Source organism: Amphibalanus amphitrite, unplaced genomic scaffold (genome assembly GCF_019059575.1).
Source record: "Amphibalanus amphitrite isolate SeventyFive unplaced genomic scaffold, NRLGWU_Aamphi_draft 000199F_arrow, whole genome shotgun sequence".
Taxonomy (NCBI): Eukaryota; Metazoa; Arthropoda; class Thecostraca; order Balanomorpha; family Balanidae; genus Amphibalanus; species Amphibalanus amphitrite.
In genome coordinates, this window is record NW_024881694.1 from 688570 (window position 1) to 757101 (window position 68532).

Genomic DNA, 68532 nt, shown 5'->3' on the forward strand with positions numbered 1-68532 from the left:
TGGGCCAGTGTCGCTCCGCTTGGCGCCGGAACGCGCACAGACAATGGCGGAGGGTCCGGAGCGATCACGGCTCGGCACCGGCTCGGTGCTTCCCGTGACCGCGCTCAAGGTCCCGGCTCTCGGGGCGACTCAAAGGGGTGACGGGACGTCAACTGGAACGGCGAGAGCACGCCGACACATGGCCGCTGGGATCGTCTGGCGGAGAGAGGGGCAGCATGCACGATTGCGGGGAGGGCGTGTATGAGCCGGTATCCAAGAAGTTGGAAACGAGAGATGGCGTGTTCCGGGCGAGTGTGGACAATGGACATGTTTCCTCAGCTGATGGCAAATGCTTTGTGTAATTACGTATTTCAGCTGGATGTAACACAACATAAACACTAAACAACTTCAAAGCACACAAACATAACAATAAGCCATAACAATAAGACATTTGTTCACTGAAGTAAAACTTATTGAACATATAATAGTGCACCCAACCGTTGTGAAGCAAACGCCCCTCTTCATCATCAAAGTGCAATACAGGAATGAAAAGGCGACTGTCAGTTAACTAAGTTTATGCATAGCAGCAGCGAAGTTTTGTTTTCTTGTTTGTAGGCCTGTTGGGCCGAGACCAAATAAAATCTACAAACGTCATGCAACGGCAACATTTAACATTACTTAGAGCGGGAATAGTGCTGCGTACCTGGCATGGTCATACGCAGTACCCACCGACGTAGTATGTAAGTTATGCAATAAATGACACAATAATTATATAATGCCCTACATCGCTAAACCAACGAAACGAAGCAATGAACCCACGCAAACTGCATGACCGCAGAATAAAGCCTCACCAGTTACAATCTATTCAATTTAAATAAATACCAGACATTCCGCGAATGGAAAAGCGACCCAATTTATTATATAGGGTACCAATGAATCGGCAAGCAATAACCGCAATATACAGCACAACATCACACCTTTTCAGCAAGTCCCTGCAGTTGTTTGTTTACGGACCCAAAGCGACCGCAGTGAGCTTCATAAACGGCGTCCTCCAACAGAACTGCCTGCTTTAGAGTCGCCAATTGTCTCGGGCGCAGCCGCAGCCACAGACGCAGTTCTGGTTAGTTAGCCTGCTCGACCACCGCAAAATGGGACGTTTTCACGGCTTTTTGCGGGCGCACGATGCGTTAATTGCGTCGTCTTGTTTCAGTCGGAACGAGGGAGAGACAGAGGGGGTGAGCGGCCGTTTTTGTTAGGGCATCTCTCCAGACCGTGCGCGTAGAGCAGACACAGATGAACACTGGCTTTCAGCGGCACTGGAGCCTTTCATCGACGCGCCGGAGGAACACTGGAGAAAACTCCTGACTCACGACTGGCCGTATCATGCAGTGAGAGGTGCTCGGGCCGCCCGCCCGCTCGAACAGAGCTGATCAGGGCGAGGAGAGCTGGAGATAACATCGCGGCTAGCCCATCATCCAGGCGAGGTGTCCGACTTCAGCTGTCCGCAGTGGAAACGGGAATGACTAACGGCTGGATCCAACAGCTGTATATGATAGAACACGAGGTAACCTGGCGCACGGCTGGTCCCAACAGCTGAACACAGCGACCCTGACCCTAACACTAAAAGCTGGATCTGTCGCATCTCTAAAGCGCATCCGGTATGACAAATATGTCCACCACCGTTCCACAACAATCCATCTGAGCTACGACTGGTTAAAAACGCCGATCACATACCACCCGCTCTACCAGCTGGCTTTATAAAACAGGCGTCCACTCGGGCCGGCCAGCGCATCTGCCCGCGGCAGCTGGTCCCGTTCACTCGGACAGGCGCGGCGGCGGCGGCGCCTCTCTGCACGCCGGTCATCAGTCACGCATTGCTACTACTCAGCCGGCCAACGCTGCGCACGCGGCGGTCTTTGAGTTCGGCACTTCATCCCGAGAAGGACCTCTGAGTACCGCCTACCACCATTGAGCATTGAACCGCTACATTGAACAGCGGCAAGAAGCCAGCCGGCGCCGATACTCGAGAGGGGCGCACCGCTGCACAGTTGCGTGGATGTCAGCGGGCGGCATTACCTTCATCAATCCCTGTCGGGGGGCGCCGCGCTCAGCTGGCGGCGCAGGCGCACGGATTGTGGAGTGCTGAGCGGTTCGTCGGTCGGCACACACCTGCTGCTGACAGGGAGGGGAGGGGACTCGCCTCCCGCACTGATATACCTGCGGTGATAGGCCGCCCAGCTGCGGCCGGAATCTGACGCGACGCGAACGGAGGGGAGGGAAGGAGGGTGCTGATAACCCGACCGCAGCTAAACGGCGTCGGCACGAAATCGGCGGCCGAAAAAAAGATTCAGGGGGTGGTGTCATTAATTAGAATCGATTGAATGGTTCCTGTTTAGAGTTCTTTGTTTTTCAAAATGCATAGATAGAAATATGTGTCGCAAAGTAGGTAACTGTAGACATCTGTGGGATAAGATGACGAGGTCACTAGCAGTCCTCAGCTCTTTGGAATAGTCAGATTAACGCAGCGGCGTCGAATATTAAGCCGAGTTGAGCTTGGTTTTGTGGCTGATATTTTCAGAAGCCCATGTTTCTTTGTATATTTGGGTTCGATAAAAAACGGCTCTGATTCGATTATACACCTCTGTGGACCAGAGATCTCGGTTTACAACGATCTAATCTCGGATATACTCTGTAATAGACCGATTTGTGGATACTGGTCGACTTTTAGCACTGATGCCGATCAGTTTATTCCAAATCGATCTTTCTTCCTCTCCTCTCATCTGTTTTTGGCACGGCTCATTCATCCTCAATGTTGATTTCATATCAGACCACCCCGACTTAGGCTGACTTAGTTACTTACACCAAAGCATGGAACATCCATTGTCGATAGCGTGGCAAGGGCAGATACATGGGGACAACGGGTGCTGCGAGGACGGCGAGGGCAGCGGCGCGGGCGTCGAGGGGAGGGGGCACTTGGTAAGTACAGCGTGGGCGAGGGGTGGGGATACAGCGGGGGCGCGGGCGTCCAGGGGGCGACTGGGGCAGTCGCGGCGGAATGTGTCACCAATTAGCGAGCTCCCCGCCGCTGAGGCCGCCCGGTATGCGGTCGTAGGTGACGTTCTGTTAGCGGCAGACGCCGTCCAGCCGCCGGGGTAAGTATCACTGGAGCGGCCATCGCCAGCGGTATACTGCCCGGGGGCACACAGAGCCGGACGCGGCGCGGCCTGCAGAAGGGCTGAGCGGCGTAGCCGGTCTCAGTACTAATGACTGCGGAAAGATGGACGGATTCGCGGAGGAAGGGATCCGAGCGTGATTTTTATGCACGGCTGAGCCGGTACGGAGGGAGCCGGAGGGGTCGCTGGCAGGATTTTCTGCTCCAGCTGCGTCTTTGTGGACGGAATGTAGGTGGATCGGGCTGCACCTGCTCGGCACATCATGTCCTTCCTGTCTGCACGCTGCACTGCAAGATAAAAAGACAAAGACTGCCGCTCGCTGACCACTTTTTCAGGAAGTTGTAAATCAGCGCTTGCCGGCTTAGACGCGATTCAAATCAGAAGCGTTCATCAACAGTTCATCATTCCATGCCGTTTACACGATGCGCTATTCATACAACATGACTCTTTCATTTCGGCAACATGGAAGTCCCTGCCAATAATTCACCGTGCCCGCGGACCGGCGCCGGCAGCGCGGCTCCGGTACGATGACGCCGTCATCACCGCCCCGGCGTGCGCCAATACCGGCGCCCCCAATCACCAGACGACAATGGAGCAGCGCTGGAGCGTGCGGCCAGCCCCGCCCGTGGGCCGCGCGCCGCCCGGGCCGGACACGTGCCGGCGGCAGTCGGGACCGCCGGGTCGGCCATACCAGCCGCCGGCCATTGTCCCCCCCCCCATCCAGTAACGCCCCCCCCCCCCCTCCAGGGGTGACGGAGCGTCACCGGACGCCGGAAGCGCGCGGCGTCGAGCGCCAATGGCGCCGCGCCGCGGCCAATTATGGTGCAATTAGAGAGGGCTGTTTGTCGGTGCGGCTGAACGGTGGCGAGCGGCGGCTCGCGGCGTTCGCGGCGCCCCGCCCGCGCCACTCAAAGCGGCGCAGTTAGATGCGCTAGCGTCACATTGGTAATGTGACGGACGTGACGCCACCGCCCAGCGCGCCAGAGGGCGGGGAGGAGGCTCCGAGTCGCAAACTTTCTACGACGGGGGCGTGCATGAACTGGCTCAGCGAGTGTTGCTGCCCGCCCACTGCCCGTAAACGGTTCATAAATTTGAATAGCAGTTCATCGTTGCTTGAGTGGATGACCGCAAATCAATTATTCCTTGGCCTAAGCTTACTGCAGTTGCTAGGTGGGAGAGCTTCATCGCATCGTTTCATATATCATTCGCTCATCTACAGCTTACGTGCATGGATACTTGTGCCTATTTCGGTCTTTCGTTTGTCTTTACACAACTCGAACGATTATAGCCCTGTGACAACGGCTCTGCCCCACGCAGGCTTACAACGGGATTTGTCAGAACAAATAAACCACAAATTGATGGCACCTCCACCCATATCGCTAATTGACCGGCTCTTTCTATTTATACGATACTGCCACAGTTCCAAGTTGATGAGTTGTTAACCTTTAGTGGCTCAGGATCAGGCTGCCGCCTGGCTGAGCTAACGTCAAAATCGTGTTGCCTAGGCGCTTATTAGGCCAAATCATTAAGCCAGTGGTAGGGGAGAGTGGGGAAAGATGCCCAGGGGTTTACTATGTCATATATTATTCGAAAATGACGATCGGAAAGCAAAAACTTGGAGTTTCAACGGAAGCCGACATCATTTTTCTCCAAAAATATCACACTTCCGTGCCTGAAATATGATAACTTGTTTTGCTATTAAGCAATTTCCTGAAGAAGTGAAAGGGGGCATCTTACCCCACAGGGTGGGAAAGACGCCCCCTGGCGTTGGGGAAGATGCCCCCTGCACTATAAGTGGCATAAATGGGCACGTGAATCGCCTGAACGAATCAGTAGTCCCTTCGAGACTGCAGTAGACACCATACGTCATCGTAAGGGCCCTCAAAAGTAGTCGTAAGGGGCTTCAGAGGTCATCGTTAGGGCCATCATAGTCAAGTGCGGCCAAACCAGCCTCCGTGGTGGCGTTCGGAGACCACTGTGGGGCCCTTATAGGTCTTCATGATGCTTGAGGGCCCTCGAGCCCATCGTAGGGACATCAGATGTCAGCGCGGCCCGTGGAGCCAACGTGGGAGCCCTCAAAGGATGTCGTGAGGGGCCCTGGAGCCAATAATGGGGCCCACAGAGGCCGTCGTGAGGGCTCTCAGAGTCAGATGCCGCCCAAAAAGTCGCTGTGTGTGCCGGGAGACCGGCATGGGGAGCATTCGACCGTACTGGACTGTCAATAGTCCCAGATCGGCTTTTGTCTCTCATCACAAGTATGCAATAAATGATTTGACGGGCTGCTTGAAGGATAGCCTACGGATTTAGGGGGCGTCTTTCCCCATCAGGACAGGGGGCATCTTACCCCAAGGTACCAAAGCAACATTAAATCAGTACAATTTGTTAGCCATAAAACTACACCCTGAAACAAACTGTTCGGGACACAGTACACGCATGTTAATGTATCACGACTATAGCAAGGGACTCAAAAATTATCTACCTTCTTTGATATTTACAATGTTTTGACACCAAAATATTTTTTGAAAGCAGCAAATAAAAAACATGCTATCACCAGCCAGCCGTTGCCCAACTGAGCTTCGCAAATTTTTGTGCAGTTAACAAGGCAGGCTTCCGCTTTACGCTAAGAACATTAATTTCCAGGTTCGATTCTTTGTTTCGCCGCTAGAGGGGGTGGGGCGTCTTTCCCACCCTGGGCATCTTACCCCACTCTCCCCTAATGTCGATGCTCAATAAAATAAAGATTTGATTTTGCAATGATATTGGCAGAAAAAAAATCAGAGAATGCGTACAAGATGAGCAAAACTAACATAAATCACATGATCTGAAAGGCGCTTCAGAGTTCTGCACATTTGCACTGTCCCAAGGCCTCGTCTAACATGTTAACTGGGGGGGCCAAATCCCCGCAGTCATCGACCTGGCCCCCCCAGTCAGGGCAAAAAGTCACTACTGGGGGGGCCGGCAATAACTAGCCAAGAGGGAAACGAATTTTTATTTCGAGGCGTCAGTGCACATAAAAACAAATGCGTAAACGAAACGATGCAATGTGAGCACATTGAAATACCCCATTACGTAGGGCCGTTATGTGTTTATTTTGTTTACCTGAACCATTTTTTCGCTCAGCAATACGTTACATTTCGTCTTTTCAGGCGCCCAACTCCGTGTCCCGGATATTCTTTTTTCATTAAAGGGACCCTCCCACCTTCAAAAAAGTTTATGAATTGGCATGAAAGTGATGTCGCTCGGTGCAGAAAGAGCGAAAACGAATATATACCACATTTCACCGAAAAATATTCACCGGTTTTCAAGATATTTGATTTTTACTTTTGTTTACTTTTTGGGATCTCCGCTGTTCCTAGCGACTTTATTTGCAAGCAATAGTTTGGCAGCTGAAAGTGCGGCACTTGTTGCGCGCAAAGCAGCATATACCACCGCGTGCTACAAAACGTTTTAGTCAAACATTTAAAAATCGTTAGATATCTGCGCTGACGTCACACATTCAGAGGGGTATTCCTATGCATTAGCCCCTCTGAATCAAAATGCTGCAATTTTGAAATTCAATATTTCCGATTTAAGGCATTTCTCGATGTTGTGAGTGCCGAAACCGGTGATTGTGAGCCAGGGACCCCATTTTGGCTATCTCAATTCAAATCTAATGTTAAGGTGAGAGGGTCCCTTTAATTTAGTCTGAACCTTTTGAATAGAAGGATTCACAAGTACAGAGCCCCCGCTAAGCAGAGCTTTGCGTTGGCCCTGCCCTCTACCCTCCGATCGCGCAATTCGTGATCTATTGGCAGAATTTAGAGCCCAAAGTTTAACGTATGCACATAGCCGCGCACGGCCGGTCCCCTCACTGACTTCGAATGGCTACGGCCTGCCACCAACCGTAACCATACTCGCCAGGAGGCTCATAAAGATTGAGCGGTGTCGCGCTTCGAACCCGGACTGTTATAACCGGGACGCGTGCCCTCACCACGCGGAGTCCAAGGCTCTACCGGCAAAAATTTCTCCTTTAGGTATCAATCTGTTGTTTCTGTCCTCGGGGCGTCAATCTCTTGCTTTTGCCTATCGTCGACCTCGCTATGCGGCGTCCAACTTCTGGCTGGACGGTCACCGGTGTGCGGCTAGAGTAGCTCCTAATCGTAATGAAGCAGGCTCCCGTTTTGGGTGGTCGTACGTAGGCGCAGATGCCAGATTGGTGGTCTGTCTGTGGGGACGGGAACTCTGACAGCTGGATTATCTAAAAAAAAGTCGGCATGGAGTCCTGGAGGGCAAATGCCCGCCACTTAGGGTCCCAACGGGCCTCAAAGCACTACTATCTTCATTTTTGTTTAGTTTAGGTATAGCCTCTGTCGAAGATCCACGGCGATTACGGAGAATCCACCTGAGAAGCCATCAGTCTCCAAGTTGATACACAGGCATTACACTGGTCTGAGAGGGCCCTAGTGGGAAAATACGGTCTCCACTAAGATTGACCCTTAAAGCCTGGTATGGATCATATAAAACCGGTGTGGGATACCATAGAGGCCGACGTAGGTCCAGAAGCTGGCATTAGCCCTCAGAGATCGGCATCGAGTGCTCAGAGGGGCCCATCAGAAACCGATGTGGTTCGCAAAAAAAAAATAAAAATATATGCGTGTGGGGCGGGCCCTCGACATAAGGCTCGGCATGCAAATTCTTTAGACAAGGCACTGCCACTCAAACACACGCTCAACAACGAGAAGTGTGATTTGATTATCAGGGATGCGGAGCCGGAGTCGGAGCCGGAGCCGCCGGAGCCGGCATATTTTGCCCGGAGCCGGAGCCGGAGCCGTGAAACAATATAGCCCGGAGCCGGAGCCGGAGCCGCAGCCGCCAAAAAAGGGGGCGACTCCGACTCCTTTTTATTTTTTGAAGAGGAAAAAAAATAATTGACCTAGTTCGTTTTGACAGTACAAGGCAGTAAAACATATGGTACTTACGTCATGGGCCATCAAGTGAATGAAAAAAGCCGAATATCCCCAGTATCCCACAGTACGCAATCAACTTCCTGTCTGCTCCTCCCCTCCCCCCCCCCCACGTCTACTGCATCCCCAGAACATGAGGACCGGTCATCAGGTGACGGCCATTGTTTTCAAGCCAGTGCAGTGGACTGCAACTCCCAGCACCGTCTCTTTCCACCCCCCACCCCCACCCCCCAATGCAGCCGAGACGGCCGTCAGCTTACGATGGTTCAGTAAACTCCGATTCGCGGCGACTGCGTTTCCAATGCCATCGCTTCCTAGTCCTTTGTTCTGCCAGTTCTCTCCGAGGTGCGTTTGCGCGGGGACGCGGTGAGCCGGTCATGGCAAAGAGTAACGCGTATAACCAATCCAATTTTTCTTCCACCCGTATTTAATTGATTGCATAGGGGATGTACTGAGTCGGAGCCGGAGCCGCCGGAGCCGGACCATTTTACTCGGAGCCGGAGCCGCAGCCGGAGCCGCCATAACATTTCACCCGGAGCCGGAGCCGGAGCCGGAGCCGATTTTTTTCTCCGGAGCCGGAGCCGGAGCCGGAGCCGTCTGAAATTTCCACGGCTCCGCATCCCTGGTGATTATTATTGTCTGATGGGGCAATGTGAGGAGGCTATAAACTAATATACAAGCATGAGTCGGATGGCCTACTACTTTTTTTGTTTAAAAAAAATATTCATGGTGTCAGGGCTGTGATGAAAAATAAGTGGTCTAAATCCGTTGAGAAAACAGGATTTGGGGGTACCCTAGGTTTGGCTCCTTCAGTCTCTGGCCCCCCCCCCAGTGAAAATTCCTTAGACGAGGCCCTGCACTGTCCACCGACACGCCACGTATGTATGTAAGTACAGTAGGTCTACTAAAAAAGTCCCCCGCTCCAGAGGCGGCCGGCCGGCCGAACCCCCGGATTCCAGCCCCGACTCTATTGCGCAGGCCGCGGCAGCGACACAGGTCAGGTCGCGGCGCCCGGCGAGTGGGTCAGTTGGCGGCGGCCGGCCGTGGAGTGAGGACGCCGTGTGTGGGGCGCAGAGATGCCGCAGTGCAGAGGAGGGGGAAGATAGCGACTCTGCACTATGCCGGAAATGATGCCTTTGTGATCTAAATTAAACACCTGCAGACGCAGTGCATATCCTCCCTCGCCCCATTCCTATTTTATCATAATCCTTCAATAATCCGTAATGAGTAATGACCATTCAACGCAAGCAAACAAAACAACCCGTTTAGCGGCGACATCATCTCGGATAAAAAGCGACAGTGATAATTAAAATAGAGTTAGCGCGAGGGCAAATCGAGGGGTATATATGTATCACATACCGAGTATTTTATTCCCATCTAGCAAATCAAGATTGGAGATCTTGTCCAACAAGTCAGCGGCCGTTCTAGACACAGATAAATGCTTTGTTTTCGGTCGCATCATTATCTGCAATAATTCGAAGCGAGGTTTAACCCTCGCCTGCCGAGAAGAAGGGGCGAATGCCGCCACCATGTATTTTTTGCGGTTGCTCAAAGCACACTGATGATAGAAGGCTGACATTTCATACGCCTTGCATTTAATTCAAGCCGGATCATTTGACATCAACCACGTTTTCATGGCGTCTTAAAGAGACCCTCCCACCTTCAAAAAAGTTAATGAATTGGCATGAAAGTGATGTCGCTCGGTTCAGAAAGAGCAAAAACGAATATCTACCAAATTTCATCGAAAAATATTCACCGGTTTTCAAGATATTAGACTTTTACTTTTGTTTACTTTTTGGAATCTCCGCTGTTCCTAGTGACTTTTTTTGAAAGTGCGGCATTTGTTGCGCGCTAAGCAGCATATACCACCGCGTGCTACAAAACGTTTTAGTCAAACATTTAAAAATCGTTAGATATCTGCGCTGACGTCACACATTCAGAGGGGTATTCCTATGCATTAGCCCCTCTGAATCAAAATGCTGCAATTTTGAAATTCAATATTTCCGATTTAAGGCATTTCTCGATGTTGTAAGTGCCGAAACCGGTAATTGTGAGCCAGGGACCCCATTTTGGCTATCTCAACTCAAATCTAATGTTAAGGTGGGAGGGTCCCTTTAAGTAAATCTCTGCACGGTTGTCGGTTATAAAATGATGCAAATCCGCAATGCACTTAGTGTCATATAAGCATAATGGGGAAATATGGAAACTGTTAATTTGGCGTCGGAAATGATCTAAAATTATGCCTCAAGCACTTCAAATCGTGACTTCATACATTCTTGGCAAGGTTTAATGCTTCACTTTTGCATTGTTCACCTTGCGTGACGTCATTTATGACGTCACTAGGACTAGGGTGATAGGAGTGCTTCGTCAATAACTCCCGATCAAAATGAGCTAGCCAGTCGGGACAGCCATCAATGGACTTTTATGCAACATATCCTCCTTTCAACAGCTTCGTGACCTGTGTTGCCCTAACATGACATTGACCTCAGGTAAACATCCTAAATTGCTTTCACCTAAACAAAAAAGCGTATAAATCGACGCGTCTGAGAACAGAAAACACGATTGTATCGAAATGACGATAATGCGACCATTTTTGCGAAGTTATTTACCAAAAACCGATCGAATGCCTTGGGACCCTTGACCTGCCCTAAGAGGTCACTGATATTTTAAAATCGGGTACCAGTCGCTGCGTCACGTAACGAAGCCAACGCTCGTTTTTTTCCGCGAGGCTCTAGCAGCTAGCTCAATCATAGGAGTTAAACATGGGGTTGGGGGATCGCTCCCTTCTCACTCGCTATTTGGCCGGGATAGTGTTTGCAATTATTGTTAAAATCTAGCATTTTAAGATTTCAAATGACCCATTTCCCGCCCAAGTCTTTCAATTCAAGGTCATAACACCATGTCACGTCAAGTGACCTTACCTCAAGGAAAGTTCCTGTGCTCATCATATCTAAATACACCGACTAACCGATCGCTTTAGAACTTTCAGCGATTTCAATGGGCAACACTATATGCATTTGAAACGTTTACTTTGCAAGTTTGACATTGTTGACAGAAAGGCCGGGTCAATTTTGAGATCGCTCAAGTCAATGGGAGAAAATTGAACTGTGACATAACTATGCTCTGGTGTAAAAATTATTGGGTTGTGCGAGACAGCCACAGTGATCTGCGGAGGCGAGACTGTTCCCGTGGGACGATTGCCCTGTCGGGACAGTCCAGCCGTCTCCCAAACGGTCACCCGAAGAGGATTATGTGTCCTGGAATGGATCCGACATCAACTACAGGTTGGCTGGTGGGGTGACCTCCAGTCCAGAGAGGGAAGCATGAAGACTAGGGGCGATGCGGATTGTTTTTTCCTGAGGATAGCGAGGACGGAAGGAATCTAGCACCCTTGACCCTTCCTCATACTGAATGTATCTCAATCGTTTTTTTTCTCCACATCGTCAATGTGTCATGAATAAAAATATGAAATCTGGGAGGATAAATTAAATATAGAAATTGTGGCCAACAGAACAATATCAGTTGCGTTCAACATACTCGTAAGCATGATCACACACCCAGCTTACATATGAGCCATGTAATAACCAGTATAACGCCTTTTGGGGCGACTAACGGAGCGAGCGAGAGGGTGGGCCTTGCACGTGCGAAATTGCGAGGGGGTACCTCCAACTGACTTGTGCACGGCACCCTACTAACTGGTCTCTAGCGATGTGCCAAATTTGGGCACAATCGGCCCAGCCGTTCTCGAGATCTGGAAGCGGCACCCTGCACGTGCGCACGTGCAAAATGGGTCCCAACTGACTTGTGCACGGCACCCTACTAACCGGTCCCTAACCGTGTACCAAATTTGAGCGCAATCGGTCCAGCCGTTCCCGAGATCTGGAAACGACCCCTGCACGAGCGCACGTGCAGCAGCACCCCAACTCTGGCACATGTATATGCAGTGCCTAGTGGGTGCCTACCTACATGCCAACTTTCAGCGCAATCGGCCAAGTAGTTACCGAGATATTGCAACAATTACAAAACGGACACCTCTTCGTTTTGCACGTGGCACGTGCATAGGGGGTCACCCACATGCATCAGGAATAGTCCAATACTTGGTAGAAGGAATGAAGCTACCCTACAAAAATTACCGCGTGTAAATCGGTCAAGTGGTTGCTGAGATATAAGCCTCGCAAAAGCGTGACCACGGCCGGCCGCTCATACTCAGAAATTTCCGTTAATCTAAGGAAAGACTACGCTCGCTACGCTCGCTCCGTAATTATTTTTGATAGACATGCTTAAGTTATGAAATCATCTGAAATGTTTGTAAAGTTCCACGATACGGATCTAATATCCTGCTATGCATCATGACAATTTCTGGTCAGGTCATGTCTTCGAACAATAGGCCAAATTTTTCAAATGACCTTTAAAGATCAACTTTTGATTCATTCGAAGCGTTTTGATAAGAGGAACACGAGGCTGGTAAAATTAATTTCAAGCAAGTTTTAAGCTAAAAACTTTTAAGTGTTTGTGGAAAAGCAATTGGTTTTCTCATAATACCGATGGTGGCAGTTGCTGTTATTTACGTGCTAAGCCGTTCACCTTAATTAAATCTGACAATATTATTCAGACAGCGGTAAACGAGATGATTGTTGTATTAGGTTAGGCTCGGTCGATTTCAGAGTGGGAAGGATGACAGGAATTAGGGGGAGACAGGGGGCCCGGGCGGGAGTCCTGGACCTCATGCTCCGCTGGGGCCGAGCCCATCACGTGGGTTGGATTGCCCTGACACATGGATAGCCCTGGGCGGTGTTTCACGGCCCCGCGTTGCAGCACGCTGCGCTGCGCTGCTGCATTGTTGCGGCGGTTGATATGAATTCGGCTCCACGCTAGCGTTGCGAGCTTCCGAGTCTGTTGATGTTTCCATGGAAATTGGAAACCCAATGCACCGGTGCGCGCAACGCACCCTGTCCAAGCAAAATTTTACCACCGATGACCTCTGGTGCCATGACCTCTGGCTCTAACCCGATCTAAAATGGGCAGAAGTATTCTTCTTCTTCTTTTTGCTATTTTTGACGCTACTTCGAATGCCACTTAAATGTCCAAAGCTGAGGTATAAGATTGATGCTCAATCCCCATTTCCCCTCCAACAGGGCGTGAAAGTCTAAGGCATTCCTGTGGGGCACGGGCTAACAATGAGTATCTCATAATCATTGTGACCAGGCCATGAACATCTACTGCCATTCTTTAACACCGGTTTCGCTGCGCTGAGCGGTGGCCGTCCCGTTTGTTGGATTCTACAGCTGGCTGGCGGAAAGCGTTACCGGCCGCCCGTCCACCGCCCGCGGGCCGGACCGAGCGGTCCCGCTGACCCTACCTGACCTGATGCCGGCGCGATACGGGACAGGCATACGGAGGTTCGGCTCAGCGGAGGCAGCGCCCACTGGTGCCGGGGACTTTTTTAATAGACCTACTGTACCTATAGGCTATACTGAAACCCATGACAGGCTTGTGCAATTGTGCACATCTACCCAACATCTACCTACCGGCTACCTTTATCACACAAATAACATAGCGCAACCATGAAGGTTTATGAAAGTGGGGAAATAATCTTTTCGTCGTGATAAATCTATCCGTCCCAACTCCCACTCAATAGAGCCCTTCGACGGCCAAGTTTGAAACAGGGGAGCAATGTTTGACCATACCTGAAATTTTAGCACCAACAAGATAACAACATACAAGTTCTCTGAAAGACAGTGAATGACAACCACGAATCACCATCGTTGGTTGCCACAGCGCTGAACGCTTGCATTTGTGCCGTTGTTCTACGTTAGAGCCGGCCTGCGCTGCCTGCCCAACATCTGGAGATGTCTGCTCGACTGACGGCTGACTGTCACATCGACTGACAGGTGGCTGTCACATCGGGTGACAGGTGGCTGTCGGTGCGCTGCCACGCTGAGGACGGAACAATCACTGCCGTCACCGACAGAGCCCAGTCTTTTTTGCAGTGATGATGCAGGAAAATCACTCGCGGATAAAGTGCTAACGGCTAATAATGAAAAATTACCGCCCGCAAGACTCACTCGTAAGTCTTCTTTAACACGGCACAACCCAAAGCGCTAGTTTGGGTTAGGAGAACTTTGAGTCCAATCCGTTTATACATGTGTAAATGACTCTGCATGAAAAACTAAATTGTCGCTTACGAGTACATAGTTAGTTAGTGCGCCCGTGTCAGTCCATTTTGTTGGCATCCTGACCAGCCGTCATCACCGCGTCCCTCCCCTCCCGGCTCTAACAATGCCACGCTCCGGACCCAATTCAGCCGCGCCGCGCCGCCGCTCGCCCATTGAGTGGCGCTGCGCCATCGATTGTCGCCGCTGCGCCATCGATTGTCGCGCGTGTCGGGATCGATGGCAGCCATCTTGGCCGCGTCCAAGTGGCCGGCTGTTGAGTGCCGCGCCAATCTGGCGGGCGGGTAACCGCGGCGTGCGCGCCTCTCCGGCGACAGTCGCGCCGCGTCGCTGACGACAAATGGCACACGTCGGCGCCGACGTGACAAGTGCGCCGCAACCGCCGCCGACGGCGACAGCGCGCCGCGCCGACAGCTGCGGGGACAGTCAATCGGCGGAGACAGCGGCGGGGCGAACGAGTCAGCAGATTAGGTGCTTACCTGTTACACGTCGAGCCATAGAGGGGAGAGATGGCTGGGTAATACAATAAGACGTGGATGACAAAAGACGAAACAGCAGGCAATACCAGCTCGTGTGGTTTATACTGGTATATTCTGAATGGGTAAATAAAGGGATGAAGAATAAAATATATCAGACACATTGTGGTCTTCAATTAAAACCCAAAACATTTTAATTTCAGCTCAATAATTTCAGACCCTTCACCAACAAACAGAATCGAAAATAAACTACATACCATTCATGTAACACATACCTGCAAGGGAGGATCCTTTTTGAATAAGAAAACTGTGACTTAATAATGTGCTTCAAAGTAAAACGGACGGACACAGACGTATGTATGATACCCCCCTCCGAACCCCGCTGGCGCCGCCCCTGTGATCATTGCACACCATCAGCGCTCGTGCAGTCGGTGATTGGATCGGAGGCCCCACCCACCCACCTGGCGGCCCCCCCCCCCGTCAGCTGCAGGGGGGGGGGGCGGATCACGCATTCCCTGCGAGGTGTGATTCCACCCGGACGCCGCCACCTGGCCCAGCCACTAACCGTTCGCACGCGCTCAGAGGAGAGATTCAAATCGAGAGGGGGCGTCCGACACGGAGCAATACCTACGCGGTGACGTAGCTAACACCTATTTCAAAGTGACTTGAAACAGCTCGTTCCAATGTGCGACTTTCATAGAAATAACGCATAAATGGATTAAAATGTGATTAACTATTGGCTTTATTTAATTATCTATATAAAAGAAAATAAAAATAGCTCGGCTTTATCGGACAGTTTCGTGGTCACCACTTCAGCGAATTGCATTGTCACATTTCCACAAGAAAAAATTTCAAAATGTATAAAATAAGAATAAAAAAGAGGACAGCTTAACAGCGCTTTGAACTTATTATACCTATCGGTACTCGGTAGACAGACATTCGCCGTGGCGTTGTCGCGTTGCATACCTACTATTCCGACTGCGTTCGCACTTCCAGTTAATCATTCACAGTACACAATTCAGGTTGACTGAGAAACCGATTGACATCAGGTCAGCTATTTTCCTGGACATAAACGTCGATCAGCATTGGACATTGGTCGTGTTTGTTCACGATCGGTCTCCCCCCCCCCCCCGCGCCGTGTGGGGCGGTCGGATCTCACGCTAATGATGCTAACAGCTACACGCGTCAATGCCTATCAGACGTCTCTATCGTCATTCAGAGTCGCACCGAACCCGTTCTTGCCGGCCTGACAGAGCCGGTGTACCGGCCGGGACCCCGGTCAGCCTTCCGATGCTCCCCGATACGGCTGCCACAGCGACAAAAGCCGAGCGACAAAAGGTCGGTAATATCCGATCAGTCGCGGCTCGCTGCGCACCGGCCTCCATTTTGTTTTAGGCTGTTCACGGTTTTGTGGTCTACTGGTAATTGAATCGAGGGGCTCTCTCGAGCATTTGGAACACGAGTTGCGCATGGCTGAGGGGTGAGCAATGAGGACGACGCGTCGACAGGACACGATTCATAGTAGTCGATTGTGTGTGTATTTGTGAATTGTGTGCATGTGTGTGTATTTCACCGGCGATCAATGCTACGAGTGCGTACCTAACTACAGCTGACGCTTGAACTTCTTTTGTATTTTGGTGCTATGAAATGTTGCTATCGTGACCTAGTTATTGGTATTTATTATTAACCGTGGTTGCACTGTCGTGACTTTTGCAGGTCGCTACCCGCTGCATCGCAGAGCGACGCCCGTCAGCGGCACACGCCGTCAGAACGATTACCTGGGACGGTACAAGTTTAATAAATCCTGTGTTACAGTTACCACCCGATTGTGAGAACTAAACCGCAGCACGGCGGGGTGTGCGATTGCCAGAGAAGCAGTGCGTCTATAAATTATTGCTAATTTTACGCTATCATTGCGTTATTACTGCGATTAACCCGCGCGGGGCTGGGGTCTCCAGCCGAACGCGCGGGGCTGGGGGGGGGGGGTAAATTTTACCCCCCCCCCCCTGTTATCTCCCGAACTAATGGTCCGATTTGGAAAATACAAACGCCAATCGAAAGCTCTCATCACGAACTACTAAAAACATGTACTTAATTTAAAGTTTGAGGTCAAGGTCAAGGTCAGGTCAAGGGTACAAATTGCAAGTTTCTACAGTATGGGCCTTGCACCGTAGTTGCCGAAGAATGGAGTCATGGACTGAGACTGATCGCCCAAAACGTGTTCTTAGGCTACCAAGACAATATTCGCTGCATACAATATCATTCAGAGGTCAAGGTCAAGGTCAGGTCAGGTCAGGTCAGGTCACCAAAAAACAAAATATAGAAAAGGGCATGTGCGACACATGTTTTATGGGTCATTTTACTCATAGAATTCAATAGGCACACTCAATAAGTGATATGGACCACCTCTGGATGAATTTCAGGTCGAGGTCAGGTCAAGGTCAGGTCAAGTGAGGTCAAATTTTGAAGTTGGTTGTTAAGGCCTAAAAAGGTGTCTATCTGATGCAGTTTTTCACGGCGAATCGAATGGTGCTATTTTTGTTTCCGTACGAGGTCTAGAACTTCCAAAAAAGTCATTTTTCAAGAAATTTGTGTGTCGTGACGTCATAAAATTTTGAATAACTCCCACATTTTTGAACCGATTCTTCTAAAATTTGGTATGTAGGTGCACATAGACCACTTCTCTGACATATATTCCGGTTTTTTCGATAGACTCAAAAGTTTGGATTTTATAATGATTTTCCCAAAAAAGTCAGTTTTTTTGAAAAAAAAATTTAGGCCAAAATCCAAAATTTTCAAAAAACCGAGATAGCCATTTGATAGACAAAGTAAAATTACGTATAACCTTTTTTGTTACGTCTTGATTCCTTTAAAAATGAAGATGTTAGCGGCGTTTGAACTTTTGCCGTTTTTGAGGCGAAAATGGCGAACATGACGTCACTAAAACGTCAATTTCTCAAAAATTTTCCGACGGATTTCGCTCAAATTTTCAGGGAACATGTCAAATTGATGTAAGAAAAGGTACTGAAAGTTTGGCGGCGCTGCGCGCCGCCGTTTTTGAGATATCGCAAAAATTCGCGAGGAGGGGTAAAATTTACCCCCCAGCCCCGCGCGGGTTAACCCCCGGGGGGGATTGATGCACCCCCCCCTAAGGTTTTTCGCAAATAACGTAAGAACGGCGGCGCGTAGCGACGCCAAATTTGGCATACCCTCTGGGTCAACATTTTCGCACCTTTCCTGAAAATTTGAAGGCCCAGTCTTTTCAGGTCAGGTCACCAGGTCACAAAATCCGGTACAAGGTCAGGGGAAAATTGGACTAGCTTAGCGGCAACTGAATTCCAGAAATCATTCAAATTGGTAACAAAATATATCATTCGATGCGCACGGACGTCCTGAGTTCACTGGTGCTTTTAATTTTGCTCTATCTTTACTAGGTAAAAAGTTATAAGTGAAAAACTGACATTTTAGCAAAATTGTTGCACTCATACCCCCAAAACCCCCCTAAATATTGACTTAGAGTCACCAAACTTTCACAGGGGTGAGATCTTCTATGGACCCACCTACCCTGTAAATTTGGCGTTTCTAAGTGCCATAGGAGCCAATCGCGAGGGGGGGGGTTCGTACCAACCCTCCCCCTCGCCGTCCGTGTTATGGTCGACTTATGGAAAAGGCCCTCGCCTGGCGAGGGTTAAGTTATATTGCAATTATGATACAAATAGGTTACTTAATTATTTGTGGAAGAAAAGCAGGTAACTGCTATGGAATCAGTCGGCTGGCGGATTTGTACAATTGTAGTTCGTAGGCATTCCATTTTCTTCCTTGGTTTTCTTCGCATAAATTATTTTGCCTGCCATCTCTTTTATCTTTGCTCTAAGCCGTGCACTTGTTTCATTTTTAAAACTGGGTGCCTGGCTATTATTATAACACCATTTAATTGTAATAAAGCCGAGGTCATTTGCTCCTCCTCAGCGTCGTGTTTTATGTTATGTCACCCTTTACATGACATGCAAGTGAGACGTACTTCATAGCGCACACAACTACATCGACGCCTGGACAAAAAGACGCTTATGAAAATCACATCGGCCCGACAGCAGTACCTAACATGTAGCTTTGGGCCGTGTCCGAGGCAACTCGCTCCAGCTCGAGCTCTCACCGTTGTGCCTGTATGTTGGGACGAAGACACCATTGCGAATGCATGACAACGGCAAGACTCCAAGGCATTCCCGAGGTTATGTAGGCTGGACATTGATTTTTTGCCTCAAAGAAGAGTGCACTTGCACTGCGCACAAGCCTCATTCGGAGTAACCACTTCGATATGCGCGTGCATCTCTTAGGCAAACTCAGAAGTAAATATTGTTTTTCTTAAAGGGACCCTCCCACCTTCAAGAAAGTTTATGAATTGGCATGAAAGTGATGTCGCTCGGTTCAGAAAGAGCGAAAACGAATATCTACCACATTTCACCGAAAAATATTCACCGGTTTTCAAGATATTAGACTTTTACTTTTGTTTACTTTTTTTGGGACCTCCGCTGTTTCTAGCGACTTTATTTTAGAAGTGCGGCGTTTGCGGCAGATGTTGCGCGCAAATAGCATATACCACCGCGTGCTACAAAACGTTTTAGTCAAACATTTAAAAATCGTTAGATATTTGCGCTGACGTCACACATTCAGAGGGGTATACCTAAGCATTAGCCCCTCTGAATCAAAATGCTGCAATTTTGAAATTCAATATTTCCGATTTAAGGCATTTCTCGATGTTGCGAGTGCCGAAACCGGTAATTGTGAGCCAGGGACCCCATTTTGGCTATCTCAACTCAAATCTAATGTTAAGGTGGGAGGGTCCCTTTAAGAATTAACCCCATATCAGTGCTTCATGTTTTTATATCACAACGACCAACCTAGTTCGCCGGAGCTGAGGCCAAAACATTCCCGGAATGTCATTGATAATCTCGCGCCCGAGTTCGGTGTCGCCCCGCCCGCGAGTCAGCTCCCCAGAACCGGTTACCTCTCCGAGTGTGACCAGGGCACCGACCGGTCACCCATTCTGACTCTGACCACCGAACAGCGGACCCAGTCACCCAGACCATTAACAATTTACGACAGTTTTTACGGCGCGACCTCGCCTGTCCAGCCGGCACTGAATTTCCGTCAATTAGATGCCACATGTAACACATATGAATTTACGGCCCTACAAATGTAGATAATTATCGCAGCGTGATAAAAAGCCATCGGGCCGAGTGGTGGCTAATGCGTTTAATTCCGAAATGCATCGGCCACCGGACGGGCCGGAAGGACGCCCCTCGCTCGCCGATGGGGCACTCCGGTCGCTCCCGTCCAGCCCCGGGGCAACCGCATATGTAAATGTCGCCATAAAATGGGACCACGCCAGCGGCCGTGCACGCGAAAAGGTGGCGGCCTCCGCGCCCAACCGTTATAAAGCCCCGGTTGATTTAGGTAGGTTGAAGAATGATTACACGCTTGTCATTCAAAAAAGTTAAAACGAACTGTATGATAAGAAATGTAGAGACAGGCAGTGATAGACAAAGGTACAACAAATCGTTTTCAATTATCCACCATCGTAAGTCGCAATGAAAGATAACAGCCCACAGCATGTCGTATTCCATTATCCATATCCGACTTGTCGATCATTTCATACAATGACTCACCTGATTGTGTTACGTAATCGCATTGAAGCAGCGCCAGTTTTAAGGAATGAAGCCGTTTATAACGGCCCACAGGTGGAGAATTGTGACCAGCTGGGGGTGCTCGGGCGCAGCAAATCCGCCGCCGCCTAGCGGTGACCTTGACCCGCGCCGCCCGGCCGCGGCTCCAAAGCCAAGCCGGCGTGGAATTGGGAGAGCTCGAGCACCCCCAGTCCAGCACAATTCTCCACCCGCGTGACGGCACCAAACGCCATCATGACTTGGAATCATTAAATATAAATCGTCCTGAAAAATGGGGCGAGTCAGATAGGCATGGCCAAACATATAATTCAGGAACTGATCGACTATGCATGAAGAGCATTGATAAAGCCATACCATTAGAGGCAATCGCATGACTGTTGTATAGGTATTTTGCTTACCCGCCGCTGAGAGAAGAGCTTTTACGCTACGGATAACATGCAAGCGAAAAGTGACGAAAACCGTCTGCATCTACTCACCTACAAGAGAGCAATCGCCGCGCTCAGCCAGCCGTGGTACGGTACGGGAGGCAGTTGCTACTGTACACGAACCCCAAGTCTAACCGTCTGTCCTGTCCAGTAACAACCGATGACATTGATATCGACTGCCGGTCCCTGTACAAGAGCAGCTGAGGTTTTCTGTGCGTGCCCTCTAACAGCTTATCATTGTTCACTGTGAGGGTGTTGGGATAATTTACTCAGGGTCGCTGTACAGTAGCCACTGCGGGTCCCCGTACATACCTATATCGGTGTAGCAACGATGGTGGCCAGTCATCTGGCCGCTACCCGCGCGGTCCACACTGCCGCAAACGTTTAAAGCCAAACCGCTGAGGAAAGGTAAGCATTGAAATAATTCCAGCAGAATTGTCATATTTTCCACGGTCTCTAGATTATAACACAAGTCTCAAAAGTAAATAAAATAGTCTTATGGGTTCAAAATATAGGTACCGGAAATCCGTCAAGGTGCGTGTCGCGAGCCGAATCTCGTAAAAAAAACTGAATCAAATGATACAAGTAACAATGTATTCGTGTCAGCGTAGCACAAAATGTCCGCTCACTTTCGTATCGATCCGCAACAGTACATACAAACTTTGCGCCAAACGGCCGCCATTTTTCCCGCCTTCTAATGGTCGCGGCGAGCGGGCTATCATCAACAAACAACAGGCTTCAGACTCCATCAAAACATGGCACCACTGTTGTACCGCAGTTTGTAGAAAACGTGTCTCGGATTCGAAGGCTCCGACTAACTATGAACGTGTCAAGTCCGTCGCTAAAACCCAATGAGTGGGAGGGATACTCGCCCTGCGAGGTGCGTATCGAACAATATGGCGGCAGAGGTAGGAACGGGCTCCGCCGCGATACTGGCGCCACCTATACTGAGTCGACGAGGGCGCCACCTATAGCATCCCACCTGACGTGAAACTTAACGTGCATCGTTCCGATCACAATCACTCTCGCGCCGTGTACGATTGCTTGACGAAGACTCTCAGCCAGTGACTTGGCCCGGCTAGGCAGGGCCGTTCCTACTGATATGTGCAGTCTCATCACCCAGCCCACATCCATAAGAGACACCGCCGTAACAATCACCAGCTTCTGTAGCAAACACCAGCCTTTCTGACTCAGCCCTCACCACAGCACCTTCGCACATGCATCAGACATCAACTGTTTGAACGAAACCTGGACCTGACCTGGCAGCACACCATAAATCGCCAGACTACAGCTAGCCTTCCAGCCCGACCTGACATGACCTGATTGCAGCGCCACACCAGTACCCGAGCAGCAAGGCACACGCGTTCTCAGCCACCAGCCAGCCATACCGTCACGGTCGGCCGGACCAGAAGGCCGCGACGGCAGTGATCGAGAGAGCAGCTGACGCCTCAACCGGTCGGTGGGAGAAGCTCTAGTTGACGTCCCCGCCGCCAGAGACGATCTCCATCTCGGCATCCTCGACGGTGAAGAGCCGCGAGCACTCGTCCAGGGTCATCTGTAACATGAGGGGCAGTCAGGACGGTAACATAGACAGAGATGGCAAAGCAAATTGGCAGCCTTTAAATGGGCTTGACAGTGCAATAAAAAGGGGAGGAGAGGGGAAATGTGTACATACTCCGTGGCGTTGAAAACCAACTTCCAGAAAATCAGCCATCCGTCCTTGCCTTGTTCAGGACCAACCTATTCGCACCCCCCCCCCCCCTATTATTCCTTTGTCCTGGCTGGCTGTCATCCCCACCAGACAACCGTGGTGGGGACAAATCCTCTTCGAAGTGACCGTTTGAGCGGCAACGAGGGCTGTCCCATCGGGGCATTCACATTCCACCGGGACAGTTTTCTGCCGCTGCGGCGCACCGTCGGTGGTCCGGACAGCCCAATGTCTATAACCTATCCCCATAGCAATGCAATAGCCTTTTCTGGCCGAAAGAGCTTGCTTCCAACAAAAGACGAAATTAATTATCCGCTATTTCTAGATTGAAATTATCTAGAAGCTTGGCATGACACAAAATTGTAGAAGAAATCCGGCTAATTTCATCCTCAAATCTCACCACATCCTGATACGCCATCCTGTCTTCCCAGTCATCCAAGAACTCAGCTCTTCAAGTGCTCTTATGGCCCTGTCCATCCCCCTCCCTCCCCCCAGCTCAGCCGCTCCCCCACGCACCTGAGCGCTGGTGGTACGTCGGCACATCTCTCCCCCCCCCCAGCTCCACCCCTCTCCCAAGCACCTGAGCGCTGGTGGTACGTCGGAATATCCTCCCCCCCCCCCCAGCTCCGCCCCTACCCGACGCACCTGAGCGCTGGTGGTACGTCGGAACATCCTGCCCCTCCCCCCCCCCCGCCCCACGCACCTGAGCGCTGGTGGTACGTCGACATCCTCCCCCTCCCCCCAGCTCCGCCCCTACCCGACGCACCTGAGCGCTGGTGGTACAGGTCTCGCGGGTTTTAAGGGTAGGTTTTGCCTTTCCGGCTATATCTTTTTCGTCTTCAGCTTTGTAGGCTTAAAGATGTGACCGATTTATTCGTATAGCTCCCTACCATGATCATGGAAAAAGGTTTGATCGTATGCCGGCTAGTTTCGGAGAAATTTACAGAAAACCTCAAAATCTGCCGTTTGGGGCATTCTGACCGCGGCTTCCCTGCAGTCGCCTATGACTACAGTGGTGCCACCCAACGAGTAGGACGCTGAAACATAGAGGCATGAATGAATCCAGCGCGTGGTGAACGGTGGATAGAGACGGGACTCGGCAGAGGCTATCACTGCGGCCCGCCGCGCAGGGCGTCCTTGGACAGCGGCCGAGCCCTCGGGCGGTGAGGCCAGAGGTCACGAGAGCCCGGCGCTATTTGGCGCACATGAAGGGGAGGCGCTCGCCTCAGCCTTGTTACTCAGCCGGTGTGGTGGTGTGGGGGGGGGGGGGACGGCAGGCAGGAGGGGCTAGAACGAACGGGATGGTGGTTTAGGTTTAAAATAGATTGGAAATGTCGTGCCATGGTCAGCTTAAATTATTTTTACCTAATAAACATTTATTAGCATTACGAAAGAACCCACCATATTTTTAGAAATATAAAAGAAATGCTATTTTCGATGTTACCGTTTACTTTTAATGGAATTCAAACCCTACCTCTTACTAGGGGTGATAAAATAAACCCCTCTCCTCAGTTTTTCCTGAATAACTGGCGTAGTAGAAAGTGGCGGATAGCTGCGAAGCTTTCAGTGCCGTAAGTTATTTTTTTACCATAAGTAAATAGATATCCATGCGGTCAGGAGTCAGGATAAGTTCAGGCCATCCGCAATTTGATATTTTACACCTACCCTGAAAATTTAATGACCCTGACCAAAATGGTCATTGGTCTGTGACCACTTTTTAGAGCCCATTATGTTTAGGCCAGAATGGATATTCGGCGTGTCAGGTCTCATTACCCCGGCGGCCGCTGGGCCTCCGCGCCACCCGCCGGCCGCTGGGGGGGAGGGGGGCAACAGTTGCCCCCTTTTACTTCTGCGACGATATCGTCGCAAAATGAAGAGATGAGAAGAGAAACTTTGCACACATCTTCCTGAATACCTATAACCGAGGTTGTGTTCCAATTTGGTGTCAATCCCATGTGAAATGACACGCCAAGTTTTGCTAAGTTTCACGTTCGTAACTCATCAGTCATCAGGTTTCGGAGATATTCCACAAAACGTAAAGGGGGGAGCAACTTTATGCCCCCCCCCCCTCCCAGCGGCTCGTGGGTTAACCGCTCATTTCTAGACTCGTGAAATTAGAAACGTCCTAACATGTGAAATAATGTTTGGTCCCCTGTGGCTTACTTGGCCGGTGCCTTCAGGACTGTTTAAAAGGGACCCTCCCACCTTAACATTAGTTTTGAGTTGAGACAGCCAAGTTTGCGGCCAGGCTCAGAAACCACCATTTATCCTGGTCGCAACCCCCGCAGCTTTATGGTGTTCAAGAAATTTCTTCCCTTTACTTGCAGGGTGGGACCAGCGTGGTCCCTATCTCTTAACCATTACGGGAATCTGATGACGTCATCAGGCTTTCGAACGTCCGTTAAATGTTTGACTAAAACGTTTTGTAGCACGCGGTGGTATATGCTGCTTTGCGCGCAACAAATGCCGCACTTTCAAATAAAGTCGCTAGGAGCAGCGGAGATCCCAAAAAGTAAACAAAAGTAAAAGTATAATATCTTGAAAACCGGTGAATATTTTTCGATGAAATTTGGTAGGTATTCGTTTTTGCTCTTTCTGAACCGAGCGACATCACTTTCATGCCAATTCATTAACTTTTTTGAAGGTGGGAGGGTCCCTTTAACTACAAATTTGCCGATCTGCTGAGCGCATGGAGCCGATCTAGCCAGGTTTATAACCACGGGGTGACATTGCGGCACAGTCAATCGTCAAGGTTTCCACGCCCCCAGAATATCCGCAGTTTAGCTGCCGGGTCACATGGCCTAAAGGCGAGGTCATTAGCGATAGAAATGGAAATACGTTGAACAGGCTAGCTGTGAGAAGGATTAAGATTCATTTTAGTTTCGTGTATTGTCGCATAAATACATATACCGACCGTTTTCTAAGAAGGCTAATTTATCTCTCTCTCTCTCTCTCTCTCTCTCTCTCTCTCTCTCTCTCTCTCTCTCTCTCTCTCTCTCTCTCTCTCTCTCTCTCTCTCTCTCTCTCTCTCTCTCTCTCTCTCTCTCTCTCTCTCTCTCTCTCTCTCTCTCTCTCTCTCTCTCTCTCTCTCTCTCTCTCTCTCTCTCTCTCTCTCTCTCTCCTCTCTCTCTCTCTCTCTCTCTCTCTCTCTCTCTCTCTCTCTCTCTCTCTCTCTCTCTCTCTCTCTCTCTCTCTCTCTCTCTCTCTCTCTCTCTCTCTCTCTCTCTCTCTCTCTCTCTCTCTCTCTCTCTCTCTCTCTCTCTCTCTCTCTCTCTCTCTCTCTCTCTCTCTCTCTCTCTCTCTCTCTCTCTCTCTCTCTCTCTCTCTCTCTCTCTCTCTCTCTCTCTCTCTCTCTCTCTCTCTCTCTCTCTCTCTCTCTCTCTCTCTCTCTCTCTCTCTCTCTCTCTCTCTCTCTCTCTCTCTCTCTCTCTCTCTCTCTCTCTCTCTCTCTCTCTCTCTCTCTCTCTCTCTCTCTCTCTCTCTCTCTCTCTCTCTCTCTCTCTCTCTCTCTCTCTCTCTCTCTCTCTCTCTCTCTCTCTCTCTCTCTCTCTCTCTCTCTCTCTCTCTCTCTCTCTCTCTCTCTCTCTCTCTCTCTCTCTCTCTCTCTCTCTCTCTCTCTCTCTCTCCCTCCCTCCCTCTATCTCTCTCTCTCTCTCTCTCTCTCATACCGAAAGCACCATAAAAGCTCACAACACGCTCTTCTAGGCAGGTCTCGATCGATCCTTCCGACTTTTGGGTAATTAACCTGACTTGGAAGGTCAACGTATGACCTATGGTTATCGATTGACGTATGATTAAAAAATTGGGTATCATCGGCTTCCTCTCGTCACGTGCAACATGTTCCTTCTTTTCATGAAGCTCTAGTTTGATCAGAAGCCGATCAACTGTGAGGTCTGATCCACCCCGCCCATACGTTAACGCCTGCGAGAACACCAATATGGGTGCGAGTTATGGAATATTCCATTTTATTTTTTGCTTTTGTAGCGGCTCACATTGTTTTTGTTCTAATAATAACCGAAAAAACAACAGATAACAGTGATGTGCAGACTCAAACGTTTACGCCTAGTTTCTTTTTGAAAGTGATGTAATTTCATTCATACAACATAACTATTTCTTGGTCAGTTTTGTGACAAAGTTTTCAAAATATAGTGCAGCAGAAAACAAAACTTTGGTGTGAAACGACCTCCAGTCTCAGCAGGTCACGGTTAAATGACAGAACTGTTCCCATGAAATAGGCAATAGCATTACAGTCGTCTCCCGGCCTCCATGGTAAGCGGCTAAAACTTTGGACGACTATGGATCGGCACGCTGTCGGCTCACCCCGCCCGCTGGCTACTGGTGGCCTTGACCGTTCAATGCCGATTGGCCAACGCACGGCCGAGGTCGTGCGCTGGTCAGCACGCAGAGAGGACAGGACGCGGTACTGCACATTGTGAGTGACCTCTGACCTTTCCCCGTCCCCTGACCGCATGCCGTGTCGCCAGCCCAGACGACAGAAACCGGTTCTAGCCTCAACGCAGGCTGCCACTCTAACCCTCCCCTCCCCACTTTACTATGTGTCGTAGTACGCACTCGCGAGTAACTGGGCGGAGCAAATGGTCACCGATACAGAGGCGGAACTGGTTGCCCTCCCGGTCGCCGAGCCACCTACCGCTAAAACCCGCGAGACCTGTACGTCGGAACATCCTGCCCCTCCCCCCCCCGCCCCACGCACCAAGCGCTGGTGGTACGTCGGAGCATCCTGCACCCTGCCGTCCAGCCCGCCCCACGCACCTGGGCGCTGGTGGTACGTCGGAACATCCTGCCACTCGAGTCGTCATTGCTGTCGGCTGCGGCCGAGTCGGGCGCGTCCCAGAGCTCTCCCAGCTCGGTCATCTGACTGCGCAACCACTGGATGGCCCAGAGCCAGCGCTCGGTGGCTGATAGGAGGCGGGCCTTCAGGCCGCCGCTGCGCGCCGCCGCGGACACCAGGAACTTGATACACTGGTAGGCGCGCCGCGAGTTGGCGCCGGACGTCAGACGGATCATACCTGTGGGAGGGGTAAGAGAGCTGAGCCACGGGCGTAATTGTGAAAAGAGCGATGGATTTGTCGGCATTAGCAATTACATTTTAAGGCTCAAGCCACCTTTTTTAATTAAGTGATTAAGGACTCTAAATTTCTTCAAGTAAATGCTAGCCAGTATCCTCATATCTTCTTTTTGTAGATGTCACATAATGTGCACACTAATTAGTCCCCGACGAAAGCAAAATCGTCTCTCTAGATCCTCCGAGGTTCAATGTCCGTTTTTTGTTCATTTAAACCAAGTATCACAACGTCCATTGTCCGGAAGGTCCAAGGCCAAATGTGCCAAAATGATAACCGCTCGCGCTTGCTTTGTCCAAAAGTCATAATCGCCAAAAATGTTAAAACGGATAGGTCGGTCGGCATATTCGAAGTAAAATGACATACACGCTCGATCAATCAAATTTTGTTGTAAAATAAAACTTACAAACTATCTTTCTAAACGTACATTTCGATATCCGGACCCCACAGCATAAGACCAGCATATCCCACTCCGTCCCTTCTCCAAGCTCCGTACCGCCTTCCACACTTACCCAGCATGCCCTCGACGGGCTCTGCCGGCTCCTGGGCGGGAACTCCCTCCAGTATGATATCGAGCCGCTGCCTCTGACAGCTGTCCTCCAGTGAGACCAGCTCGCCCAGTGTCAGACTCAGGTGGCGCAGCTCGTTACACGGAATGGAGCCGAAACTCCGCTGAAACGGCAGGCAAAGCGGTGGTGTGGGAACTGCACGCGGCCGGCACCGAAAACGGTACAGGTGTACGGAGTGTTTCAGAGAAATTATCAGCAATTATCAGCATTCTTTTTTGAAGGAAATATACAAGGGTCGCATACCTTCAATCAAATCTTCGACTGAAAATTTAAAACTTGCGGGGAAAACACCCCTGTAACATGACACCCCACTTCAAAGGTACGATCCTGCCAGGATTCGAACCTGGAATCTTCTGATCCGTAGTCAGACGCGTTATCCATTGCGCCACAGGACCGGAGTGCCAGGTGAGAACCGAAACCCGTTCTTTACAGGTGAGGCCCAATCAGGACTGGCATCGCAACGTCCAACTTCCTACTACTATGTCTAAAATGTGCTCGTGAAGACGCTAGTCAGGTTCTACGAATGAATGGCGAGCGCGAGCAACACTCGAGAAAAATAAAAAGAAACTAGACAATATTAATTAGAGAGCAGAAAGGTCCCTGGTCCGGCTGTCACTAAAAGTCTCAAATGAAATGCTGAACGAACCTTTTCAGTACCCCCCCCCCCCCCCACTCAATCCTTTGAACGCCATCCAACCATTACTTAAGTCCCCGTCCCTCTCTCCTCCCCCGTCACTCACCATGATGGCAGTGACGAGCCGCTCGCTGAAGCGGCGCTGCTCCCGACTGGCGGTCACCAGGAGCCGCACCACCAGCTCCGGTCTCCAGCTGGTGTCTCTGAGCGCCGTGAGCACTTCACGCACATAGTCGTCGGCCCGCGGGCCGTACAGCAGGCCCTCGGGCGTCTCCACGGCGGCCGAGGCCGCGTCGACGCGAGGGGGGAGCGGCGTGGCCGGCCGCTCGGCGGCGGGGTCCTCAGAGGACAGCGGCGAGGAGGGCAGGGAGGACAGCGGCGAGGACGGGTCCACCGGCAGCGGCGCCGGGAGTCGGGCGAGCACCAGCCGAGCCAGCAGGGAGTGCAGGTCGCCCAGCTGCCGGGTCTGCGAGACGGTCCAGCGGGGCGCGGCGCCGGCCGGGCCGAGCAGGAACGAGACCAGGCGCGGGAACAGGTCCAGCGACAGCAGGTGGTCGCACTGCGCCGAGCCCTGTGACAAAGACAGACATGGAGGCGGGTCAGAGGCGCAGAGATGCGCAAAAAAATTAATTACGGAGCGAGCGAAGCGAGCGTAGTCTTTCCTTAGATTAACGGAAATTTCTGAGTATGAGCGGCCGGCCGGCCGTGGTCACGATTCTGCGACGCTTATATCTCAGCAACCACTTGACCGATTTACATGCGGTAATTTTTGTAGGGTAGCTTCATTCCTTCTACCAAGTATTGGACTATTGCCGATGCATGTGGGTGACCCCTTATGCACGTGCCACGTGCAAAACTAAGAGGTGTCACTTTTGTAATTGTTGCAATATCTCGGTAACTACTTGGCCGATTGCGCTGAAAGTTGGCATGTAGGTAGGCACCCACTAGGCAATGCATATCCATGTGCCAGAGTTGGGGTGCTGCTGCACGTGCGCACGTGCAGGGGTCGATTCCAGATCTCGAGAACGGCTGGACCGATGGCGCTCAAATTTGGCACATGGTTAGGGACCGGTTAGTAGGGTGCCGTGCAAAACTCAGTTGGGACCCATTTTGCACGTGCGCACGTGCAGGGTGCCGCTTCCAGATCTCGAGAACGGCTGGGCCGATTGTGCTCAAATTTGGCACATCGCTAGAGACCGGTTAGTAGGGTGCCGTGCACAAGTCAGCTGGAGGTACCTCGTCGAAATTTCGCACGTGCAAGGCTCACCCTCTCGCTCGCTCCTTTAGTCGCCCCAAAAGGCGTTATACTGGTCCTACCACTTCTACTCTCGGTCATACAGGACATCTCATAAATATGATGCTGCGAAGCATCAGAAGACATTTTAGCTTCGACATTTCGTAGCTAAGATGTCCCCTAAAACAAGAAAAACAGCAACAACAACACAACCAGCGCTAACAACTATTACCCAACCCCAAATCAAACAGCCCACAATATCCTCCCAGCCCATTCGAACCGTCCTGGCGTCCCGTACCATGTTGGCGTACTCTAGCAGCAGGGAGAAGTACTGCGAGCACGTGCGTATACTGTCGGGGAAGTGTTTCTCCACCAGAGCGCTGAGGAGCTCCCGAACGTCCCTGTCCTCCTGTGGACGGGGTGGAAAAGGGATGTCAGCTAAAAGTCGTGGATGTAAAATGAAAAGGACTCAGGAGCGAGTACTGAAGAGTGAAGATATTGGGCACGCATTCGGCCGACATCGCCCCTGGCGGCAGGCCAGCCACATAATACATGGACAGCACATGGTATAACTATACATTCAGTACAGAGCACGTCTGTTAGAAAAGGTCATTTAGCGAGAGCACTGAGTGAAGGCACCTCCGAGGACTACCAGTAATATGTAGATCAAGCTGCGAGTCGATACCGTCATATGTTGAAGCCCACCACCCGCGTCGGTCGGTATTCGGTACTCACCGCCGTTCCGCCGTGGTAGCCGTGCGCCTTCAGCGCGATCATGATCAGCTGAGTGAAGTCGGAGCGCACGGACGAGTTGTCGCACACCAACAGGTACGGCCTGCCAAATTAGAGGGGATACTCAGACACCTGTGAGGCAGCAGGCGAGATCCCTAAATTACTATGAAAACGGAAAAAACAGTCTGCATTTGCTAGAAGTCAGAAAAACCCTAAACAAGCTCGCTAAGATCAGCTGCAATGTATCGATGAGTGATATTCAAAGCGAAGCATCACTACATCATCCACATTAAATTTATAAACCATAAGTCCCGCATCCCACTACAATGCCCCGTCCGTTTGCCCACACACCAACCCCACCCTACTCTCCCCACTGTCGGCCTCACCGGAAGTTTTTCTGCCCCTCGTCTCCGGCCAGGAAGCGCAGCATCCAGGCGGCGGCGGCGGGCTGTCGGTCGGCCAGCTCCCGGACCGTGGTCAGCCACCGCACTGTATCACGTGCAGAGCGGCGCCGAGAGCGCAGGTACGTGTGTAGCAGGAAGTTGACTGCTAGGCTGATGGAGGGCACCGCCAGCGACGGGTTCGGGTTGTTCTGTGGACGGTATGGAGAAATATGGAGACAGTTATCAAAACCTGGGGTCGATTTTAGGGAGGTGGCAAGTGTGGATCAAGCAAACATTTACATAAACAATGACAGAAATTTCGCAAAAGTAAAATAGCACGAAACAGAAACGCGGAGGAAGACGTTGAGGTATGATGGCCGCAAAAATGGTAGGGCGAACTTACGATATTGCACGTGACGAGGTCGTACACGAAGGTGAAGTACTCGTCGCTGTAGATCTCCCTGTTCTGCAGAAACTTTAGGTTCGTATCACGAACAACCTGCAGGCAGCAAAGGAGATGATTTTGTCGTAAGCAGACAGAAGCATTCAAAGAAAATGTTGCACATCGATTCCAACAGATTGCACCTCGATGGTTGACGGTCATCTTACTTTTGGCCAGAGAACAGACTAAATTGTTCTTGAATTCTCCCCGCTACAGGTGCAGTACCGATTCCACTGGTTTCGAACAGTTCAGTCCCGTCAGCTCCTATCTGTATGAGCTCACCTGGTGTATTGCCGAGGGCATGTGGTCGGGAAACAGTTCCGTCTCGTCTCCCCGCTGTACCAGCTCCGTCAGCTGGCACAGACTGTCCTCGTTCCTTCGGCTCATCGGCCGGCTGAGGGTCACACGGAGGAAAAGTCAACTCCAGTCCAGACGGTATTTGGGGATGTTGAACAAAATGAAACGAACACTAGAATGGTCTCTACACATAGCGACCGTTGATATTAAGGTTCACAAAGAAATGCTCCTGCCGCCTGCTGTTACTCTTCCAACGCTTGGCATGCGTACCACAATTCATTTCATTCCACCATCCCCACCCCCACTCGCACCCACCTGTTCTGCCGCTGCGACACCCTGCTGGCCGACATGCTCTTCCTGGGCGTGCGCGGCGTCTTGAGCCGGTCGTTGACCTGCTCGTAGAAGAGCATGTAGCCGTTCCAGTAGCGGAGTCGGGTCTCGGGCAGCGCCTCGGCAGGACCTGGGTGGCAGGCGCGTGGTGCGGTGAGAGGGAGAGTGAAATTATCCGCGGGGAGGGGGGAGGGAGCTCGCGATGTGCAGACACGGAGACAAGCGGGACAGCTGAGCTGTTAAAGGATAACTTATGCTGGTTATGAAATAATTGCGCACGGAAAGATAACGAAAATGGCGTGTCCCACAACAAAAACAGACGGGACAGTGAAGTGGCGAGACGGGTCATAATCAACGATAACTCGTATAGGTGCTACACGAAAACTAATAGGTATATAGTAAAATCACATAAAAAACAGCTGCAACTGCTTGCGGCACTTGAATACTAAGCAGTAAACACTGAATACCGCAACCATATGCAGTTTCGCCCCAGTAATTCCTCCCGGCGCCACTGCAGCAGCCCATTCTTTACTCACCCCATTTGGACTTTGCTGAGTCTGAGACCTTGACCTTGTAGGTGCCGCCGAAGCACTCCTGCTCGAGGAACTCGTCCGTCATCTCGACCGGCTCCACGGTGGTGTCGTTGAACTTGTACCACTTGCCCTTGTTCGGATTCGACAGAGACGAGCCCCTGCACAAGGTGCGGCCGGGGAATGGTCAGAAAATCGGCTAGTTGTTGACTGCATCACCACGCAAAACCAGCTGGCCATGTAACACTTGACTGTTACCAGAAAGCACGCACCTTGGCAAAGATAAAACAGAAAGATACTTTTTATACGGAGAAGCATGAGGTCTACCAAGATCTGCGCCAAGATCTGACGACTGCATCACACCTCGCTGCACCTCGAAAATGAAACTGGCGGATCTCATCCGAACACGACACGACTCTTTGCATTCAATATCCACCCGAACTCTGAACCCCCAACCGTCAAACGTCCTCCCCATTCCCAATTACTGTGAATATCTCAGTCTCTCAACCACCAGATCTGAAGCCAACAGACCACCCAGATCTGAATAATGAATATCCCGCTACCCACCTGCGGTCCTTGACATAGCTGTAGTAGTGTCCGGCGCTGGCCTGGCCGCTGTGCACCACCACTCCCACCAACTCGTACATCATGGGCGGCGGCTTCTGCGCCGTCTGTCGGCTGGTGGAGCGGCGCGCGTCTCCAGAGCCGGAGGGCGGCGCCGGGGCCGCCTGGGCCGCCGTCACCCCGTCCTCCGTGTACGGACCCATGTCGAGCGAGAACGGAAACTGAGGGAGGGAGGGAGGGAGGGAGTCATGGGTTAGGAGCGCGGCGATACATGCAGATTATATGACAAAGTGCAATCAATGGCAAATCCCTTGAATATGAGTTCACTTCGTATAGCCGCTGTCCATAAATAGGATAAATGAGACATCACGCAACCAGCCAAACATTAGAGCGTGCCCTGATCGCCACCACCCGAAAAACGGACGCACCTTGAAGTACTCGTCAAACTTGATCGAGTGTCCGGCCAGCCAGTCGTAGCCGAAGCGCTTCAGCTGAATGACCAGTACGGGCGGCAGCGACTTGATTAGGGTCCGCTTCACGGCCTCGCGCTGAGAGTCAGTTCAAAGGTTAGATGTCATTAGAACCTTTTTGGGAGCAACTGAGGACTGAGGAGGGACGATTTGAGAGGCAAGCGACTTTATTATGAGATAGCATCATAATACACTGAACTATCAACACGAAAACTAAGCAGTTGATGAAATTACATTCAATCGCAATAAAATTTTCGCTATTTAATTTTGACACGGTACCGAATATCAACAATAAGCTACATTTCCAATACAGCGGTTCATCCATTCTCCCAAAATGTGAGGATGGACAAAACATAATAACATCAGCTGAAGCTGGCCCACCTTTTTGCCGCACTTGTCACAGAAGTACGAGTTGTCTCCGTCCATGATTTCCTCTCTCACGAACTGTTGTAGCGACTCTTGCAGTGTGCCAGACTTGACAGCCAGGTTCAGCGCGTTAAATGTCTCCTCACGCTCGTACCTGGACGAAAAGAACCATATTTTTACCCAGTGCAGTATAAAATGTTAGTGAACTGATAGGCACTGCAGACGATGTCGTGCCCGTATTCATAAGAACACATTCGAATTTCTACTATTAAAGCGAATGTACGGAGCGGAAATTAGCATATGTAAATGAGAGACAATTCGTTACATAATTGTTTTGATCGTGAGACAACACTTCACATCACATCCCTCAGGTTATACTGTTCTGTCCTGACTTCTCACTGTTACCTGTGCGGGCAGTCTTTGCAGATTTTCTGGTCGCTGAACTTGCCCTCAAACACCTGCTGGAAGACGGGTTCACGGCCAATGGCTCGCAGCTGCTCGTCCACCTGGTCCAACAGATTCGTGAAGAACTCGTACGCGTCTAAGGAGGGACACAGAAAGCGGTCGGGAAGGAGTCAGAGGTAAGTTGTATGACGCCGAGGCAAAAAATGAAACAAGCAGCTTTGGAAACCTATACCTTCAACATCACAATGCATCATTGTCTCGTGAACTATGAGATGTTACAGCAAACAAAACTGTCAGCGACGCGGCCTAAGTGCACACACTTTATAGTGTCAAACTCTGGATATAATCTGATGACACTTCTGGACCGAAGATATTCGTACTAAACTTTGACAGGCAGACTGCAGTCCTGGCATCATGCAATCAGCAGCAGTCATCGTCGAGTGTTGACAACGATCATCTGTACTGACCCACACGATCCATCCACCGCTCGTCAACTCAGGCCGACCAGACCGCCGCGTGTCATACCCTGCTGTTCTCGGACGTTGATGGGCTGACCGCGCAGTCTGAACACGGTCCAGAATCTCTCCGGGGAGAAGTACTGCAGCTTCAGCTCCAGGAGGTGGCCAAACACCATCTGAACCTGACACAGCTCACTGGGGACGGAGAGGGAAACGGGGTAATTAGAGGGGATGATAAAAACACGGTGTGTACTTGACAGAGTAAGCTGTGTCCGGAGGGCAGCCTGGAACACTGTCCCGCTCTGAGGGCATATGTCTTAAAGGGCTTCAGATTCCCTCTGATCCCGGGCCAGCAGCTGCTGGTCTGCTCCCACATCCCCACCTATAGCTACATGGCATCAGCGACATTGCATCGTCCCCACTCTCTTCTTCAGTCATAAGGCGGCATTGTCTCCAGCTCCCCACCAGCTGCTGCCCTCACGTCTGATCTGGGTGCCCTTCCAAATTCCGTCCTAAGTGAGAACCAATAACTAAATGTGTGACCTTCTCCTTCATCCTCACCTGTCCTCGGTGATTTGGTCGTCCTGCACTCCGAGCACGGCCTCCCTCAGTCCGGGGACCATGTACAGCTGCTGCAGCACAGAGTTCATGTAGCACGTGGCGCCGGCGTTCCGCAGGCCCACGTAGTTGCACGCGGCCCGGCCGTCCAGCGGAGGCGCGTACTGGCGACGGAATAGGCGCATCTTAATTAAGTGTCGAATTCAGTAAGATGCAAGCTAAAGCTTCGCTCAAATGTGCATATGGCAAATACTACATGTAGAAAGACTATAGAAAGAGATCGGTCAAGTAACCGAAGTTATTGAACAATAAAACATAGACCTGTGTACACAAAGGTGTACTGAGATCTCTAATTAAAAATGGGCGTAATCTTACGTCGAACTCCTTGGACAGTTCCCCGTTGAAGGTGTGGTGTCTCTCCACCAGCTGGAGACAGATCAGCTCCAGGTTCTCCCGGCAGTCATTACACAGCTCAACAAACAGTCTGCAGGGGAGGGATAATTGTTAGTTGACAGCGGGAGTACACAACGAAGAGAGACATTCACTGCAGCAAAACATCATGTAACCTCAAGCCTCAAAACAAACAGTATGCCACAGGGTTGTAGACTCTCCCTACCTGTAGGCGGCCGTGCGTGAGGAGGCGCCCTGGCAGCGCGGCAGTGATACGGGCGAGCAGTCGGAGCCCTGCCGCCGGGAGGCCGGGAACAGGAAGTCGTCCAGCAGCGTGCCAATCAGGTGACCGCCTGACGAAGGGGGCACAGAGGCGAACGTCAGACTGGCAGGCTTAGGGTGTAATCGGGACATTTAATTATATCGAAGAGACGAATAGATTGAAAGAATTACAATATGTGAAGCTAATCTACCATCAGTCTTCATCATACCCCTCGAAAACCCTTTCCGCAGCACCATCACCGACAAGCGCCTAGTCTGACCCGACCCGTCGCCCCGACCTACCGACAGTCAGTCTGCTGGCACCGTGACAGGTGACCAGCGTCCTCTCCCTGACCCTAACCCTCCCCTGACCTACCGACAGTCAGCCTGCTGGCGCCGTGGCAGGTGACCAGCGCCCGCACCAGGTCCAGATGTCCAGCCAGCAGCACGTCGTCGGCCGGCCAGCCGCCGGTGCCGCCGCTGTCGTAGCTCGGCGAAGGACTGAAGTTCTGCAGCCAGCCGATCTCGTCCTCGGCCATGGAGGAGGCGCTGACACCGAGACGCGATTGGTCCACCACTGGGGGAGGAATAGCGATGGGTTACTTGGAGACCTGATACCTGACTATTAACTAATGATAGAACACTTTGAGCAAACAGCAACTGAGCCTATAAGCAGACAAAACCTGCAATGCCCTCGGTGAAATACAGGAAAACAGCTGATACGATTTTGCTAAAAACGGTGGTTGTAATGACAAAAACAAGTAACAACGACAGTTTTTACTGTATAAAAATCCTTGGCATTACTTTGCCTGTTGCTCAACACTGCAAACCACATCGTTTTCAACTGTACCCTAGGTAACACAGTCTGACCCCAGTTACTGCAATGCTGACATAATTACACACCCATTCCCCAAAGTATGAGCACATGATCCACTCACTGCTGAGATCGGTGAGTAGGTGGGCTCGCAGCGCGAAGTACTGGGCAGACTGCGCCAGAAGGCGCTGGCTGCCGGCTCGGGAGGAGCCAGAGGGAACCCAGAGAGGCACCCGGGTCTTCAGCACCACCTGATAGAGGGCGAAACGAGAGGTCAGCTGGGGATTCTGCACCAGCGAAATATTCTGGTAGACAGAACTTGGTGAAATGTCTTCTGGAGCCAACACGAAGCATATTTCGCGATCCGTTAGAAGTAGACAGCTTGATTCCATGCATTCAGGTCAGCTCCGGAAAATGGAAAACACTAAAACTTCGGCAGAAATGGTTCTGCGCTAGAAGTGACTAACCCGCGCACCGACGGGGGGGGGGCGGATATCCGCCCCCCTGAGGTTTTTCGCGAATAGCGGGAAAACCGCGGCGCGTAGCGCCGCGAAATTTGGTATGACTATAACCTCATTAATTTTACACATGGTGTGCAAGTTTGAACCTCCTACCTTTTAAGGTCAGGTCACCAGGTCACTTTGAATGACCCAACCTCAAGTCACTTTTTTGCAACTTTGTCACCGTGCCAGAGCTACAGTAGATGTCGGAGGCCTTTGAAAGTCGCAGGATATTATAAGGTCATTAGTAGCTACAATTTGTATATCTCGGAATTTTGATATCGGTGACCTAAGGTCAGGTCAATTTCGCGACCTCCCCATTATAAGTCAATGGGGGAAAAATCAACTCCCTGTTTTTACCACTAAAACGGGTCGGAATGGCCCCATATACCATACATGACTTCATATACGATCAACCTTCACTACCTTGAGGTCTGTTTTGCTGTTGGGCAGCTGTGAGGTCATGTGACGTCATCAAAGGTCACCAAAGGTTTTTGGCTAATAACTCCGTACAGGAACAAGATACAGACGCGTGGATGGTCTCATTGTGTTCAGCTCGTCAAGACGCATCGAATGACATACATGATAACCTCGAGGTCACGTGACCTGAGGTCAACCTTTGACCTTGACCTTTCGAGGTCAACATATATATCATTCGATGCGGATTGACGAGAGGATCACGATGATGCCCTTAGTTTGGTCCTATCTTGACTAATTCGAAAGTTATTCGAGAAAAACTCTCTCCATATCTAGCGCCGCCATTTTGACTTTTTCGACCCCTGTGACGTCATCTTTGACCTGACCTGAAAATGACCTTAGTAAAAATTGTAGATCTTGGCCGTGCGTATCCGATGCCGTTTACCGCTTGTCGCTATCTTGCTTCGTTCTCGAGATCTCAGGGGGGGCGGTCATCCGCCCCCCCCCCCTCCCGTCGGTGCGAAGTTGGCGCAGACCCCCGTCGGTGCGCGGGTTAATACTTACCGCCGACAGTCATGTGTTACGATCAGAACAGTTCCCTAGTTACTGATTTACAATGGGAATTCTTTCATGATTGACCTAGCGTGTGACGAGACCTCCAGTCACTGACCTGAGTGAGAAAGTCTCTCGGTGACGGTGACACCTCCGGCGCCGACAGCTGACTGAGCAGTAACAGCTGATCGGTCATCACCTGCCGCACCTCCGCCTCAGGAGAACCCAGCAGGATGTCCACGATACATTCTCGGACGTAAGGGAGCCCGTACAGATAACCTGGGGGACGGGACAGGGGTTAAATACCGTGCAAACAGAATGGGATGCCATGACATCCCACAATACACTCTCAAAATACAGGACTGCACTGAACTGCAGTGACCACTTCCGGAACGTTCGGTAAACCGTTGCTTCCCTTAACAATTTTGGCCAGGAACCTTCTCAAAATCATCGCTAAATTAAGTAGGAACCTCAAATAACGTACCAACGTAGGAACTATTTACTGTATTAGCATTTAGAGCAGACTAACAGTCCACCCGTTCCCCGCCGCCGGGTCACCCACCGAGCGCCTCGGGTCGATTCTGCAGACAGGTGACCATCAGCTGGAGCGCCAGCCGAGCCACCAGCGTGTCGTTCTCAGAGAGGTCACTCTGCTGGGCACACAGGCCCGCGTGCAGGCCGCCGCTGTCGCTCTCACTGGCGCTGCTTGTCGTAGAGCCTGGTGCGGAGAGGGGAGGGGGAGGGGTAAGACGAGAGAAAACGCAGCAATCAAGGTCAAGGACAGGCCGAATATTACGGCCATGACTAAACAATGGCCAAAAGACGGGGAGGATTAAAGACGGACGAAACGAAAAAACGGACAAACGTCAAAGCCCCAAATCTCACAAATCCTTGTCGTTTGAGTCCGGCAATAACATAGGTACATCATGTAATTCGAGATGCCCTAAAAAAAATCCTCCTAAAAGACTTCATTATCCCCGCGTCCTCACCGTTACTGCTGTGTCTGGGCCGCTCGCTGATGAAGAACTCGACCGGCGAGCGTTTCTCCCTGTTGGCTACTGCGGTACCCTGGGCGAGCCGGCCGGCCGCCGCCGACCAGGCCAGTCGCAGCAGGCAGGAGACCGTCTCGTTAAACACTGGCGACGGCAGACTCTGTGGGCGGGACGGACAGCTGAGCTGTGGAGGGGTTTATACTAAATGGGTACAGCTGGGATTATAGGTTGTCACATAGATGGACTGAAACAAATGAACCAACTTTATCTCATGATGTTGTCAATGGATGGCCAATGGCCATCCGCCCATTCCTACACTAGTTCCCCTGACGCTCTTCTCACCTGTACAGTGTCCAGAGAGGCGTTAACTGACGAGTCCAGAGCCGACTTCTTGGCCGGAGTCGGCTTTGTGATAGGCGAGGACTGGGGCGCCCGGGTCAGGTCGGGTCGGTCGCACAGCAGAAACCTGCGAGCAGCAGAAGAATTGTAACGTTAAACGGGACGTGACAGCGGGGTCAGTGGAGCACACATGCTGGCTTCGTATTTTACTTACTGACATCATTGGAAGTTGTGCATCTACATCTCGAGAATGCCGCTGGAATGATTGCGCTCAAATTTGGTACACTCTTAGCGACCGATGAGCAGTGTGCCGGGAAAACTCAGTTTGGATCCAGTTTGCATGTGCACACGTGCAGGAAGACGTGCAGGAGGACGCTTCCACATCCACATCTTGAGAACGCCTGGGCCAATGGCGCTCAAATTCGGCACCCCGCAAAAGACCGGTAAGTAGGGTGCCGTGCACAAGTCAGTTGATATTACCCCTTGCACTAGCGCAAGCGCAGGGCTCACACTCGCGCTCGCTCGTTTCTGGTCCCCAAAAGGCGTCTTACTGGTACATAATAGAAACGGACTTAGGTCACACTTTTGTTGAATTAACTTCATATGGGACTCTAAATACCATCCACTTTATTCTCATATAGGACTTCATAAAGGACTTTAAATACCATCCACTTTATTTTTCAGAGGTCTATAAATTGTGTGTACCTTTCTTTGCCAGAAGCCCTTCGCTAATCATTTACTTTTCTCGTCACTACTCCCTGAGCTGTCGCCGTAGAACCGCTCTCTTACCATGCTTTCTTTTGAATTCTGCAAAAATAATAAGGTAACCGGCTTAGAAGGACGACTGTTTTCGTTCTCAAGTGTCGCCAGAATGGCGCCACACCCTGTGGGTGCGACGCAAAGCTGGAGTTTCATCAGACGGCCCAGATGTTGGGTTGCAGAGTAGCTGATATTTCTGAAGGTCGGCTCCCACTGCCCGATACGAGCCCAGATCCGGGTACTACCGTTCGGAACACTGCTGCGCACATATGCTCCTTTATAGAAGCCTTGTGTGAACGGAACTCAGAGGCCGATGAAGCCTCATGTGCTCCTACTGTATCAGTAAGCAATATGCCTGACTGCGATTTTTATACTGCCCTCATTAATCAATTTCATCACCGGTAATCGGCCAAGCAAAATGTATAAAAGCAGGACAAGTAGCGATCCTGCAATAGTATCTACTTACTCTTCTTTCCCCTCCTGCCTCGAGTTCCCTCTGACAGCAAGTGGACACGGGTCTGGTGATATCCTCCCCTCTCTTTTCTGACACCTCCCTACACCCCTTTCTTCTGCAAGGTCGTGGACACGGGTCTGATGCTGTCCCTCCGACCAAGACCCCCGTGGTCGCCTCTGTCCGTCCTCTGACCCCACACAACCCTCACCTGGCGATCTGCAGTGTGAGCAGGTAGATCTGCTGCTGCACCAGCCACTGGTCGTCGCCGGGCGGCGGCTCCCGTCTCAGCACGGCCACCACCTCTGTCAGACCGCCGTGCTCAAGGAACGCGCGGCAGAAGGTGCGGGCAGACTCGGCCGCACCGCCCTCGGCCCGGCACGGCATCAGTTTACCGGACAGCACCTGCAGAAAAAGGGAAACGGGAGGGGGAGAGTGGTTACTGCGCTGGATCGTGAGGCTGTCATCACTGAAAAGCAACAGCAACAGGAAGTGATGACCTGAATAGAAAGGATGCTATTGACAAAATATGTTCTGTACGAAAGTCAACTGCGAAACTCTTTGAATTTCTCAAGTCCATTACCTTGTCCTCTCAGAAATACAAATAACCTGATTAGCCCACAGACAACGAGCTTATCTTTGCCGAATTCCATTCTCCTCCCACCAGTTCTCTGACCTCCAGGTTATAGACGAGTCTCAGCCCAGTCGCCGGGTTCGGTCCTCCTCCCAGCATCTGATGGACCAACTCCTCGGGCCGAGCGCCGGCGGCCGGCCGGTCGGGCGGCGCGCAGAGCGTCTCCAGGGCGTCCGACACCGCCGGCTCGGTGGGAACCAGGTGGAGTATCGCCCGCGCGCCGGCCGTGATGGCCGCGTCCCGCAGCTCCGCCAAGCGACACAGCGTGCCGAAGGTGCCGCCGGCCGCCATCACCACGCCGGGCAGGGAGCGCTCGGAGGTGACGTCCGCGGAAGAGGCGCCGGCGGCCGCCGAGGCCGCGCCGGCGCCGCCCTCGGCCACCGCCGCCGCCGCGCCGGCCGGCTCCGGGGACGACTGGGGGATGGGAGAGGGAAAAAGATAAACTAAAACATCAGCACCCACGGCACCAGTGTTGCAGGCAGTAACTTTCTCAAGCCCAGCACATCTTCAAACGCCCACAACCTCCTTTCATCCCTCTTCATCAACTCTCTAGCCTGACATCGGTGTCCAGAGTCCCTGATGACTATCTTATAACTAACCTCTGTCCCCGACTGATCTCTCCATTACACACCTCTGTATCCCTGCTCCTGGCTGCGGTGGGTCCGACCGCCCTCGCCGTCAGCTTGCTCTGGGACGTGACCCCTGCTCGGTGCAGCAGCTGGTGCGGCATGTCCAGCTCGGCGTCACCAAGCAGCAGCTGCAGACTGGAGGCCGACAGCTTCAGCTGGGCTGCCACCCGGCTCTTCAGCGACTGCACCGACTCGTTGGTGTGCGCCTGAAAGAAGACATGAGACTCGTGAGGAGTTAGCTAAGAGGAAGACTCAAACACTTTTCGAAGGGTTCAAAGACTGCTCTATGGTTGTGTCCTCTGACCTCTACATCCCAGTAGGTCCTAGCATGCTGTATGTTGATTTTAGACCAGCGCTCTCCTTAGGCTGGGTGTATCAGGTTGCGTTACAGGGCCTGTCTCTGCATCCTCTAGCTCAGTATGACGTTAGTCTCACCTGTATAATAATAGGCTCGGCGCTCTCGTGCTGCACGCTGACGCTGAGTGGCGCGCCCCGAAACGTGGCTCCGTGCGGTACGATGGAGCGTGGCTCCGTGTACAGTCCCTCGATCTTCTCAATGTAGGCGCGCACCAGGCCCAGCAGGCGACTCAGGCCGCGGCGCTCCGGACAACTGCACGAAAAAAGGTCAGCATGGATTTGAAACCTGTACGAAACAGCTTTCAATAAAAGCGGTAAATTACAGCATACCTAAGGCCTGCTGTAACACAGACGTTTATCAATGTTGTACAATTTCCAGAAAAGACAAATCATGCTACTGCTAGCAATTACGAACACAACGTCCCCTGCCAAAGGCACCTTATTTCATAGCCCAGCAGCGCAGCAAAAAACCTCTAGTACCCAGATGATCAAGCCTTTCCCGCACGCCCTGTCCATGACTCCGTCTACTGACCATGTGGAGGCGGCGATAGAGGCGTCGCTGCTGTGTCTCCGGCTGCCGGGCGCCTTACTCGGAGACGAGACGGGCGACTCGGGCGTCACCGGGGCCATCTGGATGTCCACGGCAGAGGAGAACAGCGCTGCACGCCGAGCCTGGGGACATGATAAACGAACGTCGTGTCAAGCTGCTAATCACTTATGGTGTAACATCAGTCATCACTTGATATCCTGGCTGTCTTCTGATGATGTGTTTTAGGCCTAGAATGTGTGGGTCATCGGCACCAAGCCTCCTCTCGCTACATCAGTAGATAAGCGCGCTACAGTCTGCCCCGCTATCATCCGCATCTGACCTACCTCTAGCCGCTCGTAGCACTCGTTGTAGAACTTGTTGTGTAATGAAGCAGGATCGCGCTTCAGCTTGGGCTCCAGGTTGAGGTAGTATATGTTGAGCAGTTCGTCAATGACGGCTCCGGAGATTTCCTCGTCTGCTACTTCAGTCAGCACGCGCCACAGAAAGTCGACGCCGAGCGGCGGCTGGCTACCGATTACCTGATGAAAAAAAAACATCAAAGCACCGTTCAAAGTAAGGCATCTAAAAAAGATGAGGTATCTACCTGCACAGTACACAGTTAAAATGATTTCCATACTAAGCCCATAAAATAAGCCGAACAAAACAGCGAACTTCCGGTCTCATACCCAGATAAATTTGATTATTTGGATCAAGTTCATAAAAAACTCACGATATTGCAGGAGACGCGTCTGAAGAATCCCTTGTCGATGTTGACGCGCTCGAAGTAGATTTTGAAGCAGCGCAGTCCGGCGCTGGTGAGCAGCTCGGGGTCGAGCTGGAGCAGTTTCTCTGTGAAGAAGCGCTGCTGCGTCTCGCGGCCGAGCACGGACACGCAGTCGCTGAACCAGTCCAGACAGATCTAGTGGGCAGTCACACCAGCTGCAGGTCAGGCAAGGGAGAGGAGAGTATGGGGCCGAGATAGAAAACGGGAAAAGTAGGTATGATCCCAGGCGCCTGAGTGATGTGGTAGGGACACACCCAATGGAGAGGTGAAGGGCAAAACGACTCGCGTAGTCAAGGGCATAAAGGTGAGTTCCTGAGCGTCAACAAACGCTGAGACAGTACGATGAGAGCACTACCTGAAGTCGCGACTACCGGTATATACCACTACATCTACATACCGTCATATCAGCAAAACTACGTCAGTTTCTCGTGGAAAACAGTCCCAGCGCCGCGGGGTAGTACCCACCGTTCGGTCGTCGGCGCAGGCGTCGGGATTGTCTAGCAGGGCCGACCAGACGTCGGTGACGCGCTCCCAGGGCAGCGGCACGCGCGAGTCCTTCAGCATGTGCTGCAGCACCTCCAGATGGGTCGACAGGCACTGCGGCATCGGCAGACGGACAGCCATCAGCACTCAGCAATAGTCGCCAGGACAGCATTCTTGACAAGAAAAGAACAAAGAAGCAGCAATGTTGCAAATCTTTGAAAATGGAGACAATTTTGATAAAAAAATAATAATTATACGTATTATAATATGAGTAACGAGCTGCCCGTCAATCGGAACCAGCGAGGTCCAGCAACACAATTCAAGAAGCAAAAAAAAAAAAAATGACGGACTATATATACAATGATCTCACTGTTATCTGGGAAGTAGAGGTGGCAAAATATGGACCCGAGGACCCAGTCCAAAGAACCAGTCTGGGCCTATACCTGGGTATGGGTCCAGAACGGTTCCTGGAAATTTTCTAACGGGTCCAACCGGGTCCTACCATTAACTTTAAATCTTGCACACTACACATTATTGCAAAATATGAAGTGAATGAAGTGAGGTTTCTTTGAAAATGAAACTTCACTTCATTCTTCAAAACAAAACAACCAAACTTCACTTCACTTCAAAGAAAATGAAGTTTCTTTGCACACAGTAGCTCATGAGTATTCCCAGTGGAAAAAAGGCTGTTTTAGATGATGCAACTAATGATACCTACAAATAGTTTGCATTGCATTTAAATTGACTTTTGGGGAACGGGTCCTACTGGTTCCGATTCCAACTTAGACCGGGTCCGACTGGTTCCAGAAATGTCCAGTCGGGTCTGGTTCGAGTCTGGTTCCGATAATTTTCATCTTTTGCCACCTCTACTGGGAAGCGTGGGAAGTGTTTTTTTTTTTTTTTAGAATGAACCAGCAATGCAAGCAAGATTGTCCCAATTTTAACAAGATGCTCCCTCGGAAATCGCACCATTTTCTGAGTGCCTGATGCGTGTTATCTACTCACCTCTCCATGTCTGTACTCGCCGTCATAGAGCACGTCCCTGTTCAGCTCCCCGCCTGCCTCCCGGACTGACATCTGGTGGCAGGCGCTCAAACTGCGCGTGATCAGACGCATGATGTCGTGCTGCCCGTACATCAGCTCACTGTATGACGTCTGTGAGGAAACAGCGAAACATCAGTAGTATGACGCATGGGGGAACTGGCATACGAGTATGTCAGCTCACTTATTGTATAGCTTATTTGGGTAAAACGAAAGTTGACTTAAGCATCACTTCTATGCATCATGCCAAAGACATTAAACGTATCACGTATTGCGGAACATTACTTCGCCAGGCAGATGCAGTTGTTACAGTCTAGCGGCCCAGCTTACCTTGTCGATTTTGATGTAGCTCTTGGTGCCATGTATGATTTTGTCGACGATGTTGTGCAGATGCCGCAGCGCAGGCACCGTCCACGTGTGGTTGGATATATCGTCCACGCATTTAGAAATGTACAGCTTCACCTGTGAGGGGGCGGGGGATAAATACAACGTGTCAGTAACGGTACTTTACGAGCACGCAGACATTAAACTAGTGCTACAGATTCTTACACAGTTATATCATCCAGATTTCACTCAATAAAACATCGCTAACTCTATTACACCAACTGTGCAACGAAGAAACCAAATTGTGAGATAAACCAATGTTCTATTCAACTCCACAAGCAACCATTTCGATGTCACTAACCTATCCACCATGTAGTCCATCATGTCCCTCCCCTCGCTCCGTACCTGTTCGTCTCCGGAGCCCTCGGCCAGAACCTCCGTGTGCAGGTCCATCGCCATCGACACCAGTCGGGAGCCGAGTGCCGGCGCGTGCGCCAGCCGCCAGAGCAGGTCCAGCATCTGCGCCGCCGAGGCGGGGTCGCGCCGCTCGCGGCCGATCCGGCCCACCAACTGGAGCAGACCCTCCTGCTGCCACGGCTTGCCGCCCTCCCAGCTCTGAGAAAAGGAGGGCGGAGTGGTATACCATCTGTAAGCTAGGGACTCTCCACCAGTGAAGGCAGACCCTCCTGCAGCCTACTGTTACGGCTTACCGCCCTCCCAGCTCTGCCAGACGGCGGGCGGCGTGGTAGGTCGTAAGACATGACCAGTTTTCGGGCATTGCACATCTGAGATATTATACAGTCATCATCACTTGGCGAATGTTAAACACATGGTATAGGAGAGCCGCTCAAAACCATACGTTTCTAGAGTCGGACCCCGGCGCGCTCAAAGGCCACCATATAATTCCGCGACATCTTTCACTGTATTTAGTCTGATAATGGAAGTCTGACTGCAACTAACCCGCTCGATGAGACTGATGAGGTGCTGCAGCTGCGGCGGACTGAAGCTGACCGAGGCGGCCGCCATCATACAGTGGATGTTCTCCATCACCTGGGATGTGCAGAATATATAAGGTTAATGCCAGTATGGAAATCAAATTAACTGTGTGTGAATGGTCCAGCATATCAGCAGAGCACGAAAAAAAAACGAAAGCAGCGAGGCATCAGATGGCATGGCACATGTCACAAGCTCAGTGAAATGACGCCGTGCGGTTTACCTGGATAGCGTGTCGGCTCTGCATGGACCAGATCTTGCTGAGGTCGTCCGTGGACAGATGCGGACCCAGAAACTCAATGATCGCCTTGATACGGTCCGTGTACTGCTTCTGATCAATGTTGCCTGTAACGAAATCGGCCCAATCTTACCAATGCCGTGAATAGGATTTGGTAGCACTGGCCGCAGTTCACGGCACTGCTATCAAAGATATCCTTTTTCATTACATCCAGCTTATGTTGTCCAATGATTTTGATAGCGCGAATGATTATGAATGTTGCCTAAACGAAAGAATAAGTGAATGTGGAATAGTTTTGAATGTTACCAAATGCCGTGAATGCGCATTCACGGCATTTGGTAAGAGACAGGATATCAGCGATTCTGCCACGACTTTGATAAAGCAGCGATTCCGTCTGAATCGATATTGAGCAAAAGCAAACGAAGAACACCCAACCAAAGGCACATCACGCTGCGGTCATACGCCTAATAACGAATTGACGCTTCAAAACGAGTCCCCAGCGGCTGGCAGCAGTATTGACCCACCTTCCAGCGCCAGAGAGAGCACGCCCTGTTCGGACATCCAGGCCTGGATCTCCTCGGCTCCCAGGACCCAGCGAGCCGAACGGCGGGTGTCGTCAATTATACGGGATATCTCCTGAGAAACGCAACGGAAAAGCATGAGTTTCACAGCGGAACGGACCAAGGTCAGCTTGGGATGGATGGCAAGGCTGTGTCAAGCTACAATGGCAAAATACATCTTCAAAGCGAGCAGTGGACAGTGAAAAAACAGGAATACAAACTTCAGTGACCGTCTCACACAATTTTTGTGTCACAATTTCACTTATCACCAAAACCAAACACCGACGTCACTGACCTGCAGAGCGTTCATCCTGGTGGAGAAGTTGGGCGTCTTCAGCATGCGGACCAGCATGTTCAGCTGCAGCTCCGTGATCTTGTTCTCGTTCTCCGTCCACAGGTGGCAGCAGAGTCGCTTCAGGGTCATCAGCAGCTCCAGCACCGCCTGCGCGTCCTGGGAATGACACAATACCGGCCGTTTTTACAGAACGTTTCAGACACTTTGAACAAGATATAGGATAGTTTTAGCTGGAAGAGTTTGAGACGACTAAGCAGATATACTGAACAATAAATAAAACACCGAAGTATAGGTACAAAACATCGCTTATTCTACGCCAGCTGCGCAGCTCTATAGCCTGTATCCATCCATGTACAGATTATACAGCATACACGGCACTTTAGACACGGTTATGTCTGCAGTGACTCGGCGGTTACCTTTCCGTTGAGTTTGTTCTCGTCCAGCGCGGTGAGGTAGGACAGCGCCCGCTCCAGAGCGGCCGAGAGCACCGGCTTCACCCTGTCGGCCACCAGCAGCTCGGCACCGCGACCTGTCACGGCGGAGGGGGGGGGGGGGCTGGGTCAACGGCTAGCCGGATGGATGAGTCACTGCACTTGTTTAACGCGGCCATCCCACCTCACCTCCAGTGGAAATGCTAGCAGTTCAGGGCCTCGTCTACAGTCTAATATGTTAGCTAGGAAGGCAATTGCTCCCGTAGTGTACCGCATTGCCCCCATAGTCATCAGCATTTGCCCCCTAGCGAGAAATGGAGCTTCACTAAAAAAAGGCTCCGATAGCAGCAAGTCAACATGCAAGGCTAAAGCAGATGGCGACAGGTCGAGGCGCCAACGACTCAATGCTACAGTCAGACTCAGGCCATTTGACGTTCGAAAATGTTCATTAAATAATTTCGCCCAAATGCGCATGATGCTTGAATCTAGATAGCGATATGTGTAGTTACTCTAGCCCAACTCGTCCGGCTTTTGTTATATCAAATTTAATTCTGTGCCAGTAGTCTTAGCCATTTCAACTCTTTTGAACGACATGAGCCGTTTACACGATCCAGTAAAATGCGAAGCGAATGGTCTCAACTCAACATATAGGTTCTAGCGACTAAGTAGTAGCTTGAATGCAATTAATACCGCAAACCTCGCCAACGCTGCAACGACAGTGGGGCGGGATGCACTTGGTCAGATTCTGATAAGTGACAGATGGGTCACTTTTACAGCTGACAAGCCTTCATAGCATTCAAACTACTGGTCGCTGGGACCCTTATTTTGAGATCAACAGTGCCTAACTAAAGACGTCAGGGAAGTGTCCGTTATGTAATCCACACAAAGTATCTGCACCTTAGGTCTTTATCGACATAAGCTGGTCGATTCGAAACGATAATAAATTTGTCGATTTCCAATTCCTTTTATTCCTACTTCCAGTTAGCAATTCCCACACAGCGCGCTTTAATTCCACGAATTCTGGCGCCGTCGGCACTGACAGGGCTTCACATCTGTTCCGCTTCCCAGTTCTGCTCTTCTGCGCATTTCATTGCCGACAGATACTGCGCAACAGTTGCTGTCGCGCACCGTATGACGGTAGTGGATGCGAACCAAACACCTGTGAGGTGGTATAAAGCGGACCGGGCCAACCACACCTTCATTGGAGACGATTGTTCGTCTGAGGACAACACAGGATTCCTTTTGCATCAGAATGGAGCTGCCACCGCGTCTGCGAGAGGTGGTCTACGTCCTTTGGCTGGTGACGTGCACCGCTGGTTCTGCTGCTGAGCTGGCCTCCGACACCGACGGTACGCCACAACAGGAATCCACGGTACGTGACTGCAGTGATCTGCCCTTCGGCTCTGCTAGTGGAGTATATAACATCCACCCTGACCTTCTGACACCGACCCCGGTCTACTGCGACATGGACGACGGCGAGGGATGGACCGTCTTCCAAAGACGAGCCGACATTCTTCCCAGGCAAGACTTCTACCAGGACTGGGAGGCCTACAAGTGGGGCCTGGGAAGTTTACATGGAGAGTTCTGGTGGGGACTTCACCACCTCTGGCAGCTGACCTCCCAGCTGGACCGCGTTTATGAGTTAAGGGTCGACCTCTGGGATTTTGAAGAGCAGACACGGTACGCCACCTACCAGCAGTTCGCTATCGCGTCCGAGGCCGACGGCTACCGACTGGACTTCGTTAATTCCTCGTACGCCGGGAACGCTGGAGACAGTCTTAGTTACCACAACGAAATGAAGTTCTCCACTTTTGACAGGGACAATGACCTTTCGTCGAGTACCAACTGCTCATCTCACAACAATGGAGCATGGTGGTATAATGCCTGCCAATACGCCAACCTCAACGGACTGTACATTCCGGGGTCAACAGACATATTAAGGTCGGTACGGTGGGCTCGCTGGAGAGATAACTACAGTCTCAACGCCACCACCATGAAGATCAGACCCATAACTACGCTCTAAGCATCCAGAGCTGCAGGCAGCAGACATAATTTTTGTTGGGCTTAACTCTTTCCAGTTTGTTCGGTTTGGCGAAAAGTTAACCAAATTTAGCATCGCACAGCTATTTTGTTCCGCTTTAGGTTGAATATGCATTTCAGAAACCTGCAGTAATTGATGGACAGCCAAGACTGGCGCATACGGCGCCAATACTATTCAGGAAATTAAAACTTCTTAAACTTAGGGATCTTTGACAGCAACAAATGTTACTATTACTGCATGGAAAACTCAATGGGAGCCTGCCAGCTGCTATTGCTTAGCTTTTCGTTACTTCTGAACCTAGTGGTTCAGAAGAAATGTAAGCAAAGTGAAATGTTTAATCGTCCTACTAAACATATTTTGGACGAAGCATTCACATATAGAGTTTACAAAACACATACATAATCATGGGCGGGGCCTAAAGTTTGGAAAAGAATTATGGTACCCTCACTTCGACCAATCTACGGCACCAGCCTCGAAATTTCTTATCAAAAAGCTCTCCAAAGCTTTATTTATAAGCCAGTAAGATTGATTTAATTAAATAATGCAGTGCATGATCAAATGCTTCATGTGATAAAAAGTACGTATGTTTATGTACATAAAAACATCACCCTTACAATCGGGTATTTTTTGCCCGTCTTTCCTTCTCGGTTATATTTCCGCTTTTTTTGCGTTTGTTATATTGCCTTTCAACTTCGTTATGTTGCCTTAATTGCCTTAATTTCTACACCAAACACCTCGGATCTGGTCTCTGTGGGCTATCTGACAAGCCTCTGCTTAGTTGGACGGCCCTACAGAGGCTCAGTAAATGACCCTGCTTGAATCTGACCAGAAATATTGCCTTCAACCATCCTCTATACCTGTATGACTGCTCCCTCTCAGATGTCTTCCTCCCACTAACATTTCCCTGTGAGAGTGTGCATCAGGGGGCGTTCCAGGGCCAGGGGTGTAGGAGGGTGCAGTCACTGACTGTTTGTTGCTGTGACTACTTTGTAGCTCTTATGGCATTTTATCAAATGCCAGGCTCCCACATTAAACAAGTTAATGAATTGGCATTAAAGTGATGTACCGTGGTTGAGAAAGAGCGAAAATGAATATCTACCAAGATTTCAACGAAAAATATTCAGGAGTTTTTGAAATATTAGACGTTTATTTGTGCTAGATTTGGGGGCCTCCGCTGTTCCAATGACGTAATTTGGAGGCAATAATTTGGTATCTTAGAAGTACGACAGATGTTGCGCGCAAGGCAGCTGCGTATACCCCCACAGCAATAATTGTCTTTTCTTTTACCAAGGTTTCAGTATAATATTTAAAAATCGCTAGATCTGCGCTGAAATCACATAGTCTAAGGGGGCATTCAAGTGTATAAGCCCCCTTATAATCCGAAAACTGCAGACTCTGAAATCAAATATCTTCGAATTGAAGCATTGATTGATGTTGTAAGTGCCCAAACCGGGCGGTACTTGCAGGCCAGGGACCCCAAGTTGGCTATCTCAGCTCAAAGCTGATGTGCTACGGTGGGATGGTCACTTTAACATCATGCTTATTCCACATATATTTGCCTTCTTTTGTTTTTCCCTTACCCTTAGCTGGGAGTGCAGCGACTTTCTGATGTTTAACCTGTGGTTCTGTGTATAGCTGGGATACAGAAAGGGGGCACTCCTCTCCTGGTCACCTGTTCGTGGGTGGCGGTATACGAAAAATGTTTTCAGTGGGTTGATTCCGTAATTTGGATGTTAAATCGAATCTGTTTCAGGAATAAACTGAAAATATTCGCGTGTGTTTTTTATTGAAATATTTATCCTTTATGTATATGTGTGTTATAGTTCATTTTTTCTGAGATGTCTTTAGGCCTCAGAACATTCCAAATCACTGACAATGGGAGAATCCGACATTACAGGATGGCATGGTGGAAATGTTAGTCTCTAGCACATGTTATGCTTACCCACACATAAGAAAATGGACGCATCAAAACCTGAGCTCATGGACCTTGGTACACGAAACTGGTTACACAACCCTCCCATTTCACACTCGCGTTTTAATCAGCACCCCTCAAATTAAAAAAGGATAAATCGGACTGATAGCCGTCTTTCAATTTGGACCGACACGACGAGGCCCTGGTGAACAGTTGGACTTCGGACGAACACAAACTAACCAAGCAGGTGTGCTACTGCAGCTGGGAAAGACTGCCATAACAACAAACTAATTGCGTTCACGGAACTCTGTTTTGAGCGTAACAAGCAGTTACCTCTACCTTTCATTTCCCATTTATCTGCGCTCCTCTCAACCCAGCCAGTCCCTGACGTACCGACGGGCGCCAGGAGTGCGGCCATCTCTGCCGGCGTCAGCTCCTCACGCTGAAAGCACTGCTCGATCTGCGCGAACCCGCCCTGGTACCCGAAGTAGTTGATGAGATCCACCAGCCAGCCGTAGGTGCCGCTCTGCGGACACAGGCGGAGGTTCAGGTTCACAAAACGGATCACAGATGGGGACACTGACACAAAATACGGTGACATTAACACTTCACTACGTGTGCTGCGATTTTATCTCGGTGCTAAGTTATCCAAAGTTCGATCTTAAGAAGCAGATGACAGGTGAGAGAAAAGATTTCCGCTGACTTTATTAAAGTCGACGGCCTTAATGTGATTGACGCTAAAAATAGTACCAGCTCATACCTTAACGTGAAAAGACGAGGCGTAGTCTTTATCCACGTCTGTGCCGGAGCGAATCGACGGGTGTTTAGACTTGTTCTTCTGATTCCAAGCCGTCTCGCAGTCAAACGTCTGCACAGTCAGGAACATAATCAGGTTCAGTGTGTCTCCGATAACCACAGGCACGCCCGTCCCACTTATTAGCCCGACTGTAAGCGCTGCCATAAACATCAAGGGTCTGAGTAAACAAACCATTCTGTCTCAGCTTCGGTCCGCTGGTATGCAATGTAAGCTTCAAAGCTTGCTTAATCATGTGCATAACCTCCCAGCGAATAGTTCTACTACCTACTAGAAATGTGTCCAAGCATAAGCGGAAACGTTCAAACAACTGGCCTATCGATGGTTCAGTTATCGGCATCAGTGTGAACACCGATGCAATAACCTGCCCCCCCCCCCCCCCTTCCCCATATTCCTAGACGAGCCCCGATAGGCGACAAGCCGTCTAAGCCCATTGTTAACTGCCACTTCAAGAAGTGCCAAAACCGTTGCGATACGATACCACGGTCACCAGATGCCCCGAGCCCAACGGTCGGCTCCGCCCGCTTTTACCGCATGTACCGAACTGGCGTAGACGTATACTGGGTAATAGTGCTCGGGTGCTATCAGAAAAGAACACGCCCAGCATACCGTGTGCTGGTAAAATCGAGATTACCGAGGATTTGTTGCAGACTCAAATATCACAGATAAAAGATACGAGATCTTGTTGACATAACAAACTACCCCGAAAGATTCCACCCTGATGATGGTGCAGCCGGCGATTCTCATACATCATGACCGACCCTAGAATATGGGGGATGACAACCCTTCCCGCACTGGCCGACAAACGTCAACTGCGCTTATCGATGCCAGGATGAGGAGACTTCCCCGAGTTTGGCCCGCACTGAACCCGACCCTTCCCCGCACCGACAGACAATGCCCATTTCCGTTCCGACCCGTTCACCCCCCTCACTGACCGGCGCCAGGATGTGATTCAGCCAGTCGCAGGGGACCGGCGGGTGCGGCATCCTGGCCAGTAGCAGATCCACGAATAGCTCCAGCATCGTGACAATGCCCTGGTGGATCTCCAGACTCCACGAGTAGACGGCGCTGTTGGTCAGCAGCTTCTTGAACGAGTCCATCATGACCCGTTCGGTGAAGCGGCGGCAGTTGTCGTCGGCCTCCACCAGACCTGGCGGCGGAGTGGCAGAGGCGGTGGAGTGGGGACAGAGACTGTCAGATCTGGGGTCGGGTCAGATGGGTGGGCGGGGATAACATGAGTTGAAATGGGAGACAGCGGGTCAGAGGGTCCGGAAGGGGTACCTAATGACTTGACTAGACCTGAGGGCAGGGGCAAAGGGACAAGGTAAGCATAGCGTATCGACCAAGACATCTTAAGGGCAAAACAAGTTACTTTGAAGAATGTAGAATACAGAGTATTGCGTACCAGCTGCGCGGCGCCAGCGGCCGGACGCGCGCGGGCTCGCTCCCCACCCCGTGTCATCGAGTGCGATTCTTACCTCATCCGTGTGGGTCAGAGTGTGGTAGATTGAACGAGTGAGTGAGACATTCAGTTGACTGTGGCGTGTGACGGTCTCAGAGACTAGTGTGCCCGAATTACGACAAAAGACCGGGTTATACCGGAGTGGGCCAGGAGACGGAGTGAGAGAGACCTTGGACACCGAAGGAGACGAGGAGAGAGAGAGGAGAGGAGAAGAAACTCACCGAGTCGTGCCTGGTGCGAGCAACATCGTTTACGAGCAACTGTTTGAATATTTCACTTCGCATCATCTATTTACCCCGCATCAGCACGGGTTTAGAACCGGGTTCTCCACGGAGACCGCCCTGCTGACGATGACGGACCGTGTGTTCGAGGCGATGGACCGGCGGCAGGTAGCGCTACTGTGCCTATTAGACCTATCGAAGTGCTTCGATGTCATCCCCCACGACAGGCTGCTGATCAAGCTAGAGCAGTATGGTGTCGACACGAGATGGTTCGCGAGCTACCTATCTGATCATTACCAGCAAGTGCTGATCCGCTCGCAGAACGGTCGCAGTGTGCTCTCGCGATCAATTCTGAATCCTATTGGTACCTATCAGGGATCGGCCCTCGGGCCCCTTCTTTTCAACATATATGCGACTGACATGTCTCTGTACCTTCCCGACTGCGCCAATCATGACAGGTGTCTGGTACAGTATGCGGACGACACACAGTTGGCGGTGATGGGAAGCCCTCGTGATGCAGCAGCGATAGTTCAGAGTCTAGAACAGGATTTAGCGGCTCTTTCAGTCTGGTTCCAGAAAAACGGTTTAAAAGTGAACGCTAACAAAACGCAACTAATAACATTGGGTACCAAGCAAAATCTCCGTCAGTTACCGCCAATAGAAGTTGAATTTATGGGTGCTAAGGTTACGGGATCCCTCACTATTCGAAACTTGGGGGTCACGTTTGATCAGAGTCTGTCTTTCTCAGATCACGTGACCGATGTCGTACGGCGTGGCACTGGTATCCTGAGCGGTTTAGGCCACAGTAGACACTCGCTGCCCAGGGACACACTGACAATACTGGTGCAGGCTCTGGCGGTGTCTATTGTCCGGTATTGTATCAGTGTCTATGGCTGCTGCGGTGTGACCCAGCTGTCCAGAGTTCAGAAGCTACTGAACTTCGGTGCTCGGGTGGTGTCTGGCCGACGTAGGTATGACCATGTCAGCGATGTCATGAAGACCCTGAAGTGGCTCTCTGCTGAGAACTTGTGGCGGTTTCATTCGGTGACTCTGCTCAAGAGAATGCTAGCTACGGGACAGCCTGAGTCGCTGCGTGAAGGCATTGTTACCCGCCGCAGTGTTCATGGTAGGGACACCCGCCAAGCTGACTTTTTCGAGACCCCAGCGATCCGCACAGAGTCAGGCCGCCGACGGTTTCTTTATTCAGCCGTGACAACATACAACTCACTGCCACCAGCCGTGCAAGGCCTGGGGCCGCGGCAGTTCAAAGCCCAGTACCGAGCACTGCTACTCCGAGAGCAGTATGGCGATGAGGACCCGTGAGTGTGTTTTGTATGCGTGTGCTAAGAGCGAATGTTTTATCCATCACATCTTCCAAATGACATGACGCCCGGAATAGCCGTTCTCGAATGGATGGGTTTGTCGCGACGTGAAATAAATAAATAAATAAATAAATAAATAAATAAAAGCAAAGAAGAAACAGACAGCAGAAGCTCGACGAACTGACCTTCCTTGGCGAGCCGGGTGGCGGCCAGCAGACACCTGCCGAGTGACTCCTCGCGTTTGTACGGGATCGACCACTGGTCCTTGCCGACGCGGCGCTCCAGCTGCAGTAGTTCGTCGTACGGAAACACCAGCGAGTTCTCCTCCTGCAGGAGTGTGGAACAGAATATCAAATTAGAACAGGAATGGAAATAAAAGAACGGAGGAAAACAGCTGGATCTTAGTGAACATTCTAATCCATGATAATATAAAATCGAGTCTAATAAAACACTGAGTACTTAGAAAAGCTTTATAGTTATTTTAGTCATCGATCAAAAAACATACTGATAATAGAGCATCTCAAGTGAACAAAAACTAGGTACGCATGCCGAATGAGTTCCACACAACGGCTGTACTCATTGTTCAATAAAAGAAAAATCCAGCAAAACTAGTTTAGCCAATACTGACCTCCCCAGTTGACATCTGCTGATCCTCCGATTTATCACCGTCCGCGAAATTGGTCGGTCCGGGCAGCGCCAGTGCTCGCGACGACGTGGGATACATGTTACTCTTGAAGTTCTCGTCTGTCAGGAACACCACCGCCTCGGAGATGTCGTTCTTGGCCATCCGCAGCGCGGCGCGAACTTCATCCTCGTCGGGAAAGCCCATGTCCATCAGCATCTTCACGTTGTCTTCCTCGTCCGTCTCCATGGCGGCGGCTCGACGCTTCAGAGCGAGTGTGAAGCGGCAAATCAAAGGGAGTCACTACGCTCCTTTGTCAGTGGGGCATCCTTTGATCCTTCTCTTGTGAACGCTGTCCCTGCAAAATCATGAATTAGAAAATTTGTAGGTAAATTTTATCAGTTAATTGCTTTGCATTTAATTTACCTAAAAGCATACCCAAACCCAGCCAGAAATTCGGTTTGGCTCAAGACCCTTTTGCCCCAGCAACTCCGTCATGCCAGATTTGGACCAGTGTAAACGGAATGCCGTCGGAACAGGAGGTTTGGGTCGACATGGCTCCATTGAGTCCATTCTAGCCAGTCTTTGCCGTAGCGCTCTAGAGTTGGTATGGCTTAGGACCGCCAAGTCCGCCGCAAGACCGGCTCCCAGCCACGGCGTCCTACAGCCAGGTCCGGCTACCTCGTAGCTGCTCTGGCTTACTGTGGCTGAATTGCGGTTGAGGTATGGTACGGCTAAAGAGGCATAAGTCCAGCTATGGTTCGGGCGAGCTCTGGGATCGTGTGTCAGCTCCAGTAGAGCCCCAGACCTTGCCCGTACTTCGGCCGAAGCAAGTGCCAGAGCTAGCCACAATAAAACCAGATATGGCCCAGACCAATTTTGCTGGCTGGCTGCTGGGTACTAACCTAACCTATCAAAAATTATCCAAACTTAATTAAACAAAACCAAATCTAACCTTGCCTAACATGTTAGGTGAAATATTGATAGGCTAGGTTTTGATATGTTAGGTTTGGGTTAGTTAGATAACCTAGGTTTGATTAGGTTTGGTTATGTTTCAGCAGCAGCCCGACAGGATCTAAGCACTTGAACCTGCTGTCTCACCACAAAGCTACAAATCTGGCATCATGCAGCTATCCCATTCTGCAAGTGAGATGCAATTTAAACCAACAATCTCAAAATGTAGCTGGCTACAACTCAAAATCTCAAATTGGAGTCTGAAAATCGGCAAAACGCACAGTAATTTCTCGCCACCAGTGGGATTCAGATTCAAACCTGCAATCTCCATATTGACATAGAGCTAAAACATTGGTAGGCATCACACATGATCATTCTGCTCCACCAGCCAGATTCCGCTCATCAATCAAATACACTATATCAATAGTACCTACAAGGTGTGCCAGAATTACCAAACATTTATTTTCTGACCAAAAGTATAATTGTGCTCGATTCTAATGAGAATGACATACAAGCATGACAATTTTCCAAGACGTCCCTTAGCTATTGAGCTTGGACTGCATGCTTTCGGTGACCAGTCACGACTCGAGTCAACTATTATCCTGAGTCAGAAAAGAGTAGTCCCTTTTCATTTTTAGCCTCAGCAGCCAAAAAGTAATCATGGTAAAAGAAGTGCAATTCTGAAATTCGTCAACAGACTCTTGGCATGGTTCTTGCTGGAGAGCTCCAGCAGCTCATTTGCAAGCAGGCAGGGGGGGGTTGAGCAAATCACAGTTAAATCAGCGAGCGAAGCCAGAGAGAGCAGGAGATAACATGGTTGACAAGCCTGGGTGGGGCCAAAACAAACCGAGAAAACAAACAAACAAAACAGAGCACACACTGCAGTTGTCAAGCTGGTGGTTCCAATGACATGGTCAGCAAATGTCACAGATCTACCTGCAAGCTAGCTATACGACTGACCAGGACTAGCTACAAAACATCAGTCTTCTTTTCAGCACTATCTTTGACAAAATTTTAGAATTTGGGGCCTCTAGAATGAGAAATAGGCTGGTTGTAACGAAAAAGCAGCGCAAATCGCTGCAAGTCAGCCAAAAATCATATTATTTTCAACAAAAAGTGAAATAAGACACAGTTTGTGGTCTTCCAATTGAGGTATTTTGCTGGCCTTTGAACCACCAAAAAGGTCATGCCTCATGTGTGGATGTCAGATGGCGACAACGCCCCAACAGGGCAGTGGCCAGGCATCTGTCAAAAATCAGTGAGACATTTTGAGCCACGGTGCACTCATCCAGCTTCATGTGACACTCCAAACATGGCTGTTAACAAAGAGTATCACTGTGGTAATATTCTAGCATTACAAGAGCTAAATGTCGTGAGCCCAACGTTCATGAACGGATTTGTTTTGGAAACCAAATCTGTTGGAAGCCAAAGGTCGGGCCATATTCAGGCATAGAGGTTCTTCACTTTAGATGTCAAAAACAACTCAACAGTGGTCGATGAAGGCCGAAATTTTTGCTTTTGGGGAGAGTGCCTTGTCAGCTGGAAAGTTAAGATAAAAATTTAATCGAAAATATTTCTAATATGCTTCAGCGAGAGGCCAATGAAAACCATCCAACAACCAGTTTCGGGAGACTCATAAAACACATCTTAATTGCAAGTGCTACTTCGTAGCCACCCTAGTTGGTCTGTTGACTACCTATATAGAACAGTACCTAAAAAGAAAAAAGTGCAATTATTTGTTCCTTATCTTTCTTATTATTTTTCCTGATTAAGTGTTTGCTCAATTCTGAGACACCCTGTACGTTTGACTATGAAACAGGAGACCACCCCGAGGCCACAGCCCGAAACACTGTCACTGTCTTTCGCTGTTTAGGTATTGCAGCGCAGGCAATGCGACGCCTGCTCTATGACTTCGTGATTTTCACCCAAAGAACAACTATAATATTTTAACTGAATTTGTGAACCTGATGACAGCAGTGCTCGAATTGGATTTAAATTGTTTTAGCCCCGCCCCCTCACGCACTAGCAGCACCGGCATCACGCCTAGTCCCAGACCACGAGAAGATCAGGAAACAAACAAATCCCCTACACGCAAAAATTACATTTGACTCAACCAATTACACCGAACGCTTACCTGGATATTCTTAAGCCACACAGGACCTGTAACCAACCATTTAATTATTTATTTAACCAGCACCTTTACATGCTTCCGCGATGTGGGAGAGGCACTGAACGCATTTGTAGACATAAACTGCGCAAGAGTTGCATACACGATGTTTCAAGAGGATTAATTATAAAAATAATATTATCATCATTTTCAAGTAAATTTGAATAAAAAAACAAAATAAAACAAAATAAAAGAAAATAAAAGAAAACAAATAACATCTTTGTAGATTTTAAAACATTGAGTAAAGCAAAATTAAAATATTCTTGATTAAGGGAAGCTGCCCCTAAAATAATAACTGGGTTTACATAGCATATTTGACGAGGCTCTAGCTCGTTGATTTGGCGATAATTTCGATGCAGTGGTCTTCAGATATTTAGAGGGGATCATTTTGTAAATTGTTAAGCACCATTGGCATCTTTTGCAACATCACGGGCGGAGATATAAGCTTGCAGCAAACCCCATGTAAACCCGTCTAATAAATCAGCCACCCGCCGGCCGCTGGGGGCATATAGGCGGCGGAACGGGGAGGGCACCGGGGCACCGTGGCCCCCTTTGATTTGGGTATTTTAACATTAGCCCTATGAGCGTTGCATGGAAAGAATGGGATCAAAAGTCGTCAGTGCCCCTCCCCCCCCTTTACTTCTGCGACGATATCCATGTAGGCGGCGGAACGGGGAGGGCACCGGGGCAATGGGCAATGGGCATCGTGCCCCCTTTGATTTTGGCTTTTTTACATTAGCGCTATAGGCGTTGCATGGAAAGAATGGAACCAAAAGTCGGCAGTGCCCCCCCCCCCCTTAACCCTAGAACGCCTAGGGGGGGGGGGGGGTTGTATCAACCCCCCCCCCCCCCTGAGGTTTTTTCGAAGTGCACGCTAAACGGCTTGTCGTAGCGGGCTGAAATTTTCAACACCCTCTGGGGCAACCTTTGCGCATCTTTTGCCGAAAAAAAAATTGATCGGGTCATATCAGGTCACGGAGTTATGACGTCATAAGAGGTACAGCCTCCGGCCGACAGTTACCAAACGTGTGCGCCGAATCCCTAGGTTTTCTGCCGGTGATACCCACATTGTTTGATGTATCATGATGAAACTTCCCATGCATGTTGGGGCAAGCATTGGCTATCGTGTGGTGCAAGAAAATTGACCGGGTCAGGTCAGGTCACGGAGTTATGACGTCATAAGAGGTACAGCCTCCGGCCGGATTTTCACGAAGTGTGTACCGAGTCCCGAGGTTTTCTGCTGATGCTATCCACATTGCAGTGGATATCCACATATCTTTTCTGAGTCGTTACCTACAGTATTTATAGCGGAGCAGTGGTCAACAGCCGACGAATCGGGACAAACACCGGAGGGTGATGTGACACCATATCACTCATCAGCAATAGGCCTCTTACTTTTATAGGGTAAATACACCAAAAACACCATATATGATGCAGAATTGAGTGGGGAATACGTTGTTGAAGGTTTGAAGTTAATATCTCCCACCGTTTTGCCGCAATCGTTGCGCAAAGTTGAAAAAGTTTGATTTTTTCGGAAAATTTGACCTTTGACCGGTCATAAGTAGGTCAAATGTTGACCTAGGACCAAAAAATATACCACCAATCGCGAGATCTCGTTGAGAGCAATCCGTTGGTTTTTTCCGCTAAGCTCTACGACCTTCCGTTTCGAAACGCCAGGGGGGGGTCGTAACAACCCCCCCCCCCTGGTCGTTCGTGTTATGAGAAATGGCCTGGTCGTGCGAGGGTTAATTGAAGGTGTTCCGCCGCTACTGACGATATCGTCGCAACGCGAAGAGATAGAGAAACGAAACTTTGCACACTTCATTTCTGAATACCTAGCCAAGATTTTGTCCAAATTTGGTGTCGATCCCATTTGAAATGACGTCAAAGTGACGTCAGAAGTCAACTTATAGATTTGCGACACTCAGTTTCATCATGATATATCCGATCAGAGGCGGATCCAGCTCAGAGTTTTGGGGGAGCAAACCATAACAATTTATCGATTCTTTCCATGCCTCGTCCATAGGCGTAATGTTAAAATTATGCCGTTTGGGGGGGGGGGGGGCAAATGCCCATTTTGCCCCCCCCCCCCTGGATCCGCCGCTGTATCTGATTTATGAGACCGACTATAAAGGCCCATTGGTCAGGAACTAGTTGGAAAAGTACTTAGATGTTTTAGGATGACAGCAGGTGCTGTCTAGTTCATTTACAGTTGAGTTTCATGCTCAGCGACATCAGAAAAGGTCCATATCGGCAAACGACAAAACTTTATGACGTCACTGTTGTGCCGGCTGCTTAGATGTAGGCAGCCGGATAAGTGTCACGTGAATATGTCACGTTCTGTGTTATTTGTGTTGTGTGTGATAGTGAGCGAAAAATACAGATTAGCATCACGCCACATGGTGTCAGAAGTGGGGTATCTTATTTGTAAATATTTTGTATTTTTTCACATAGACCTGAAATGATTAACTTTCGATTGGAACAAAATATCTGATATACTTTCATGCAATCACTGCTATGGCCAACTTGCCTCTGCCAGGTCCGTTAAAACTGAGACAAAACCACGATAATTTAGACACAACATGGAAGCTATGGCATCGACAGTGGAAAAACTACTCCATTGCCACAGGCTTACAAGAGAAGCCAGATGAGGTACAGGTTGCCACATTCCTGACGTGCATCGGTCCGGAGGCTCTGCTGATATTGGATGGTCTGTGCACAAGTGAAGAAGAACAGGCATCCGTGTCTTCGGTCGTAGCAAAGTTCCAAGCCTACTGCGTGGTCAAACCAAACGAAACGTACGAACGGTACAAGTTTAACATACGTAAGCAAGAAAACCAGGAGAAGGTGGACGAGTACGTTACAAGCCTGAGACAACTAGCAAAAACATGCAACTTTGGATCCCTGGAGGAAAGTCTAATCCGAGACCGGGTGATTATCGGTATACAAGACGACAACGTCAGACGAAGGCTTCTACAAGAAAATGAGTTGACATTGAACCAAGCGATGCAGACCATAAGAGCTCATGAGACAGCATCTGATCAGATGAAGGCGATGACTCAGAAGACTCAGCAAGAGACACAACCTTGCTTCACACCAAGTGCCGACCTTCATGGGTAGAGGAAGAGGTCAACAACGGAGAATAACTCCAACCATTGGATGGTGCAAATACTGTGGGACAAAACACACGTTCAAAAAAGAACAGTGCCCAGCCTGGGGAAAGACCTGTCAGATCTGTGGTCGCCTGAACCATGTCGCCGCAAAGTGTAGACGAGCCCGTGTAGAGATGTTGGACATGGCTGACTCATACGTACCGAATGGTATGGAGTGCGATGAACCAAGCTCTGCACAAGAAACACACCTTAACTCATTTGGTGTTGAGATTCAAACAGCAACTCAACAGGGAGAGCAAACTAATCTGTTAGAAGAGACGAGTCACATTCTGCATGTGAGCACCGGTGCAATGTCACAGCCACGGAGCGGCAAGATACATGCTCACTTGATGATAGGCAACAATCATATTGAGCGGTTTCAGCTCGACACTGGAGCCGGTGTCAATGTGATACCCCAGCACGTCTACAAGAAGGCATGCGATGACCCCCTCCTAAAGAAGCTTCAGCCATGTCAGATGTCGCTTGTCATGTACAATGGATCGACCAGTGCGGTGAAGGGGCGATGCAAACTGACGGTGACGAACCCCATGACGATGAAGGAGTATCAGGTGGAATTCTTTGTAGTACCACAAGACTATACTCCATTATTAGGGGTCAGTGCTGTACAGGACTTGGAACTCATCAATGTCAACCACGCCAACATCATGACCGTGCATCAAGCCAGTAACGTGACCACGGGAGGAGCCGCCGGAGAAAAAGAGGCACTCGTCGCCGAATACAAGGATGTTTTCACCGGGACAGGCCGATTCCGAGAGAAACTGAAGCTTGAAGTAGTTCCAGAGGCTAAACAGCATCAGGCGGCGACGAGGTCAGTTCCAGTGGCACTGGAAGACAGCCTCAAACAGGAGCTGGATCGTCTTACCAGTGAAGGCATCATCACACCTGTGGAAGTGCCCACTGACTGGGTGTCTGCCTTAGTCGTAGTGAAGAAGCCGAATGGCAGCCTTCGACTCTGCTTGGATCCCAAACCGCTGAACAAAGAGCTGAAAAGAAACAAGTACCCGATTCCGACAGTTGATGACCTGACGTGCCGACTGGAGAAGGCAAAGGTGTTCACTGTTTGCGACGCAAAAAACGGATATTGGCACGTCGAACTCGAAGAAGAAAGTAGCTTCTTGACTACATTTGGAACACCCTGGGGACGGTATAGATGGAACCGCCTACCATTTGGTATAGCCGTGGCATCAGAAGAATTTCAAAGAAGGCTAAACCAAGAGCTAGAAGGTCTAGATGGCATAAAGGCTATTGCCGACGACATTCTGATCTACGGAGAAGGCGACACATACGAAGAGGCTGTCACAGATCATGACAGGAAACTGAAAGCTCTACTAGAAAGATGTAGAGAAAGAGGTATAAGATTGAACATGAACAAGATGAAGCTGAAACAAAAACAAGTAGCCTACATGGGTCACCTATTCACGGATCGAGGTCTACAAGTTGACCCAGAGAAGACGCGTGCTATCCAATCCATGCCAGCCCCAAAAGATAAGAAAGGTGTGCAGAGGCTGCTGGGAATGGTCAACTATCTTCAAAAGTTTTCCCCAAACCTGTCGAAAGTAGCAGCACCACTCCGTCAGCTTCTGAAGGATGATGCACCTTTCCTTTTTGACGACTGCATCCACGGCGAGGCTCTACGAGCCATAAAGAAGCTGATCGTCGAGGCACCTGTTCTGAAATACTTCAGTACCAAAGACGAAACTAGTCTCCAGGTGGACGCGTCTCAAGAGGGGCTTGGTGCGTGTCTAATGCAATGCGGTCAGCCAGTCGCCTATGCCTCTCGAACGCTCACCAACGCTGAGAGACACTATGCCCAAATCGAAAAAGAAATGCTCGCGATTGTCTACGGACTGAACAAGTTCGAACGGTACACCTTGGGAAGAGAGGTGACGATACAGTCGGACCACAAGCCATTGGAACAGATCCAGCTCAAAAGCCTCGCTGAAACACCGAAACGCTTGCAACGGATGATGCTAGCGGTGCAGAAATTCGACTTCCATATAGAGTACAAAAGGGGAGTTGACATGCATCTAGCCGATACACTTAGCAGAGCTCAGCTCCCGGATACGAACACGGAACATCTGGATGAAATATACTATGCTTCACTTGGAAGATGCCAAGAAGAAGCTAACATAGAACAACTGGAGATAGAAGACTACCTGCCGATATCTGACAAAACGGCTATTTTCCTGAGAACAGAGTCAGAAAACGACATGGAAGCATGCACACTCGCAGAACTCATCAGCAAAGGATGGCCAAAACATAAAAGTGATGTACCGATGGAAGCACGCAGGTATTTCGATCTCAGGAGCACGTTATCTGTCAACAAGGGAGTAATATTTAAAGGTGATCGAATTTTCGTACCTGTCAGCGCAAGGCGCTACATGCTGGAACGCGTGCACTTGTCGCATGCTGGAGTGCAAACGTGCATGCGTAGAGCAAGAGAAGCCCTGTACTGGCCAAACATGAACGAAGACATAAAAGACTATGTCTCCAAATGTACAGCATGTGCGGCTTATCAGCCAGCCCAACAGAAAGAGACACTCGTATCCTACAAAGTACCAGCAAGACCATGGGAGAGGATCGGCTGTGACCTCATGGAGTTTGCAGGCTGGTCATATCTAGTCACTGTAGATTACTATTCCGACTTCATAGAATGCGACAGAGTGCACAACAAGACAACGAAAGAAATCATCAGACTGCTAAAAGGACATATGGCACGCTATGGTATTCCAATGGAGCTCGTCAGCGACAATGGCCCTCCCTTCAACTCAAGGGATTTCAGGGAGTTCGCTGAGATGTACGAATTCAAACACACAACGAGTTCTCCCGGATATCCACAGTCTAACGGAAAGGCTGAAAACGCGGTGAAGCAAATGAAGAGAATGATGACAAGAACATGCGAGACAAAATCAGATCCATATCTAGCATTACTAGAAATGCGAAACCTACCGTCAGAAAATGTCGGCAGTTCCCCGGCGCAACGACTCATGGGACGGCGTACTCGAACTATGCTACCCATCCATGGAAAACTGCTCAATCCCGAAGTACCGCTTGGTGCAGAAAGGCGCCTTCAGGAAAGAAAAGAAAAGCAGCAGAAATATTATAACAGAACTGCAAAAGATCTCCCCCCCCCCCCCATGCAGACCAGCACGCCGGTGCTGATGGCACCGAGACCCGGCCAGCAAAAATGGAGACCCGCCGTAGTTGTAAGTCGAGACAGCAACCGATCCTATGCAGTCAAAACAGAGGATGGACGAGTGTACCGAAGAAATCGACGTCATCTGCGGAAGTACAGCCCCTGTCAGGACACAACGGACTCGACAAAGAGAAGAGAAACCAGCGACGGAAGCTTGTACCTAAGAGTGCCACCACGCCAAGAGGCAGCAGCACCACCTCAAGTTTCCCGGAGAGGACCGGAACCTCAGATCACTGGGAACCAGAGATCTCGGTCACCGTATATGCTGAGGAGTAGGTCACATCAGAAATGAAAAACGGAGGATGTGCCGGCTGCTTAGATGTAGGCAGCCGGATAAGTGTCACGTGAATATGTCACGTTCTGTGTTATTTGTGTTGTGTGTGATAGTGAGCGAAAAATACAGATTAGCATCACGCCACAACTGTGACGTCATCTTAAGTGCTACAACCACTAAACTTTTCTCAAACATTGACTAGGTATTCATTTGAAGCTATGCCAAGTTTCACGTTCGAAGCTCATCAGGTTTCGGAGATATTCAACAAAACGTAAAGGGGGGGGGGGGCAACTTTATGCCCCCCAGCAGCTCGTGGGTTAAAAAGAGCTCGCTTAAATTGGAAAGCTTCAAGGATTTTGTTTCTGCTGATGTTATGATGTGAAAATTGAAACAAACGGTTTCTGATAAAGGCACAGGAGGCGCGAAACCTGCGCGGACCACTTCATCACTGCTTGCCAAGTGCCAACTATGAATGAAGTGTTACGAGGGCTGTCGGCCAGCCGCAAGCCTAGCCTAAACATTAATGCGTCGTCGTATTTAGGCCACCTGTCGTGTCGGACACCTGTCTGTTGTATTTGGGGTGTCTATTCCCCATACACGCACAAGTTACCTACACAATTTCATTCAACCAGTTTTAAAAATCCTTGCTTAAGTATAAGCAAGAGACCAGGTGCGTCGCGAAAACACTTCGTTTAATTACATAGCCATGTAGTTTTATCATGTTAAGAGCGGGTGGAAGATTGCAAAAATTACTTTAAAGTTTAATATGCATGTGCTATACAGTAGGTACCCTACGCAAGATTACTTAGGTTAAGGTATGATACATTTGTCTAGGAGATATGCTTTGTATGTGGAGAGAGAGAGAGAGAGAGAGAGAGAGAGAGAGAGAGAGAGAGAGAGAGAGAGAGAGAGAGAGAGAGAGAGAGAGAGAGAGAGAGAGAAAGAGAGAGAGACTAGAGGAGAGACTGAGAGGCAGAGACAGAGGGAGAGAGGACCGTTCCGTTTTTCTCTCCCGGCATATGTCTCGCCGGAACCCCCAGTCGGCTCCGGCTGACCGCGGGTGTCGCTCGGCTCCTTTGATGTGCCGACTGTCTGCGGCAGGTAGGCAGGCAGTCTGCTGATGGATGTTGTGAGCAGATGATACACGCGACACCGCGCTGTCTCGCTCGGTGCCGCGACTGTCGGCGTTGACGCATCGGCGGAATCGTCCTCCATTGTGCGTCCGTTTCGCGAGACGGCTACCTGTCTTACACCAGTGTTTTTGGCGTTTTTCATCAGTGCTGCTTCATGCATCCCGGTGTGAAAGCCGATCCCAAGAATGCAAATTAAAGCTAGAAAGCTCTTTCCGTATTATAAGCTGAGAGCGTAGAAGTTGGATGTTTTGAGCTACTTATAATTGTATACCTACGTCAGCGCTGGCATTCTTCTATCCGGAGCTAATTTCTGCGCAGTGCTCGTTAGTCGGTTGCCGAATCACTTTTCCTTTTAGATAAGCCGGAACCCAGCCCTGCCCCCACAATGAGTTCCGTAGATCTTATGCTGTGACATCCCTTGCTAAGAACCGCTCGATTACTCGGAATCGGCGCTCACTTCTGACTCCGGGTCACCGATGTGCCTATGTACGAGTAACCGTCGAATCCGGCTCCGGGAGCGCTGCGTCAGTATTCGACCCACTGCGCCGCGTCCGCCGCCGTCGCCCCGGGTTGACTGACCCTCTGAATGAAAGTTGTACTCGTGCGCTTACGTCCCGGGGCTCCCGTCTGTGCCTCAGACAAACTCGCCGGAAGAGCGGCGTTGCGACATCGCGCTACACCTGCCTGTTAACGAGCGAGGTTACCTCGCGATGTGGGCGTTTGATGCTCTAGTTGTTAGACTCAGTGCGACGTCCAGAGTTCTTCTCGCGCTGAGGTGAACTCTGATGACAGTTACGCTGTCCTATGTCACGTGCATTGTGACCTCTGTCGGCGGGCTGCGGCTGGAAAAC

At 50.3% G+C, this 68532-nt stretch overlaps 1 protein-coding gene and 1 non-coding gene across 2 annotated transcripts; both read right to left on the bottom strand.

The window, feature by feature from the left end:
- Positions 1 to 21425: 21425 nt before the first annotated feature.
- Positions 21426 to 59984, bottom strand: LOC122384822 (ubiquitin carboxyl-terminal hydrolase 24-like). Its single transcript, XM_043372596.1, has 47 exons — positions 59873 to 59984; positions 56791 to 57142; positions 56348 to 56489; positions 54093 to 54307; positions 53104 to 53211; positions 52737 to 52869; positions 48376 to 48488; positions 47960 to 48115; positions 47629 to 47740; positions 47090 to 47211; positions 46834 to 46923; positions 46279 to 46488; positions 45880 to 46011; positions 45514 to 45663; positions 44491 to 44622; positions 43972 to 44160; positions 43586 to 43780; positions 43245 to 43384; positions 42791 to 42965; positions 42358 to 42561; positions 41769 to 42140; positions 41304 to 41497; positions 39886 to 40009; positions 39541 to 39703; positions 39114 to 39269; positions 38670 to 38830; positions 37207 to 37333; positions 36645 to 36845; positions 36234 to 36360; positions 35993 to 36101; positions 35621 to 35781; positions 35127 to 35254; positions 34602 to 34737; positions 34212 to 34350; positions 33789 to 33908; positions 33364 to 33581; positions 32803 to 32957; positions 32252 to 32396; positions 31922 to 32033; positions 31601 to 31696; positions 31201 to 31406; positions 30818 to 30917; positions 30381 to 30491; positions 28955 to 29419; positions 28158 to 28317; positions 27335 to 27591; positions 21426 to 22408 (listed from the first exon to the last, which is right to left on the bottom strand). Exons 2-47 carry the CDS (start codon positions 57031 to 57033, stop codon positions 22325 to 22327), a joined length of 7488 nt encoding a protein of 2495 aa, XP_043228531.1. The 5' UTR covers positions 57034 to 57142; positions 59873 to 59984; the 3' UTR covers positions 21426 to 22324.
- Trnar-acg lies at positions 28537 to 28609 on the bottom strand. The gene has a single exon. It is a non-coding gene; the product is annotated as a tRNA-Arg (tRNA).
- Positions 59985 to 68532: the final 8548 nt, after the last annotated feature.

Bases quoted from the DNA above. Each gene is read 5' to 3' on its own strand.
- LOC122384822 (XM_043372596.1), bottom strand. From the start codon at position 57,033: ATGGAGACGGACGAGGAAGACAACGTGAAGATGCTGATGGACATGGGC. The intron at 33,909-34,211 runs GTGGGCCAGCTT...ACTGACTCTCAG, and splicing joins GTGACAAGTGCGGCAAAAAG to CGCGAGGCCGTGAAGCGGAC. The intron at 32,397-32,802 runs GTGAGTAAAGAA...CCTGCCACCCAG, and splicing joins CTCAGCAAAGTCCAAATGGG to GTCCTGCCGAGGCGCTGCCC.